Genomic DNA, 72,089 nt, shown 5'->3' on the forward strand with positions numbered 1-72,089 from the left:
CATCAAGACATTAATTTTAGACTCGGGATTCATGTCGTTTCGATTCCCGGAGCCCTAGATATTATCAAAATGGTATTTTGTTAAGATTGAAATGTGATATTGATATGAACCAGGTTTGGTCCGACTTTGTGACCATATTTGGTGACTTTAGGGTGTTTTAGTGTGTTAGGGTTAATGGTGGAACGAACCTTCATGTTCGGGTCATCTAAATCCGAGCTACGAATCACCCGTTTCGGCTAAAACACGATTTTGATTGAATTGAAGTTCCAAGTGGTGTCATGGCTGATCATCACGACTTGTGGACTGTTCTTGGTGTGTTCTTGAGTGTGCTAAAGTTTCGGGTGGTTTGATTAGGCGGAGATATATGTAAGGCTCGCCGAAAACCGACACCCGGGGCTCAAGATACGACCCGATGAACTTTTGATTTAAAATTCATGTTTAATTATTAAACTTATGATATAAATAATGAATTTCATTATCATTTAATTACTTATGATAAAAAAAATAATTATTATTATTTAAGACTTATGATATATATTTATTATATCATTTAATTATTACTTATGATTTAATTAACATTTTAATTAAACTTACGATTAATAATACTTTTATTATTAATGGAAAATACTTATGATAAGTATTAAACTTATATTATGAGATTATTATAATAAGACTTATAATAAGGATTAATTAATTATTTAATTATTATAAGACTTGGTTATTATTTAATTATAAATCTAATTATTAAACACTTATGATTTAATAATTATAATTAGAAACTTATGATATGATTAATAATTCATTATTAATTAATAATACTTATGATATGATTTAAAATTTATTATTAATTAATAATACTTATATTATATTAATTATATCATTTAAACTTATGTTAACTTTAATAATTCATTTTAATTTAATTAAACATTTGTTATGACATAATTATACATATTTAACTTTAATTAACATTATAACTTATATTATTATTACAACTTACACTTTTAAAATTAATGTTGACTATGTTTGACCAAGGTTGACTTTTGAGTTGACTTTCGGTTGATTTTGACTTTCGGTTGACTTTTGTTGACTTTCTAAATAAGGAAACTTTCCTAACTTAAAACTTTCCAAAAATAGAAACTTCTCAAAAATAGAAACTTTCCAAAAATAGAAACTTTCCAAAAATAGAAACTTTCCAAAAATGGAAACCTACTAAAAATAGAAACTTTCTAAAAATAGAAAGTGTGTGTCCGTACGCTGTTTCGATCAAACCGATGCATGTTGAGTATTGTTCTATGTCTACTTGCAACATGTACAATAGCTATCATACTACGACTTGACCTAAGTTAGTTATTTATATCGACCTGCTTTATTTATAGGTCGGCGTTGTGATCATTCCTGATCACTTTACTTTGTTACTGTTCGCATTTTTGTGTGGTTTCTTCATTTGCTATTAAGGTGAGTTATAGTCCCCTTTTTCTATTTAAATCTTTTGGGATGAGAATACATGCAATTTATTTTATATTTTGGACACAAGTGGAAGTTGGTTTAAATTATTCATTGTGAGTTGAACAAAAATATTCCCTAGTCTGGTAACAGTAATCACTGGTTTCTACTGGTGAACGCGAATCCTATGGATAGATCTATCGGGTTTGACAACCCCATTTCGAGCTAGTCGCGCTAGCAATTTATAATCGGAATGTTTAGTACTTCTTAATTTGTTGTAGATATACTTGTTCGGTGTATATTATTTATTGTGTTTGACAAGGGTAAATAAATGGTTAAGTGGTTACCAGGTGGCTCACGGAAAATGGAATAATGTTTTTATATGTTTTCTAGCATATAATTTTGTGGTCCAAAAGGGAGTTTTTATGTTTTCAAACATAAATTTTTATGGTTTAAATTAAATATTGTTTGCAATACTAAACCTATAATTCACTCAACATTTTTGTTGACAGTTACTCGCATGTTTTATTCTCAGGTTCATGATAGATTGCTTCCGCTGTGCTTAGAGCGTCTGCATATTTATGATGGCAGCTTTTGTTAAACATTAACTTGCATTCTATTTTGATACATTTAATAGTGGATGTTGTTGACTTTGTTTTGGTCAACTTTTGGTTAAGTAATAATGTCCAGTTTCTCTAAACTTATATATTTTGATAGGTTTCCTTTATAGGAAATCATTTTTAAATAAAGAATGCAAGGTTATTTATTAAATTCATATAGAGTTGTGATCAAGCTGTGGGACCAAGATAACGATGGTCGTCAAGTGTACTTTGACGGGTCGTTAAAGTTGGTATCAGAGCCTTGGTTGTAGGGAATTAGGCCGCATTGATGTCGTCACCCCGAGTCAATAGGGTGCATTAATGAGTCTAGTCTACAGCCCGACCTATAATGTATTATTGTATATGATTATTTGTATTGTATTAGTATGTATATTGTTATCATACATACATCTGGTTATGTTCCGAATCCGGGAGGAACTCCCATTCTAATTTAAACGTATTCTTCGACTCATGCGAGTTTATCATTATTAGAACACCTCGGAAAGTGAAACCGAGGGATGTCATTCTTGACTTCTGAAATTCTAGACATTTCTATGTCATCTATTATGGTTATGTATATAACGTTTGAGTTATATTACACGAGATGTCATTCTTGACTTCTAAAGGCTCGGCATTTCAATGCCAGCTATTATGTTTAGGTATATAACATTCATGTTATATTACGTGCCTTTGTGCCGTTGTGCCATTGTACTTTGGTTTTTGAACCGGAAAACGTCATTCTTGACTTTTAGAGATTCTTGGTACCTCGAAGACATTTTTATGTCATCGTTACTCCTATTCATTACTTTTGATGTTTTTGTCTCTTGTGCTATCCTTAGCACATTGTTTAAGAAATCGTTTTAGAGAAATTATGTGGAAATTTGAGGTTGATCGCGTGTCCTGACCTCATGTAGTGCTATTGGAATGGAACTATGAATTAGTGAAATATAATGGCGTCAGGCCAACGTGATTATATTTCGTTAATTTATAAAGAAGTCCCAATATTATGACATGAGGAATAGAAAGCGAGTCAAAGAAAATTTTTACACTACTTATTCAGAAATTCCGATGTATTACATGGGCAGGGAAAATATTCATTATCTTATTTGTTGATATACGAGAAGCTCGTTTTAACCAAATTATGTATCTCATGCTCTATCCTTCATAACTCGCTTGTTAGCAACAGCTTCGGTCGGGAACAGTTTTGGCCAAGGACTTATGTCCTGATAATAGTCAAAACAACATTTAACTCATTGGTTTTCATGACCCCGTAACATTTATTGGTCAAATGTCGCACGATGATTCAAGTCCTTTACTCGATCTTCCACGATCTTACTTCAACTTGTAACCTCTGAAATACAGATACTCTGTTTATCATCGGGAGTTTTAAACATTTGTTTAATTGGGCGGTTCTCACGAGATTTATGGGCGAATAGAAGTAATGAAATATTTTGTCAAGTATACAATTTATAAAATCATATATGTATGTATGGATTCAAAAGAATAAATTTATCCTTACCTATTTTGGCTAGTATATACTAAATTATACCTCCAAAATTATTTTAAGACCACTCATTTATTGAGCTGTTTAACTAAGTCAATTTGTTTTTATATAAAATGGTACACGTTGTACATGCTTCTAAATTTACTAAGAACTTTGTTCAGTTTATGTTGTCACATCAAACCCGTTTAAAGTTTTTTTCAAAACTCCTTTGATTGATTTTATCAAATTTTCGCATTACTCTACAGAGTGTCTGGATCACAGTTCTTCTCATCCTTCGTTTAAGGATGAAACTTACCATTAAGTTCATTGATAGAAGCTCTTACACCACTTTGGATGCCGGTTTTATAAAATTTGTGCGAGAGTCTTCGCGTTCATAAAATTTTTCCTCTTATGGTTGGACATTGCCGAAACGCAGACCGATAAATCAATTTTCTAGGGTACACTCGGTGGTCACCCTATTGTAGAAAGGCGCTAGGTGGGTTTCTACCCCAACTGTTGTTATAGTGGGTATCACGGATATATATTACACTAGACCGTTTGAGGAGTTTCTACTCTCAATATTTCACTGTCAACCGCAACACCCTCGTAAACATCAATCATAGAATTCAATACTTTGAAGTGCATGAATTTATTTTTGGAGATTCATCTCACCTGGAGCCGGCCATTCTTTATAGTCCTCGATTCACGTTTCCTTTCATCCGCATATAAGTTTAAGAATATGGATGAATCCTAGATTTTCTCGCTCATTGTATAAGGAAGTTCACTCTCGTTGAAATATCACACCTTTTGTACGTCTTCCTTTCGGAAATGTAATGAAAATTTACTTTGAAGTCCATGATCCTCGTTATCTCCCTTGAGAGAATTGCCTTATATATCTATGCCACCGATGTGACTACTCTATATATTTCTTCCTTCGTTGTTGCAACTATATTTCATTCATCCCAGTTCGTCCCCTTGGGGAGCTCCTGTTTTGTTTGTTAAGAAGAAAGATGGTTCGTTTCGTTTGTGCATTGATTATTGTGAAGTGAACAAGCTTACGGTTAAGAATCATTACCCTCTTCCGAGAATTGATGATCTGTTCGATCAACTTCAAGGTTCGTCCGTTTATTCTAAGATTGATCTTCGTTTCGGTTATCACCAACTGCGGGCTAAAGAAACTGATATTCCGAAAGCCGCTTTCCTTACTCGTTATGGTCACTTCGAATTTCTTGTTATGCCGTTCGGATTGACTAACGCACCTGCTGTGTTCATGGACCTCATGAACCATGTGTGTAGACCCTATCGGGACAGATTCGTTATCGTTTTCATCGATGACATCCTTATTTATTTCAAGAGTGATGAAGAGCACGGAGAACATTTAAAGTTGGTGCTTGATTTGTTGAGGAAAAAAGAGTTGTACACTAAGTTCTCTAAGTGTGCTTTCTGGTTAAGAGAAGTTCAATTCCTTGGACATGTTGTTAGTAAGCAAGGTATAAAAGTTGATCCTGCCAAGATTGAGACAATTGAGAAGTGGGAAATTCCGAAGACTCCTACTCAGATTCGTCAGTTTCTAGGGTTGACAGGTTACTATAGAATGTTCATTCAAGATTTCTCTCGTATAGCGAAACCTCTGACTGCTTTAATGCACAAGGGGAAGAAGTATGAGTGAAAGGATGACCAAGAGACTGATTTTCAAACTCTGAAGAAGAAGTTGACTACCGCTCCGATATTATCACTACCTGAAGGTAATGACGATTTGGTTTTTTGTTGTGATGCTTCGCGTCAGGGCTTTGGTTGTGTTTTGATGCAACGAAAGAAAGTCATTGCTTACGCATCACGTCAGTTGAAGATCCATGAGCATAATTATACAACCCATGATTTAGAATTGAAAGCTGTTGTGTTCGCACTCAAGAATTGGAGACATTACTTATATGGGGTCAAATGTACAGTGTACAGTGATTACAAAAGTCTTCAACATATCTTTGATCAAAGATAGTGGAATATGAGGTAGCGAAGATGGGTTGAATTATTGAACGATTATGATTGTGAACTCCTTTAGCCATTCCGGGAAAAATCCAGTGTCGTGGCTGATGCTTTAAGTCAAAAAGAGAGAGTTGAACCTCGTAGGTTTAGGGCCTTGAATATGACCATTTGAACAAACCTCGCAAGGTAGATTCTTGCAGCTCAACAAGAAGCCTTGAAGGAGGAGAATTTTGTAACGGGAAGGTCCGAGGCTTGAGTAAACAGTTAGAGGTATGAATCGATGGTACTCGGTATTTTGCTAGACGTCTTTGGATTCCGAAATTTGGTGATTTGCGACAACTTGTTTTAGATGAAGCTCATAAGTCTGGGTCTATTCATCCTGGTTCAGGAAAGATGTATCACGACCTTAAGGAGCTGTATTGGTGGCCTAATTTGAAAGCTGATGTGGCTACATATGTGGCTAAGTGTTTGACCTGTACTAAGGTTAAAGCTGAACATCAGAAACCGTCTGGACTTTTGGTGCAACCTGAGATTCCCGAGTGGAAGTGGGAAGGTATTACAACGGATTTTATTACGAAGTTACTGAGAGTTGTGGGTGGTTATGATACCATTTGGGTGATTGTTGACCGACTCACAAAATCAGCTCATTTCTTACCGATTAAAGAAACAGATTCGAAGGAGAAGCTTACTTGTTTGTATTTGAAGGAGATTGTTTTTAGACATGGTGTTCCCGTGTTATTTCGGACTGAGATAGTCGATTTACATCGAGATTTTGGTGGTCCTTACAAGATGCTTTGGGAACTAAATTGGATAAGAACACTATTTATCATCCACAGTCAGATGGTCAGAGTGAAAGGACCATTCAAACGATGGAAGACATGTTACGAGCATGCATCATTGATTTTGGTAATGGTTGGGATAAGTACTTACCACTGGCTGAATTTTCTTATAATAACAGCTATCATGCAAGTATTAAGCCGCACCTTTTGAAGCGCTGTATGGTAGAAAGTGTAGGTCTCCTGTCTGCTGGAATGAGGTTGGGGATGCTCAACTCACAGGTCCAGGAATTATTCACGAGACTACCGAGAAGATCGTACAGATTAAGGTAAGTTTGAGAACCGCCAGAAGTCGCAAAAGAGTTATGCCAATAAGAGAAGGAACGATATTGAATTTCAGGTCAGTGATAGTGTTATGTTGAAGGTATCACCTTGGAAGGGCGTGATACGTTTTGGTAAAAGAGGAAAGTTGAATCCTCGTTTTGTTGGACCGTTTAAGATTATCGAGAGAGTTGGACCCATGGCTTATCGTTTGAAATTGCCACAAGAACTCAGTGTTGTTCACGACATTTTTCACGTGTCGAATTTGAAGAAGTGTTTGGCCGAGGCCGATAAGACTATTCCTCTGAAGGAGCTTCATGTTGATAAGCAACTATATTTTATTGAGGAACCTGTTGAAATTATGGATCGAGATGTTAAGACTCTCAAGCAAAGTAGAATTCCTATTGTTCGAGTTAGATATAACGCCAGACGCGGTCCCGAGTTCACTTGGGAGCGTGAAGATCAGATGAGGCAGAAGTACCCGCATTTGTTCCCAGATGCCGAGTCAACCCCTGCACCTGCTTAAATTTCGGGACGAAATTTCCGTAACGGGAAGGTACTGTAACGACCCTACTTTTTCCGTTATCTTTTACCGTTAATTATTTAATGACCGTTAACTGTTATTCGTGCCACGTCATTTCTATGACCTATATTATTATCTTTGTAATAATATATTAATTATTATGTGTTATATGAATATTTGTATTCATATCTTTAATTGTACGTTTCTACGTGTCGCGGATTTCTATCCGGCGAATCTTTTCGGTTTTCAAACCAACGGTCGAGCTTTTGGGATTTTTAAGTCCTAATTATTTTAAATATGATATTTTAATATCATATGATCATATATAGTGTTTATATATTTTATTCGTCGCGTATTTGTTATCTCTCCGAAAAATCAATCGCGTAGTGGTGTTTTCGCGTTTCGGGCTTCGTTCGGGCATTCGGGCCACAAGACTTCTTTCATTTATCAAGTTGGCCCACAAGTGGGGCCCACCCTTCATAATTCAGCCGAAAATATCAAGGGGGAGGGGGGTATTGTGCCATTTTTCCCAAACTTGTAGTTTTAGGGATCAAAACCTAATCACTACTTCATTCTTCCCCATTTTCACATTTTAATTTTTGTTTCCTCCTCCCCTTGCTCTCCATGCCGTCACCTACCACCAAGAACATCATCATCATCTCACAAAATTGTTAATCATTTCAAGAGGCTTTCAACATAATCGGATTCTACACAACGATCTCTACGCGTTCATATTACTTGATTGTTGATTAGGGTATAAACCCTAACCCTAGATTTTCAATTATTTTTCTGTTTTTACATGTTATATTGATAGTATGATGATAATATGTTATTGTATTGATGATTGTTTGCATAGAAATGCTCAAATATATATGTTTTCGGTTTGATTGAATTGGGACAGCAGCATATTCGTTCATTTCTGGTTATGTAACTGATATAAAAGTGAAATTAAAGTATCTAGATGAGTTCCTCTCATCAAGACATTAATTTTAGACTCCGGATTCATGTCGTTTCGATTCCCGGAGCCCTAGATATTATCAAAATGGTATTTTGTTAAGATTGAAATGTGATATTGATATGAACCAGGTTTGGTCCAACTTTGTGACCATATTTGGTGACTTTAGGGTGTTTTAGTGTGTTAGGGTTAATGGTGGAACGAACTTTCATGTTCGGGTCATCTAAATCCGAGCTACGAATCACCCGTTTCGGCTAAAACACGATTTTGATTGAATTGAAGTTCCAAGTGGTGTCATGGCTGATCACCACGACTTGTGGACTGTTCTTGGTGTGTTCTTGAGTGTGCCAAAGTTTCGGGTGGTTTGATTAGGCGGAGATATATGTAAGGCTCGCCGAAAACTGACACCCGGGGCTTAAGATACGACCCGATGAACTTTTGATTTAAAATTCATGTTTAATTATTAAACTTATGATATAAATAATGAATTTCATTATCATTTAATTACTTATGATAAAAAAAATAATTATTATTATTTAAGACTTATGATATATATTTATTATATCATTTAATTATTACTTATGATTTAATTAACATTTTAATTAAACTTACGATTAATAATACTTTTATTATTAATGGAAAATACTTATGATAAGTATTAAACTTATATTATGAGATTATTATAATAAGACTTATAATAAGGATTAATTAATTATTTAATTATTATAAGACTTGGTTATTATTTAATTATAAATCTAATTATTAAACACTTATGATTTAATAATTATAATTAGAAACTTATGATATGATTAATAATTCATTATTAATTAATAATACTTATGATATGATTTAAAATTTATTATTAATTAATAATACTTATATTATATTAATTATATCATTTAAACTTATGTTAACTTTAATAATTCATTTTAATTTAATTAAACATTTGTTATGACATAATTATACATATTTAACTTTAATTAACATTATAACTTATATTATTATTACAACTTACACTTTTAAAATTAATGTTGACTATGTTTGACCAAGGTTGACTTTTGAGTTGACTTTCGGTTGACTTTGACTTTCGGTTGACTTTTGTTGACTTTCTAAATAAGGAAACTTTCCTAACTTAAAACTTTCCAAAAATAGAAACTTCTCAAAAATAGAAACTTTCCAAAAATATAAACTTTTCAAAAATAGAAACTTTCTAAAAATGGAAACCTGCTAAAAATAGAAACTTTCTAAAAATAGAAAGTGTGTGTCCGTACACTGTTTCGATCAAACCGATGCATGTTGAGTATTGTTCTATGTCTACTTGCAACATGTACAATAGCTATCATACTAAGACTTGACCTAAGTTAGTTATTTATATCGACCTGCTTTATTTATAGGTCGGCGTTGTGATCATTCCTGATCACTTTACTTTGTTACTGTTCGCATTTTTGTGTGGTTTCTTCATTTGCTATTAAGGTGAGTTATAGTCCCCTTTTTCTATTTAAATCTTTTGGGATGAGAATACATGCAATTTATTTTATATTTTGGACACAAGTGGAAGTTGGTTTAAATTATTCATTGTGAGTTGAACAAAAATATTCCCTAGTCTGGTAACAGTAATCACTGGTTTCTACTGGTGAACGCGAATCCTATGGATAGATCTATCGGGTTTGACAACCCCATTTCGAGCTAGTCGCGCTAGCAATTTATAATCGGAATGTTTAGTACTTCGTAATTTGTTGTAGATATACTTGTTCGGTGTATATTATTTATTGTGTTTGACAAGGGTAAATAAATGGTTAAGTGGTTACCAGGTGGCTCACGGAAAATGGAATAATGTTTTTATATGTTTTCTAGCATATAATTTTGTGGTCCAAAAGGGAGTTTTTATGTTTTCAAACATAAATTTTTATGGTTTAAATTAAATATTGTTTGCAATATTAAACCTATAATTCACTCAACATTTTTGTTGACAGTTACTCGCATGTTTTATTCTCAGGTTCATGATAGATTGCTTCCGCTGTGCTTAGAACGTCTGCATATTTATGATGGCAGCTTTTGTTAAACATTAACTTGCATTCTATTTTGATACATTTAATAGTGGATGCTGTTGACTTTGTTTTGGTCAACTTTTGGTTAAGTAATAATGTCCAGTTTCTCTAAACTTATATATTTTGGTAGGTTTCCTTTATAGGAAATCATTTTTAAATAAAGAATGCAAGGTTATTTATTAAATTCATATAGAGTTGTGATCAAGCTGTGGGACCAAGATAACGATGGTCGTCAAGTGTACTTTGACGGGTCGTCAAACAAATCTTTTAGATTTCAAAGATTTTCTTTAAATCCCTTGAATTCCGGAATTCAACCCTAACTCTGCCAAAAGTTAAGACAAATCTTTACTTTTCCTATTTCAATCTTTTGTGATAGCTTCATTCGTACTCTTCGAATAATCGAATTTTTTATCCACATTACTCAATGATGATAAAAATCTATTTATCAACTCATATTCGTCATGAAAACATTTTTATTGTTAGCCATGACGACCTCACTCAAATTTCGGGACGAAATTTCTTTAACGGGTAGGTAATGTGACGACCCGGGAATTTCCGACTAAATTTAAACTTAATATTTATTTGATTTCGAGATGATAAGCAAAGTTTGTTAAACTGAATTTTAAAAACTTTGAACTGTGTTCATGTATACACTTGACCTTTGACTATCCCGATGGTTCACGAACAATTGTGTGTAAATAAATATATAAATATAAGTATATACAATAATTTGAAGTAATAGAAAATAATTTAATCATTTGAATTGAAAATGTAAAATAATATGTAAAATAATAAAATTGTGATTTAGAATAAAGCTATATGTAAATCTATATGATTTTATATATATATATATATATATATATATATATATATATATATATATATATATATATATATATATATATATATATATATATATATATATATATATATATATATATATATATATATATATATATAATTAATGTTATATGTATATTGTAATATACATAAATATTAAATGTTATATATATGTTATTATATATGTGTCATAATTAATAATATGTAATATTAAGATTGATTACGAGTTAAAAATATAATTAAATATAATTGTTATAATTACTTTTAATATTTTATTAATATCAGTATTATTATTAATATTATATCCATATGAAATTTAACACATTTGATTTGTTATATCATTATTAATGTCACTACTATTACAATTAATAGGAAAATTTTAATTATTATAATTAATATTAATATTAGTATTGTAGCATTAATAGGATGAGGATTATTTTTACTAGTATTACCATATCTGTATTATTATTATTATTATTATTATTATTATTATTATTATTATTATTATTATTATTATTATTATCTATATTGATATTATTATTATTAGTATTACTAATATAACTATTAGTATTATTATTTGTATCTCGATATTATTAACAATAATTTTATTAATTTATTAACAGTATTAATATTTGATTATTAAAAACATTATCAATATCAATATCAAAATTTATGAATTATAGATATATATAAACAACTATATAAACAAATATATATAAATACATATATAAAACAGATATATATATATATATATATATATATATATATATATATATATATATATATATATATATATATATATATATATATATATATATATATATATATATATACAGATTAGATATACAGGTAGATACATGTGTACAATTAAATAAATAAATAATGATATAAATATATATATCTAAATACAGAAAAATTACGAAAGTCAGTTTCAAAGTAATCTTAATCTGTAGTTGATTGGCTTTTCTGTTTCAAATTGATACGAATTACAATATAACCAAAAGAGTAAATCCAAAATCAGTTAACTTTTGCAATCGAGTTATAGTTTTCTTATTTTCTTTATTTCACGGATCGAATCTTTTGTCCCAAAATTGGTTGTACGTCAAAATCAGATTTATAATACAAACAATTGGATTTACTATATCAAATATTCGAATTATATCTATATACCATCCTGTCCTCATAATGTAAATCGGAATAAATAAAAAAAGAGAAAGAAAGAGAACCGGTCGTTTAACTCTGTTACCAAACTCAAATTACAGACCCTTGAATTCGAAAATTATTTCAAATTGTGTAATGCAGTTAAGTTAGGAATTAGCTAGTTAATCTTTCTTCAAAAGCCCATCTTCCAATTCTTTGAAACAAAGACGAATTCGGAGAGTCAAAGTTCTTGAAATAAAAGTCAACTGATTTGTTCTTCGTGAAATTTGTCATCGTTTTGATATCTACTGTTAAATTAATGATTGAGTAAGATTCAAGGAGTAATTTGGAATATAGTTGGTGTTGAAACCTTTGGTTGAGGACAGCTAAAAATCAAAGTCACATAATTTTTTTTTCTTTTTCACTTACGAAGCAGCAGCAGCAAGCTGTTAAATTCTGTTTTTGTTCATTTTTTATTAATAACTATCTTTCCAATTTATTTAGTTGATTACAAGTCTTTTATGAAAACATTGAATTCGTTAATCTGAATTTCGAGCATGAACTGGTCATCGTTAGGTTGGAGGAAGAAGAAGAGAAAAGGGAAACAGACTAGTACAGGTTATAAGTAATTTAGTGGGGTTTAATTCCAGAAAATGGGCAACAGCCCGATGGTTTAGAGTGTTTGCGTGTTATCGAGGGGTCATGGGTTCAATCCTGGTCTGGTGCAAATCTTTTTGTGAAAAAAAGCATCAAAGGTAGTCTTTAGTTATTATATTTATCATTATGTTTATTATCATTATGTTTATTATCATTATGTCCATTATTATTATTATTATTATTATTATTATTATTATTATTATTATTATTATTATTATTATTATTATTATTATTATTATTATTATTATTATTATTATTATTATTATTATTATTATTTTTATTATTATTATTATTATTATTATTATTATTATTATTACTAGTTATTATTATGATTATAATTGTTATTATTATGATTATTATTGTTATTATTATGATTATTATTGTTATTGTTCTTATTAGTATTATAATTATAATTACAAGTAACATGATTGTTGTTATTATTAAAATTATCATAACTATAATTATTATTAAGATCATTATTATTAATATTAAGATTACTATTATTTTTACTACTAATGTTATTATAAGTATTACTATTATCATTTAGGATTAGTATTAGTATCATTTTAGAATTTTTATTATTATTATTATTAACAAAGGTATTACTATTAAGACTATCACTAGAAATAAGACTGTTATAATTATTAATATTAGTAGGTATTTGGTATTATTATCAAAATTACTATTTTCATTACCGTTACTATTAAATTATTTATTTTATTATAAACTACTGTTATTATCATTATTATGAGATTCATTATACAAAGAAAACTATCAAAATATTAATTAATTTAAATGAATATATAAACTAAAAATATAAGTTATATAATTTAAGATATAATATATAAATTTGTTCGATTACCATTATATGTGTTAATATAAATATACAAATGATATAGGTTCGTGAATCCGAGGCCAACCCTGCATTGTTCAGTGTCGTCATATGTATTTTTACTACAAAATACATTATTGTGAGTTCATTTGATTTCCTTTTACTCTTTACAATTTTTGGGACTGAGAATACATGCGCTACTTTTACAACTGCTTTATTAAATGCTTTTGAAATACATTTTGAACTGCGAATACATGAAATGCTTTTATAAATGTTTGACGAGATAGACACAAGCAAAACATTCCTCGAATGAATTATGTAGATGTGATAACTGCCACCATTGAATTATGTGGACGTGATAATTGCCACAATTGATATGAATATTTTTCCCCTGATTATTATTGCTTGGTAACCTAAGAATTAGGGAACATCACTAATTTTGAGAATTAGTGCACGCCTAATTGACGCGAATCCTAAAGGTAGCTACCGGGTTTAACACCCCCACCCAGAATGTTCACTAGACGGAAGGGCTAGTGGGCGTGGTGTTTAGTACTTCGAAGTTTATATGATTATTATACTGACGAGATGTTCTGTTTTGGGGATATTATTATGCGCATTATATGTTAAGGTCGGTTACCAAGCCAAGCTATGAAAGCAATGAAAAGTAAATGTTATGTATCGAGAAAATGATTTTATACACAGGTTATGTGTATGTTATTTTTGTGCACGAGATATGTGTACGGTTAGTAAGCTTTATGAAAAATGATTTCGTACACAAGAAAGGTGTACTGTATTTAAAAGATATCGCATGTACATTACAGGTGGGTATAGAATTTGGGCCCATTTGTACCATGCAGCTAAATCTTGTGGTCTATCAAAATGATGAATTTTACTGTTTTATGATAAACTTATGAACTCACCAACCTTTTGGTTGACACTTTAAAGCATGTTTATTCTCAGGTATGAAAGAAATCTTCCGCTGTGCATTTGCTCATATTACATGGAGTCGTTCATGGCATATAGAGGTCAGAACCTCGCAATGGGACCAACTGTTGAAGACTTTGTCCAGATGGATTAGGACGGGTCACTACAACTACTACATCTATGAATAAAAGATTCTTCGTCCTGTATCCCTGCACTTTCATAAAGCGACTCAGTACGAATTTTGCTAGTGTCTTCAGAAGGTGATGTATCTTTCTCTTGAATTTCTTCAAGATATATACAGTGCTCCCACTTTCTTCTAGTAAGTGGAGACTTTCTCCAAAAAATCTGCATATCTAGCCACAGAAACCTCGTTTCTAGCTGGATAGTGGAAGTAAGAACCCAACGTCTCCTATGGGTGTCGTACTAAGATACATTTGGCAGTCAAGGATTTAAGTTGTTTAGTGCATCACGTCTCACGTGAGCTTCACAACCCTAGACTTTCAAGTAAAACATATTAAGGGCCATTCCATCTCATATGATGTCTTGTTTACCTTCTTGATTGTACTCAATGTGAGAATGCTTTCAGCAGACTCTAAAAGTAAATATCCCAAAAGGATGGTGGTAGGGTAATTAGACTTCATCATTAATCGAACCATGTCTAACAAGGTTTGATTTCTTCCTTTAAACACCCCTCTATGCTAAGGTGTTTAAGAGGGAGTAAGTCGTGAGACAATCACATGACTAGTTAGATAGTCTAAAAACTTTTGACTCATATATTCGCCTCTACGGTCAAACCGTAGAACCAAAATAGTCATTTCAAGCTGATTTCTACTTCATTTAGATATGTTTTGAACGTTTCGAACATTTCATGTTTATGTTTAAGCAAGTAAACATAACCATGTCTACAGAAATCATCAGTAAATAATGAAGTAGCGAGAATTAATCTAAATGGGTAGCATACATCAGTATGAATGCGTCCAAGTTGATCTATTGCCCTTAATTTAACTTTGCCTGGTAGACCGGACAATCCTGCCTCCAGTGACTTGTCTCACCACAGTGATGACAAGCTTGTCCTTTTCCGGATACCCTTTCTTTGCATGTGGAGAAATTTTTTTGGGGAAGTAAGCTTGCTTACCCTTGCCATTTCCCTTCCCACAAGCAGCTCACGGTTTTACGAATTTTTCCTTCCTTTATTGTCAATACAACATGACTTTTCTTTAGCAGCATTTTTCAGTCAGCTCAAGAATCAATTTTTAGCTCTGAAATGGTTTTTCTCATGCAGTGCATGTAGTAATTCATTACCAAAACCATCACTTTTCTTGGACAGTAAAGTAAGCATCAAGTTCTCTTTAAAGACAAATTACATACGAAAACCTAGGTGCTCCAATTTGTCGGTAAAGTCCTCCATGTTCAAAACATAAAAGCTAACCAACGTTCCAGCTTCATGTTTGTAATCGTGAAACGCTTCCACAGTTTAAAGCAGTTATTGATCTGCCTGTCATATGCATTGTAGTCTTTTAAGTTCATTTGAAACTTAAGGGTCAAGATACTAAGCATAAGACATTCTACTTACAAGTTGTTCGTTAAATATGATTACTATAATCATCATGAACAATAGTAGTGGCAATCTCAACAGGAACTTAAGAAAAAACAATTTCTAGATGGTACAACTTTCTTTCAGCCTTTCGGACAATCCTAAGGTTGTGATAAAGTTGCACACGTTCAGTTTTTCCTTTATGAAGGATTGACATTACTGTCAAGTTGTTTACGGATCAATTTTTGTTTGATGTCATATACAGAATCTATTAAGTTCTTTTAGTATTTTTTATAATTATCCTTTTATAAATTAATTACCCTCGTTTTAAATCATTAAAACAATTAATTTTCGTAAAAGGCTTAGATTCACATTGTGCTTCCATCATCACATCAGTTGATTAGCTAGAAATGATGGAGTCATTGGTACGCGGCGGGCACCAATTGCATTACAAGTGCAACTCTTAGATTTTATGGGACCCATGACATATAGTGTCCAACAACTAGTGTCATGCAAGCATGTTTGTCCCATCCTTGCCTCGGGTTGCAGTCTCACCTCTCAACTCGATTAAGTCATCCAATTTTGAAACTTGTAAAAATAAATCTAGGTCTCACGCATAGATAATAATTACCTCGGAGTTATAATTTAACTAGGATCTCACCGTAATTAAAAAATAACTACAAGTATTTCAAAACGAATTTGACGGCACGACATAAAATTTTACGGGTATATATTACAATTTAACTAAACAATTTATAAAAATTGTGTTACGAATATTTCATGCATATAATATTCGCCTCACAAATTAAAACCATATTAATATACTTTTAACCATGTTTTGACTTTAATTCTCACATGGCAATTCATATACAATCAAATAATATATAAAAAGCAATTAAAACAAAACACAACATAATATATGTGCATAGCCTCAACCGATGAAATCCTATGCTTGATCTCATGAGCCATGGTGAGAACCAAGTGGTCAACTAAAGGGACAATCACGATAGTATACCTTAGAAGCTCCCACTTGTGTCAAAATCCAATAATGACCAAATGTACTCCTTGACCGCATCTTTCACAATTTCTGTCCAATGAATTTGGCAGCCTAAAACTCCATCTAGAACCGCTCGAAACCAAAAACTTTCTTCTGAGAAGTTGTAGCGCAATGTGTTGTGAACTTCCAGTAAAAATTTCACTGTCAACGAGCGTCTAACAAACCGGGAAATTCTGTTTTACTGAGGGGCTGTAAAGTTGGCCGAATTTTGCACTTCATGTCTTTAATCCCATCATTGAGGTTACATTACATTTGATAAATAAAATACAACTAATATGGAATTGTAAATTACATCAATGGCTCAAAATAGCCTCCAACTATAATGAAAATACATGAATAAAATTGCCAAAACAAACAGCATCCAAAACAACCATAAACAACCAAACAACACAATATATACAGTCTAGGTTTTCATCGGCTATGCATAAACAATCATCACAATAATAACATGATTATGATAATAAACAAGTGGCTTGCTCCATGGCACATGATGCATGTCAATGACCATGGATTTAAAACAATTAAATAAACAAGTCAAAGACAAAGTCTAAATACGCAAGATTTAAACTTCTACAAATAACCGTATAATTAACATAAGAGACTCTTGATACCACTGTTGGTGATTTAAAATTTTTATTAAAAACAATTTTTTAGTTAATTAAGATCATGTCCACAAGCATATAATGATCAAATAAAGCGGAAGCGTTTTAAATATAAAATAATCACCAAAACCCTGATCCATATGTATTATACGGTTAATAATAAATTAATATCAAGTACGAATAGATTTGTACCTCTCTTTGAACACCACGAATTGTTAGAGATGAACCTTTATTTGAACGCCACAGTTAGATTAAGATAAACATACGATCGAAAATACGACTGTCTCTAAGGTTGATCCACACTACACTTCAAGCAACGTAAGTGGATGTGCTAGTCCAATTCAAGTAACAAATAATCAACATCTTGATTATTTGATAAAAGAAAATAACAAAGCAACATTTGTCCGAAAGTTAAAAGAAACGATTCCTTTAATTCTTCGACATTCATTCATCGTTGAATGAATAAAAACAAAAGTCATATACCATTTTAAGAATTGGTTTTGAATTCCTACGTAAGTTGATACAGAGGAATTATTTAATTCCCTCTTTTGAGATTCACAAAAACAAAAGATAGGAATTGACTTTTTACTCTTATTTCAAAACGCACATTACGAATCAAACAAGAATAGATATTGCAGCCATTTTTTTCCTTTGGATTAAATAAATGATTTTATTAATCTTAATTATTAAGTTAGATCACATCTATCTATATCTATATCTATATATCTATATCTATATATAATTAAATTAAAACCCTAAAAGGCTAAGAGTTTAAATTATTTGGGCTTGATTAATTATTTAATGGACTTAACTAATGTTATTAATTCGAGAGTCCAATAAATAATGATAATTAATTAAATATAACTCTCTTCGATTCTTGTTACTTGAGAAATAATATATATAAACTAGTTAAAGACCCGCGGTTTCGCGAGATTTTTGAATGGTTTAATCATTTAAACTATAAAATTAAATACAGGGGAATTAAATTTTTAAAGTTTCAAAATGTACTAACGAATAAATAAAAAAAAAATTTTGATTCAAATTAAATAAATTATCTCCGATATCGTGATGTAGTTTTAGGCGATTGAATTAAGAATTGTGGATGGTTATCTAATATCTTCGTTGTATTTTTTCACATATTCGACAATGTAGTTATTCTTGTTATATGTTCATGAATTGTGAATGTCATAACTCTTTGTCTTATTGTTAGTATTTTGTGCATCCCTGAGAATGTCTTCTGTCATAATTCGTGAGCCTATAATGAGTTGAAACATTATATTTGTAATAAAATGCATAATATTGTAATATTTTTTTAATTATTCAGCAGATGTATGAAGTTTATGATTTAGTATACCACATCCATAAAGTTGTGCATAATAGTAAGCTTTCCAACTAAAAATGATATAGAATTGTGATAATTTGACATTGCCGTTTTGTCTCCTTTATTCAAAAACTCTTTAAGTATTTCATATTGTGTATTCTAAATTTCTAAATTTTGTAGTAAGTGTAATCTCTTCGTTCGTAATTTCAAATATTAAAGATTTCATTTTTTCAAGTTGAGGTCCAAAAACTTCAATATGATTGTTGATTAACTGTCATAATCAAAATTAAGTTAATGTATGTTAATCTCGAAATTGAAATATGAAAAATTAGTTAATATAGAAGTATAAAACCAATAATAATAAATAAGGTAAAGAAATAATTTCGTGTACTTGCCTATAGCATATGAGTTGGACGTAATCCATCAATCCACATTATACACTACTGGGTAGGACACATCCAAGTACGATATGTAATACTAAAGACATCAAATGTTGTAGCAAATTTCTTCATATTAAATAAGGTATAGAAATGTGATAATATGTGTTCGATAATCGGTGGAAATGTCGTCTTCAATGAATTCTTCGATCAATCTTCTACGTAGTTGTAATATTCGTACGTTGGTATGTTCAACAAACCAATCACTATACTTTTTGCTAAAGTTAAGCGGATCTTTAGGAAATAGTTAAACAAAAACTTATAAGGTATACATAGTATTGTTTTATAAAAGATTGAAGTATATAAATTTTTTTAAATTAAGATGTACCACAATTGAGGTCTTGGTTCCTGGCAATCTGTAAATGTGATATAATACTTTAGCAATGTAATTGTAAATTGATTTAGAATTGAAAGTCATAAATTCGTATATTTTCTATTTTTTGGTGAACATGTATTAAAAAGTACCTTTTGTATTTTTAGCTATATTTCCATGTTCAGTTGTATAACGTTAACTATAACAGTTAAAAATTAACAATTACTATTGTCATTTTAACAAATGGAACCTTTTTTTTTTTGCGGTGTTTCATAACTGCTTATCTATTCTTTGCCTTTTAATTTTCTTTCTACAAATTTTAAAAAAAATAATAATTAACATATTAATTATATTGACTCATGTAAATGTAGTTAGAATAAATTATTTCCATACTTTATAAGTTAATAAAACATATTATTAATGCTTAAAATGCATGAAACCTCATAAATTGACTTAGCAAGAAGGTTAATATATTTTAAAAAACATAGATAATAAATGCAACCAAAATAAAATTAACTTTCAACTTCATCAACATATCTCGCTTCCTAAACGTTAAACCTTAAATCTCAACCTTAAACATACTAAACCCTAAACTCTAAACCCTAAACCCTAAACACTAAACCCTAAACCCTGAAACATGAAACATGAAACCTATACCCTAAACCATAACATGTAAACCATAAACATTAAACACTAAACTCTAAATCCTATACACTAAACTCTAAACCTTAAACACTATATCTAAACAGTTAACCTTAAACCCTAAACCACCAACCCATTACCCTACATACGCTAAACCCTAAAATCTAAACCCTAAACCTTAAATTCTATAATCTAAACCTTAAACCTTAAACCCTAAACCATATACCCTAAACACTATACACTAAACCCTAAATCCTAAACCCTAAACCCTATATCTATACTCTAAACATAGATTGTAAAAACTAAATCCTAAGCCCTAAACCTTATACCATAAACCCTAAACCCTAAACCAAAAATTCTAATATCTAAACTTTAAAGTCTAAATACTAAACCCTAAATCCTATACACTAAACTCTAAACCCTAAACCCTATATGTAAACCCTAAACACTAAATCAAACCTAAACCCTAAACCACCAACCTTAACCCTACACCCTAAACTTTAAACCCTAAACTCTAAACCATATACCCTAAACACTAAACCTTAAATTCTAAAATCTAAACCTTAAACCTTAAACTTTAAACCTTAAACCCTATACCATAAACCTTAAATTCCTAAATCTAAACCCTAAATACTAAACTCTAAACCATAAACCCTAAACCCAAAACCATATACCCTAAATCCTATACACTAAACCATAAACCCTAAACCCTAAATCACTAAACCTAAACCCTAAACCCTATTTCTATACTCTAAACATAAATTGTAAAAACTAAACCCTAAGCCCTAAACCCTAAACCATAAATCTAAAATCAAAATCTTAAACCTTAAAGTCTAAACCATAAACCCTAAACACTAAACCCTAAACCCTCTACACTAAACTCTAAACCCTAAACTCTATATATAAACTTTAAACCATAAACCCTAAACCCCAAATCAACCCTAAACCACCAACCCTTAACCTTACACACTAAACCCTAAACCCTAAACCCTAAACCATAAATTCTAAAATCTAAACCCTAAACTCTAAAACCTAAACTCTAAAACCTAAACCCTATACACTAAACCCTAAACCCTATATCAAAACCCAAAACACTAAACCATATACCCTAAACCCTATACACTAAACCATAAACCATATACACTAAACCATAAACCCTAAACCCTAAATCATATACACTAACCCTAAAACCTAAACACTATATCTATACTCTAAACATAAATTGTAAAAACTAAACCCTAAGTCCTAAACCCTAAACCATAAATCTAAAATCAAAACCTTAAACCTTAAAGTCTAAACCATAAACCCTAAACACTAAACCCTAAACCTTATACACTAAACTCTAAACCCTGTAAACTCTAAACCCTAAACCCTAAACCACCAACCCTTAACCCTACACACTAAACCCTAAACCCTAAACCTTATACCCTAAACCTTAAATCCTAAAATCTAAACCCTAAACCCTAAACTCTAAAACCTAAACCCTATACACTAAACCCTAAACCCTATATCTAAACTCTAAACCATAAATTCTAATATCTAAACCTTAAACCTTAAATTCCAAACCATAAACATTAAACCCTAAACCATAAATTCTAATATCTAAACCTTAAACCTTAAATTCCAAACCATAAACATTAAACCCTAAGCCCTATACACTAAACTCAAAACCCTATATCTAAACCCTAAACCCTACACCTTAAACCCTAAATCAACCCTAGACTCTAAACCACCAACCTTCAACCCTACACACCAAACTCTAAACCCTAAATTCTAAAATTTAAACCCTATACACTAAACCCCAAATCTTAAACCATATATATAGACCCTAAACAATAAACCAAAAACCATAAAACCCTAAACCATAAACTCTATACCATAAATTCTAAAAACTAAACCATAAACTCTAAAGCCTAAACTTTAAACCTTAAACTCTAAACACTAAACCGTAAACCCTATACACTAAACCCTAAACACTAAAGCATAAATTCTAAAATTTTAACCCTAAACCCTAAATCTTAAACTGTAAACCATAAACCGTAAACCTTAAATAGCAATTCATAAACCTTAAACCATTAACTCTTAACGTTAATCCTTTTTATCCATTAAGCTTATATTAGTTGTCAAAATGAATTTAGTTTGTACTATAAGTATATATAATTAGAGATGTACAAAAAATATTCAAAGGATATTTAACCATGGAACATTTATATCTCAGTCAAATACGTCTCAAAACTTTCTTATAAATAACATTCTGGGTGGTATTTGAATCATTCTCATCGTCGTCCAATATGATTGGTTTTAATCTGTTTTTGTAGTAAAATACGCATGTCTGCAATGACTGTTTATTCATTTTATTGAAAGAAGTAAATACATATTAATATTTTTGTAATATGATGTATATGCTACATGACAAATGTAATGAGTCATTATTTCCTTTTTTTCATCACAATGTAGAATGATTTAAAAGAGAATAATTATTAGGTAATAATTAACAACTTTGCTACATTGATTTTTTAGTTGTAGTAGCGAAATTCACATATACAAATTTTGTAAAGAATATTGTTTGTAGATGTCGCATCCGGAGAACCTGGCTTGACTCCTATATCTCTGACATATATCATCAATTACAACTTAGCCAAAATTCAAAGAAACACAATATTAGTGTTGCATATTGCATATGAAAGCACGCATAAATAATAAACGTAAAGTTCCAATGATAATACATATCATTCTCGTGTTGATTAGTCTAATAACCTGATAATAACTTTTAAAGTAGGTCTAATCATGACATGTCTATTAATCAACATAAAATGGCAAACAATTCTCCATTAGTAAACTAAACATAGCATCTAACCAAGTTCCAAATACCTGAAACAATCACATGGCGAAATTAGAAATACACCAAAGAGTAAAAGAGACGATAAAAATCCACGAACAAACTAAAACTAACACAATTATTTACACCAAAAGAACACAGTACTAAATCAAAACCAAAGGGGTCAAATGGGTTGATCTCGATTAATTTATATATAAAAGGTCATGCAAGTAGAAGTAACAAATTTTGCTTACAATGAAACGGGTCAAACGTGTTAAAAGTCACCCAAATGTAAAAAGAACAAACCTTGTCTGTATCGACATCATGTATAATGGCAGAAACAACTTCTTCATTGTTGGGTTCAAGTTCATCGGCTAAAGCTTCCATTCAGCGATCTCAATGTATCTACTTTTATTTTGATCAAAGAATGCAAAAGCGTCTTTAAGATGATCATCGTTACCCATTTTTCTTAAGTGAACTGAAATCGCAATGAATTCTCCGTAATTCAAGTAACCGTCCTTGTCAACATCTCCCTATGGGAAAAAAATCTTACATTAATTCCTCCTCAAGTCACTCACACACACACACACACACACACACACACACACACACACACACACAAAAACAAATAGATACTTTTAATAAGAATATTTTGTGAGATGTGTATAGGTGTTTTCCAAATTAGGATATAACACGAGAACAGAAAAACATGTCTTATACAGTTCGACAAATGTTTCCAAAATGCACATCAGACACCCACATATTCACTTTTGGATCATTATAAATCTCGAATAATATATATAATATAAATAAAAATAAAAATAAAAACTATAAAGTAACAAGATAACAAAAAGTAAACATACCCTTAAAGTTCTTTTCTTAAGCTTGTTCATTACAGAAAATTGCTTGAGTCTTGCTTCAACGGTTTCACCTAAAGATACATTTGGAGCCTTTTTGGCTTTCTGTATCCATGGAGTCTTGCGCTAATTCATTGTAGGAATTCACACACCTGATTTGGTACGTGTTGTTTCGAGGTGGTGGATTATTTAAAACGAAATCATGTAAGCACCCAATCGGACATGTATCGTGAGTCCAAAATCTTCTTGCTCCACCTTGGTTCTGTAACAAAAAACATAGAATATAGCTAAAGAACTGAAACATTTATGTATGTCTGATACCCAAATAAACTAACCACATGCAGCTACTTCAACCCCATTTTCTATAAAGTGGGTCGATGAGATGGGTCGCCTTTAAAGTCCCCTAAACTTTAAATTTGTCGTTAAATGTAATCATAAATTGACATATAGGTTTTATATCAAATGAGACACAAAAAGTGTTCAGGGTCAACCTATATAAAATCGGCCCAACAACACAAATGCAGAAAATGAAGAATCAAAAGAATACCCATCCCTACCGCATACAGTCCAAAGTTCAACCACCATACAGCCAATAAATCAAACAGTATATCAACCATCCAACAAAAACTTAACGTATAATTCTCAGCAAAAAATAATAATAAATAATAACAGTTTTAGTGAAATACGTGTAGCATAAGCTGTTGGCAGGCATTTGCAATGCATCAACACTTAAATTGTTTTCATCGAATAGAACATGGTAGTGTGTTGGCCTGCTGGTTCCCTAGAAGATTTTCAAAATCATCAGTTAAAAAACGGTAAAATAGAAAACATAACAACCATTGAAGTTATGTTTAATCGATATAGATTACCTGGATTCCAGCATGACTACAGAGGTAGAAATCAAATTCGGTTGGGTGACAGATTTTAGTGTCCACAACGTTCCCTGGAAGCAATTAACAAACACCATACAAAACTAAAGCGCGAAATAGTTTTTTAATATTTTATAATACACAAAAGTAATATGAAGTACTACATACCAGAAAGAATATTGCTACTTTTATCGGTGCTTGCACGATCTCCATGATTCATTGGAAACAACGAAGTGTGATTCCATTTTTGCACAATGATGAAAGTAACCCGCGTCATATAGTCCTTTTCAAGTGACACACAAGCATGTAACAATAAAGCAGTTTTTTAAGCTTTAAAACATATAACAATGACAACAAAATATAAAACAAAATTATTTAACTTACAGATTTTGTCCATCTCGTACACCAAAACATCGTTAAACTGGCCCTCACTAACGACATCTCTACAAAAAAACAAAAGTTTATATTATCAGATAATAATAAGTAATATGTAATTATGAACATAGTAAAATAGAACATAAAAAGTTTAAGTAACACCAACCTATAAAAGATAATCCTTTGTGGCTTTTGTTGAGTTGCTCTTCTGAATGCAATGAGGTGATCTCTGTAACACATGTATTCGGTTTAATATCCAAAAATAATCCGTTTAAATTTTATGTTTAAAAAAAAATAGTTCAAACATCTTTGATAAATGCATATAATTACCTGATCATGCCCTTGTGAATCACACCATTCTTTTCATCGACAAAACTCGTGTAAAGATCTTGAATGATTTCTTGCGTGGGGCTGCGAAGGACCAGTGCTCGATATTTTGTAACTTAAGGCCAATCCACAAAAGCCACTACCTATATCGAATTAAACTTAGTAAGTACATAATTAGTTTAAATTACTATTTAGAATATAAGATATGGTGATCATTACAAAAACATTACAACGGCTATCGAAGTGCCTGAATCCTTCCCAGGTTGAGGATGGGTAGGTTGAGGATGGGTGACATCTGTACCAAAAATTATCGTTGGACGCTCATATATCACCTGCAGTTGCCTAGACAAAACAATAATTGTACCTCCAACCTATAATAAACTCATTAATATATAATCAGAAACATACAATTACTCAATTATCAGTATATATATATATATATATATATATATATATATATATATATATATACATGTATGTTAATATTAAAGCAACTACCGTTATATTTTAAATTATATATTTGCATTTAAACAGATTAAGAAAATAAAAGTATACATTGTCATTCCAAGTGTAGAGATCAGTATGACAGAGTTCATTAAATAATATGAAGTTGAATCTCACAGGTCTGCAGTAGCGCAACTTCTACATGGTCAATCAATTAGGGCTTATTAGCTTCATACGCAACTGCGCCTACATGATAATCAACAATCACAATAAGATTAAACTTAGCGTTTGAATATGAACCTCTAAAATATTAACAAATCATTATAGAGGACTGATATGTTTAGTTTAGTCGATTATGATGCCTATTTTATCATATACGCATACAAACTAAGTAACTAATCACCACATTCTTAAGAGTCATTCACAAAAATATCATTGAAAACAACATCAACACATGATAGCTTTAAAAACTTACACCATACTGAACACAAAAGCGCTCCCATGTTCGCAATGGAAGCACTACAAATATGCCAAATAAATCAACTAAAAAAAATAGTTATAAATTCATAAAAAGGTTATAAACGTTACCTGTGAATCCAATGATTTTCTGAAATGAGAAAGACCAAGCAAAGACCTTTATTGTTCAATCCCTCTCTAAAAGTCTGTTAAACTCATGTTAAAAATCTAGTGATGCAAGTAGGGTTCAAATTGCAAAAAAAAAAAAAAAAAAAAAAAAAAAAAAAAAATAGACCAGTTATACCATGTGAACAACTGACTTACGTAATTAACCAACCCTAATTAAGCAAGACGTTATATTGATTAAAAGTGGTAAATTAACTAAAACGATGAAAGATAAATTTGTGTATAGACCACTCATTGATTTATCTAACAAACCAATGAATTGGTTGAACATAGATCATAAGAGGTAGATACCTTAAAACTTAATTCTAGAAAAGAAATTAACCTGAAAGATCAATAGTCATTCACAAATTAATACACAAATAATTGTCACCTGTTGTGACAAATTAGCGACAATTCATTCACAAAAACATTTAGTATACACATAATCGTCACCTGTTGTGACAAATTAGCGATTACAGTAACAAATAAAAATTTGATAAGCGGTAGTGTCGATGATTAGGGTTTTGTTTTTTCTGAGTCATGAATGAATCGAATGTAATCTCGATGAACCCCTTTGTTAATTTTCTTGGTTGCGAATGAATAATAACATAAATTAGCTATAAGCAATACCTGTCTGTTATTGAACATACAAATTCACCATCATCTAATCTCGATTCTTGTTGGTTGCGAATGAATTATAGCAATCGTTTATCTTTTGTTGTAAAGCCGATTTAGTGGTGATAGTATAGGTATGAGAAAACCTAAAAGGTTTAACAAAAAAGGTAGAAGGGATTAGGTAATGAATGTGGTGAATCTTGTTCCGTGTTTTTTCATTATTAGATTGGGGTATTTGGAATCAGTGTTTTAATAATTGATTTATTAGCTAATTTTTTTTAGGGAGTGATTAATAGTCGATGGATTAAGGGGTATTCTAACGTAATTTTCTAATTTAACGGTGATTAAGGGAGTTTTGAAAACATTTATTAGCTAATCAAGACTCTCTTTTAATGTATATAGTGATATACGATATAAATTTATATAAATTATAAATGACGTCTAAGTGTATTTATGTGTGACCTCGAAGGCTCATATGAACTCAGCCATATAATTATGTGTTGTACCTTGCGCATTAATCATACACTTCATGTATATATAATTTAATTCTTAAATAAGAATTGTTTAATTAAAACCTGGTTATAAATTATTGATTGATTGTATCAGTTGTTTGTACGGCTGCGTATAACAGATGGAGATGAATACGGAAATCGGAATCGAGACATGAAAGGCACCGGCGATTGTTAGAAGATCCTTCTAAAGCCGTTGACGATTAAATTTTTAGGGTTTCGTATTGATCCTAAATCTTGTTTTGATTTTTTTTCATTTCGACACGTGTTAAAAAATAGGTCTGATTCTGTTAATTAAAATGTCTAATTGAGTAACTTTCATTATTTGTATACCGTGCGAAAAAACTAAAGAACTGGACTAATAAAGAGGAACAGAACCATTCCTAAATTGGAATGAATATTTTCAGGTAATGTCTTTAATTTACGGTTTGTTAGATCTTAGGTCTCGGTCCGAAGCGAACCGTATTAAACTCGAAAAAACACGGAAAATAATCGATCCAAACTAATAATATATTTCAGTTTTTAGTCCGATTTTTCTTCCACAAATTAAAACTCAAAATATAATCGAACTAATCGAGTACTCTTCTGTACCATGGCCGGCCCATTGGGTGTGCAACCTGTGCAACAGCACAGGGCCCAACTTTTTTGAGGGCCCAAAATATATATCCAAGTTTCTTTTATGAACGGTAGAGGTGTTATTTTTGATAACATAGGTTCCAGGTTCTATATAAACAAATACGGAGTACTTATCAATATCCAAGGCTTTTAAAAAACAAAATCTTGTGTTTGGGGCCTATAGTTTAATTTGGCACAGGGCCACTAAAATCATCGGGCCGGCCCTGTTCTGTACCATATACAACTCTAATTTATACGATATCATTGTTTGATCAATGAAAAGTTGAGGTAGGCTTCTAGCGATAACAAGGGGGACATTGTCAAGTGGGCAAGTTATTTGTTACTTGACCTCGAATTGTTGAAATTTGGCCCCGCTTGAATTCGCAAAAACTAAAAGTTCTTTTTCATTCTTTCGATTATGATTTATGACACGCATAACGATTCGAGTAGGGTAGAGAAGGCTTATCAGAAATGTTTGACTCCGTCAATAATTTATTGATTTGAATTCATCTCTAGCCTCGGATTTTCTAAATGAAATTTTTCATGTGTGATATTTTATACTCCGTATCTTCAAATAACATGTTGCTGAAAGTTTGGATATGTGAGTTCAAAGCCTCTAAAATTGACGTTTTAAAAAGAATGAGGCATGATTCAGAGAGATTAATAAAGATCAAACTATGAGATAATACATCGAATAGTTAATGTGTATATATCATACTTTGATTTGTCTCATCAATCAAATTCATATATATATATATATATATATATATATATATATATATATATATATATATATATATATATATATATATATATATATATAGTGGCATAACGAAGAGTCAAGCGACACTAAAGATCTCTAAGCTCCTAGGTATTTGATGCTCTCATGTCGTTTGTCATAGAGCTGTCGAATAGGAATGACAATGGGTGAAAAAAACTTCATAATCTACGGGTATCTGACATGCGATGGACAGGTAAAATCATGAATTTTTACCTCTAGGCACAAGTACGAGTAAAAAAACTATACATGCCGACGGGTCGCGGACGAATCGCATGTTTATACTACGTGTCACGGATAAAACCTGAAGCGCTAATTTATGAGATTTGTTTTGATTTACTCGTGAGTTTACACATACATTTATTAGACATAAAAGTTATTTTACTTGTGATGGACTAATTAATTAATTATTATAAGACAATTTAATTTAAGCAAAAATTTATATTTCATGTCATTTCACTTATAATTCTTAATTTTGTTATCTTATTAGCTTTACTTAAATTAATTAACTTGTATACTTTATTAGCCGTAGATTTACCGCGGATCAGGGATATCTGCAGGTCGCGAAAATGGGCTAAAACAAGTAATTGTAAATATTTTCTTTGCTCTTCAAACAACTTCGTGTTCAATTCACAGATAATTGATAGTCTATAATTTGTAGTTGCCTCGTTAAAATCTAAAAAAGTAAATCATAATCATTTTTTTCAACATCAGTAAATGAAAGTCATAAGAGTCTATTCATTTCAATAGATGTAAAAACAATCAAAATGGACAATTTAGAAACCTCGAGAAACAGCTCTTGTGACTTGCGTAATCGGGAATTATCAATCATGACTGAAATGTTTTAGGTATTTGCCATTAGTGACTCATGCATGATCAGAAATGGGGGTAAGCAGCGCCACAAAAGGGAATAGGGACACTGAGTTTTTTAGTCCGTGCGATGCACGGAAATTGATTTTTCTTCTTTAAAATAAAAGTTGATCGAGATTTGTTAAATTGAAGGATTGGTTAAGATAGCATTACTACAAACAAAACTGTTTGTTGGAAGGCTTTTATGTTCGTATAATCTTTAATTTGTGTGAGTCTATAATCTACAAGTATTATATTATATTATATTATATTATATTATATTATACCCTCACACTAAAACACATAATTTATGAGCAGTAACTCAAACGTGCATCATTTACTTGTACGTTGGGCTTCTAAAGTTGCAGTCACAAGGATAAGAGCTAAAAAACTGCCAACTTTAGATAAGTTAGGGTGTCAACAGTGTAACTTTGTAACCGTTATACTAAAACACGTAATTTATGAACAGTAACTAAAATGTGCATCATTTATTTGTACGCTGGGCTTCTAAACTTGCACTTACAAGGATAAGAGCTAAAAAACTTCCAACTATAGATAAGTTAGGGTGTCAACATTGTAACTTTGTAGGGTTGTTAATTGTAAATTCAGGGGGTCAAAGTGTCATCTTATAAAACTCACAGCTAAAAATCACCTAAATTTTTGACGGGATTTAAATTTTTGTTTGATGCGAGTTAGGTTTCACTGCTATAACCGTTAAATTCGAAATAATTTTACGAACAAAACGCAGCAAACATTTTTCTAAACGAAGCTTCCGCGCATTACCAATGCTGACGTCATCATAACGTCATCAGTTTTGTCTTTTTTTTTAGCGAAAGCAAAAAAATTAACTTTGGTGCCAAAAAAATAATTTTCCCTTTATGTAACGTGATAAAAGAATTAAATTAATACAAACTTAAGGGGGGTGATACTCACACACTCAAAATTGATACATCCACACTTTTTAACACAAAATTGACAGTTATAACCCTAAGTTTATCTAGGGATTTGAACCTCCATAAATGTAAATTAAGGGTATAATAGTAAGTTGGTGTGTATGAATCAATTATTGGTGTGTAAATATCATCTATATATATATATATATATATATATATATATATATATATATATATATATATAGAGGAGCGTTCATATGAAAATGTTCTCATTTCTATCTTTTGTGAGAATACTTCTGGACCACATATTTAATTTGAAGAATTTAAATAACTTTTAATCAAATAAAAAAAATAAAGTACATAATTGAAAAATAATACCCGATTAAAATGGATAAAGCCATAACTACCAAAATCTCACGTTCATGATTATCTCTAATTTTTAGTTTCTCTTTCTTCTCAATTGGATATTGGATATTAATTCTAGTGTTTATCTACATTTGAGATACCTTTAATATTTCAGATCATATATATATATATATATCTTTATTTACTTGCATCCGTAATCCGTAATTAAATATATATGGAGACGTATACCTCCTACGCATCCTAAACAAATGATACACATATAAAGATACATTTATTTCTGTTATTTAATATATATGATTAGATGATTAGATTAGATTTGATTTCCAAGGATAAAATGGCATTGTGAATGTGTATTTATGGCAGAGATTTGCGATGGTGCATCACTGGTTGATCAAAGCGCATTCATACAAGTAATGGATGATCACGATGAATTCATACAATTAATGGATGAATTACGGAAAAAACGTATACCCTTTACCTATGAATTCTCTCTCTCACCTTCCCAACAATCACCGATAACGTTTCTTCTCCGGCAATAATCACCGGAAACTGCTTTCACAATCGATTCTTCAAACATGCATCCAATCCTTACATCTCCGTTCACCCCTAAACTTTCTTTTAAACATAAATCACAACACCAGGCTCACAATTCTCACTTTATTAACAACATAAAGTACCAACCCGAAAACGTCGGGGTTCGGATTAACGTAAATCGCAGCAGAAACAAACATCACGGCAACTCACCCAACTACCCCCCAACCGCCGGCAACGCTTCAAATCCAGAAGTTAATGGTTCACACCCAAACCCTATATTCGATGGCCCTCTTTTGTCTGATTTCCCACCTTTAAACCACAATCCACCCAAGAATTACATACCTACTGTTAACCCTCTAAAAGACGCAAACCAAATGATTTACAACCGTTTCAAATATCAAGAGCACGCTAAAAGCCTAATAAAAAATTACGGAATCCACAACCTTTCATCTTCAAACAAACTGCCAGAATCCAAAGCTATCACCTCTTTCTTGTTTTTCAATTTTCCTGACTCATGGAATGCTGTAAATCTTTGGGGTTTATTCAAAAAACACGGCGAAATATCTGAGGTATACATCCCCAAAAAAACCCTAAAAAGTGGTAAGCGTTATGGCTTCGTTCGATTCAAAAACATCCTGCCACACAACATAGATCAGTTTACTAGAAGACTCAATTTAATCGCAATTGACGGTCAGACTCTAACGGTTTACAAGGCTCACGATCGAAACGGTTCATCTCCTGCTGGCAATAAACCAACTACAGGCAGCACCAACGTCACCAACAACTCATCTACCGGTCAACCATTTGATCCCAACAAGCAAACCGATGGAAGGAAATTCACAGAAGCACTTCGCAACGAACCTCCTAATTACCACTGTAAGTCGTTTATTGACCCTTCAAAAGAATTTTCTATTCGTATTCCTAAAGACGATAACGTCACTGAACTTCTTGGACATGCCCTTATCGGCTCTATTAAAAATATTGACCACCTTGAATACCTAGACGAAATATGTAAATCGGAAAACCTAACTGGCTTCGAAACCAAATACCTTGGTGGCAAGGATGTACTGTTAATTTTCGAGGATATCAAGCTCGGTTTTGATGTACTCAACCCTCAAAGCTTCGGTAAAAAACATCCGTTGTGGAACTGGTTCGATAACATAAGACCATGGGAACCGGACATATACACACCTCCGGGTCGCCTAGTCTGGTTAGACATCCGGGGGGTCCCCATATCTTGTTGGTTCGAAACTACCTTTCGTAAAATTGCAAGTTGTTGGGGCGAAATCATCGACATGAAAAACTGTTGTATTGAGGCAAATGGCTCCCAAGATCTATCGATCGGCAAAGTCCTCATATTAACACAATGTTATCCTAACATTTACGGACACGCCCATATTCACTACGATTCAAAACTATTCTCTGCATTTGTAATCGAGAATTCGGTCCAACCTATCGATTTTAACGTTAAAGACAATGTGTCCTCGACTTGGGATGACGATGATCTGTTGTCCGATGAATACTACTCGGATAAAGATAGTTACAAAGACGATGATAATGTTTCACAATCTTCCGAAAATTGCAAACATAACTCACCCGTCACCACACCAAAAGTCTCAGACAATCCAAGTCATCTCCAATCTTCCGAACATTCAAAAAAAGTTGAAACAATCCCCTTCTCGATTAGCAGCCAACACCAATCTCCTTTTAACAACAACGACAAATCGGAACAATCATCCAGTTTAAACTCTTATGATTCGGTCAAACAAAATCGCAATAACACCCCTTCACACAACACGTCGGAACCTATAACTCCCATAAGCCCAACAGAACTCATAAATTCCGTTCAAAACAAAAAATACAAATCAAATGGCAGCCCACCGCCAAGCCCAATAGCCCTAATAAACTCCCTTCAAGACAAAAAGCCCACTAATTTGGACAGCCCATCACCCAAAGTCAACCCAACAACAGCCAATTCTCCACGTAAATCTGTTGAGATAAACACGGCAGTTTCACCTCAACCGAACCTTAACCCATCTACCTCCACCGACCCTAACCAGCGAAACCTAAGTTCCAATCCGACAACAACTGAAACAATCTACTCCAACGAATTTCTTGCTAATCCTGAGATCGCTACCATCAAAAAGAAACAGAAAAATGGCCCAAACAAAAGAAAAAACATGATACCTTACAATCCTAATTTCAAAAAAATTGCTAGAACCCACGCCGAACACGACCCGATTAACTCCAATCATATCCGCAATCCAAAAAACGACTCAAGCACTAAAAAAACCAGGTCTAAATTCCTATATATCAAACACTGTGCACGTAGTGGCCAAAAAATAAAATTTGCTAATCTCAATCGCAAAGCTAGTTCTTCTTCCAAAAACTCAGGCACCTTACCAAAATCGAAATCCAAGGCGCAAGTAGTTCATTCGACCGAGAATACCACTGCTGCCAGCAAATCCACGGACACAAAGGAGTTTGGAAGGGGCATCGGCATCGAGTGGATCCCCGATAACTAAGCTGTTATATCATCCATATCCCCCTCTCGTAATTTTTTCTTTGTAATGGGTTGTATTTCTCTCAATATCCGTAGCCTCGATAACTCGGGCAAAATAAATTGGTTAAAACACATCTGTAACGTAGAAAATCCAATTATCCTTGGGCTTCAAGAAACAAAATGCGGTAACACCCCAGACTCTCTCATCGAATCGTTTTGGCACAATTCAAACTTCAAGTTTGTTCAAAAAGATGCAATCGGTGCCTCGGGTGGTCTCTTACTAATATGGGATACCTCCACTTTTCTGTTTGAACAAGCTATCGAAGGGGAATTTTTCCTCGCCATTAAGGGCAAATGGACGGGATATGATACCGACCTGGTCATCATCAACGTTTATGGTCCCCACTCACATCAGAAAAAACTTAGATTCTGGTCCGAACTTCATAACCTCGTCGAATCCATTGAGGTCCCTCACATCATCTTTGGTGATTTCAACGAGGTTAGATCTAAGTCCGAACGTTTAAACTGTATCTACAAACAATCCTGGGCCGACAACTTTAATAAATTCATCCAAAATACCAACCTCATCGATCTACCGCTAGGCGGGAAAAAATTCACGCGCATCTGCTTAAACAAACAAAAATTCAGCAAGCTTGATCGTTTCCTTATTTCCGAAAGCATGTTGCAAATATGGCCTGACATCTCCTCGAAAACTCTTGATCGCGACCTATCAGATCACTGCCCCATAATCCTTAAAAATTCATTTGTAAACTTCGGTCCTAAACCCACACGCGTATTCAACACTTGGTTAAAAATTGACAACGTAGATGAAATCATAAAAAACACTTGGCTCCTCCCGGTCAACGGTAACCGGCCCGATTGTATATTCCGAAATAAATTAAAAAACGTTAAGCTTGAACTTAAAAAATGTAGTCTACACCTAAACAACCTTGACAACGAAATTAAGGCCTTACACAACGCTTCAAATGATTTTGAAAGAATAGCGGAATCTAGACCTCTCTCCGAAACTGAAAAAGAAAACTGGATCAATAATAAATCACAACACATCGAAAAAGTCAAAAAGAAGAACAACATGTTAAAACAAAAGGCACGAATTAAATGGAACCTTGAAGGCGATGAAAACTCCAAATATTTCCACAATTACATCAAAAGACGCGCAAACAAAAACAATATTCGAGGTATATCGGTTAACGGCTCATGGTCAGAAGACCCAAACATCATCAAAAGCGAAGCACTCAAATACTTCGACTCTCTGTTCCAATCTAAAAATTGTAAAGGCAATTGCCCTTTTGAAAATGAACCTCATCACTCCTACATCACCCCCGAGGATAATCTCATACTCGAGGCCCGCTTTTCAGAACAGGAAATATGGGATGCCCTACAAGGATGCGACAGCTCTAAAGCTCCCGGCCCCGACGGATTCAACATGAAATTCCTTAAAAAATACTGGTGGCTAGTAAAAGAGGACCTAACTGCGGCTCTTGACTGGTTTTGGTTGCATTCTGAGATATCCAAGGGTTGCAACGCATCTTTCTTCACACTCATTCCTAAAAAATCTAATCCTATAGGATTTAACGAATACCGACCGATATGCCTCATCGGTTGCTATTACAAAATCCTCACAAAGCTTCTCTCTAACCGTCTCGCAAAAATAATCCATAAAATAATAGGTTCCGAACAAACGGCATTCCTAAAAGGTCGCAACATCCTAGATAGTGTACTCATTGCCAACGAAATTATAGACGAACTAAAACGTAAGAAACAAAAAGGTCTTATTTTTAAAGTAGACTTTGAAAAAGCATTTGATTGTATAGAATGGGACTTCCTCTTCAACACTATGAAGAGCTTAGGCTTCGGAATCAAATGGATAAGTTTCATTAAAGCATGTCTCTCCTCCTCCACAATCTCTATTCTAATCAACGGTTCCCCCACACGTGAATTCACCCCCGGTAGGGGCATCCGCCAAGGTGATCCAATCTCCCCATTCTTGTTCATCATTGCAGCCGAAGGGCTTAACATCCTCGTCAAACGTGCCATCACAAAAAACCAATTCCGAGGTATCCGCGTCGGACATGACGAGATTGTTATTTCCCATCTTCAATATGCAGATGACACAATCTTCTTCGGCGAATGGAGCAAACGAAACTCTAAAAACATCGCTAAACTGTTAAAATGCTTCGAAAACATCTCTGGCTTAAAAGTTAACCTAAAAAAAAGTAGCCTCTACGGGATCGGGGTTCCCAAACCGGAAGTGGAAGATATGGCCAAGGCCATCGACTGTTCGGCGGGCTCTACCCCATTCACGTACCTCGGGTTACCTATTGGTGTCCCATCTACTAAAGCATCATCATGGCACCCCATCATTGAAAAATTCGAAAAACGCCTCTCCGATTGGAAAGCCAAAACCATATCCTATGGCGGTCGGCTCACTTTAATAAAATCCGTACTTTCAAGCCTACCACTCTATTATTTCTCCCTATTTCACGCACCTATCAAAGTCATTAACTCTCTAGAAGCAATTAGAAGAAAATTCTTTTGGGGCGGGTCCGAATCAAACAACAAAATTAATTGGATAAAGTGGGAATTAATCTTATCACCATATGACAAAGGAGGGCTTAACATTGGATCCTTATTTTGTAAAAACATTTCTTTACTTTGTAAATGGTGGTGGAGGTTCCACAACGAAAAAACCGCTTTATGGGTAAAAATAATCTCGAGTATTTACGGGGCGGGGGGCGGGGTTTGCACTAACGATTTTTCTAGAAAAGTTTCAGGTAGAACAATTTGGAACGAGATCATTAAAGCAGGGAAAATCGCGGACAACATCGGAATTAGCTTCTCATCCTCGATCAACAAATGCATTGGAAATGGCTCGAACACCAAATTCTGGACCGACATTTGGTGTGGTACGGAACCACTCAACAACCTGTTCCGAAGGCTATACATGCTCGACTCAAACAAAAACGCTTCAGTCGCGGACCGTCTCACACTCTCCAACACAATCACACACGGTTCATGGGCTTGGACTCGTACACCTACCGGACGTGGACTTCGCGAGCTAACTGAACTAAACAATCTCATATCATCCATCTCCCTTACCGAGGCGCCGGATTCATGGAAATGGAACCTCGACCCTTCCGGTTCCTTCTCTACAAAAATGCTATCTCATATCCTTGATAACTTAAAACTCGCAACTTCACACAGTTCGACACCAACACCTAGAAATAAATTCTTACCACAAAAAATCTGCATTTTCATATGGCGTGTCATAAACGGTAGAATACCAACTAGATCCGAACTCGACAAAAGAAATATCGACCTTGACTCAATATTGTGCCCAATTTGCGAAGCGCAAATCGAATCCATAGATCATATCCTCTTTCTATGTCCAAAAACCACTCAAATATGGAGTTCCATTCTACAATGGTGGAAGCTCCCCAACAACTTACTAACTAACTTCTCCGACATTACATCAATCAACCAAAACCTCTCCTCCAATCAAACCGGTACCTCAATTTGGCAAGCCACCAAATGGTCCACCATCTACATCCTATGGAAACACCGCAACTTAAAAGTCTTTAGCAAGAAAGATTGGAACCACGACATCATACTCAACGAAATACAAACACAAAGCTATTCTTGGATCTCAAAAAGAGCAAAAAAATCACCAATCGAGTGGCACCAATGGCTCATAAACCCATCCTCCTACATCTTCTCGGATACACAAAGAACAGGAATCGGCTGAAACTATTCGAATCTCGCATACTCGCATGATCATAGTCATCAAATGTAATCGAGTTGTAATATTCGTTGTATAGTTTATAGGGACTTGTACTTATCCGGTTTATATTAATATAATTTACTTGCTTTTCAAAAAAAAAAAAAAAATACAATTAATGGATGATCAAGGCACATTTATACAATCAATGGATGAACATCCTATTTAAAATAATACATCCTTGAATGAAGAGGATGATACAATTAATGGTCTGATGTTGGTTGATCAAGGTGCATTCATACAACTAATGGATGGATACCCTATTTAAAATGATACATCGAATGAAGAGGATAATATTAAAACATATGATAAGGGTGGATGAAGCATAAAAATGGATGCATATGCGTCACTGTTGATATAAAAGTTTCTTTTTTAGATTACTATATAATATAATATAATATAATATAATTTGTATGCAAAAATATGTAATTGGTATGTCAAAATTAGTTGATGATCTTGAATTTAGTGCACGTACTGGATTTGGGGTTTATAAAGGTATACTGGATTTGAGGTTATAAATGTGGAATAGAAATTTTGTGGGAGATAAAGGAAAAAACTATTTTAATGGAGAGATAGAAAATTATTTTTTTACCCTTTTGTTACATTTTAACTGATTTGATTTGTGTGGTTCAAAGTGTTCTCATCAACTTAATTATATTAGAACGTTCTCACCGCAATATATATATATGGAACTTCATATTATGTTGGACCGCCTTATAATAAACATTTTAACATTATTAACAGAAACAGAAAGAAACCCTAGAAGACGAAGACGATCGACGAACTGCTTGTTCAATTAATCAATCGGCCAATCCAATCAAGTTAACTTTGATCAATCGGTTGCTCATCACCATGAAAACCCCCAACGACGGGTATAGTAATCAATAACTTTATTATTAGTTTCATAAAAGTATCAATCAATATTTCGATCAGTTGTTTATTGATTCTTCTAATTTTGTTGTTGTTGTTTTTTGTGATAGTAGCTCATCCAAAAGGCCTAGGAGCCTGTATGAGAATCCACATGTCGACGATATGGTAAGGCTTCTTCCCCCCTCTTGTATTAATTTCATGGATTATATTGATGATTTTCTGTATTTTATTTGAACAATTAATCATCGTCATCATCATATATTGTTGATGTTTCTGTTATCCATTTATCGATTTGGTTGTTTATAGTTTCTAACTAGCATCGTTAATTAATTGAACTGTCAATATTCTTTCTATATAGTTATTATTAGTGTACACAACAACAACAACAAAGAAATTATATATAAGTTTATTACTTTCTCTTTGGCTACTAATTCAAAACGGTGGTTCGTTGCGTGCACTTAAAGATATCCAAATGACACTCTCTTATGTTTTATTAACACAAGAGTTTAATTAATCCAACCACATATGTGTGTTATGTGTCTCTATCTCTCTTTGTGTGTCTGTATATATGCTGCCTGCCTGCTTTTCCTTCCTGATTCAATCTGATGGCATTGCTTAGGTAACGGCAAAAGAGACTAAAAAAAGACGAGACAGGATGAGTTTTGGTATGCTTTTCAATTCCAAGATTCTAATCGATCAACGTTGTCTTTTGTCTTTCTTTTTTTTATCTATTGCTATTGCTATTGCTATTGCTAATTACTATTGCTATTGCTATTGCTATTACTATTACTATTTACTTTTACTATTTTACTATTTACTTTTGTATTTTTTAGGCGTTCGACCAGTGAAACTGCCAGTGGAGGTGTATGACTTCACTGTGGCAGCGGTTAAACTTAGGAGACGTTTGAAGGAGGGAAACCTAGAAAATCCGGAGTTGATAGAGTCATTCCAAGATTCTAATCGATCAACGTTGTCTTTTGTCTTTCTTTTTTTTATCTACTGCTATTGCTATTGCTATTGCTATTGCTATTGCTATTGCTATTGCTATTTACTATTACTATTACTATTACTATTACTATTTACTTTTACTATTTTACTATTTACTTTTGTATTTTTTAGGCGTTCGACCAGTGAAACTGCCAGTGGAGGTGTATGACTTCACTGTGGCAGCGGTTAAACTTAGGAGACGTTTGAAGGAGGGAAACCTAGAAAATCCGGAGTTGATAGAGTCAGCTCTGAGTCGTGCTGAAGAGGGTATTAGGGTTTATAGTAACATTTTTAAGAATTGGGATCTGCCACGTAAATGGGAATAGTATGCTTCAATCCCCGCAACCCCCCCCCCCCCCCCCCCCCAACCCCCCACCCCCCCACCCCCCCCTACACACCCCCTTCTCCTTCCCCCCTTTTTTTATTATTATTAAATTAACAAATGTTTATATTTGTAAGTATTCATACATACAATATTAAGTACCCTTTTTCTTGTAGTGACCCGGACATCGCAGCCACCCTTGTAGACAACGGATCCCTTGTCCGGCTGGAATATAAGGATACTAAAGCTTATGCCAGGTGGATTGGTATGAATCTCAATCTCAACTTTTTTTTTTTTTTCATTTTGTTAATAATGATAATTAAAAAAAAGAAACAAAAACTACTGGTGAATGATATATACAACGTGTTTGGTAACAGCTCCAAGGCGTGTTCCAAAAACGTCTGGTGTTCCCTTGAGTGAGGAAGAGAAGGTGATCTGGCAGCGTTTCATAGAGTCCGATAAAGATACGGTATGCCTCCTAAGATTTGATTTGCTCTTGACTTCATATACATTTTATATTTGTATAATTATAATATATAGTATATATAATATATAATTATAGTACAGGTCAGTCAACAACAAAAATATGTATATTAACTGAAGGTTCATTGAATATAAAATCTGATGATCAGTAGAAAATACCTGTTTTAAATTTGGAAAAGCAGTTAAAGTAGTAAATACTTATAGGAAGATAAGTATTGTGATACGGAAATAGTGAAATTAGGAGATAAGTCAACATAAACTCAAATAGAAAAAACAACAGTAGGTGCGTCTAAATACGAACGAAGCTTACGTACTTGTAATATTAATATTACAGTTGTGAATTTGATTATTTCCATCATGATGTACTGTACTTTGTGTGATACCATGAGTGTGAAATTGCATCGTTTACTTGCACAAACAAGTTTCCTTCTCCATTTAACTCAATCTGTATAGTGTTGTAACTCAGATTATTATTAGCTATCTATCGTTGGTTCCCCAGACATATATTTTCCCATGATATTCACAACAGCTACATATTTTCATGTCAACCCATTTGTGTTTTGTTGCCTATAGACAGCCTACACTTTGGTCAATAAATTTGGATGATCAGCGTATGAAACAAAGTAAGTCGATTGAACTTGATGATCCAATGGTTGGTCTTATCGGTAACTTTGCTGTTAATACCTACAACGAGGCATATCGGATGGTACGTGCATGTGGTTTCATTTAACTTTTGTTTTGTTTATGTCCTTCATTAAACTAATTAATAATTAATTGTTTTATTACTGCTGCTACTACTACTACTACTACTTATATTTTGTATAAATATTGTTGTTGGTAGGTTGTTAATGAAAAGGTGGAGAAGCGCATAAAGTGTATTGAATATCTCAAGTTGTCATATATAAAAATGGATATTTATTACTTCTACTTGACGATGACGGCTGTTGAAAAAGGGAAAAAGGGTTTTTATGAAACCAAAGTCGTTTTTGAGGATCCTTACGGTGACTGTTGCAGCAGACGATTGAGCAGGTTTTATCTTATTCGACCACCACCACCACCACCACCACCACCACCAGGTATGGTGATTATTTGGATGGATGCTTTTTTTTAAGTCTCAAAAAGATAAGAAAAAATGTATATAGTTTATGTAATCAATCGTATTTTTTTTTCTTTCTTTTAACATATATAAAAATTAGTTTCAACTAAATTTTACTCATATAAGAAAGGTAAGGTGATTGTGGTTCAAACCTGAAACTAAGAAATTTATATAACTTAAAAATTCATCACCCACCCAATTTGCCACCTCTATTGGGTGTGTATATATTACTCCTATTATATATGGTCCATTTCGTTTCTTCGGTCTCATCTTTTCTTTTGGTCCATAAATAAATGCAAGAAATCCCTGTGGCGGAGATTTGGTTGTCAGAAAACTACGAGATGCTTTTGCATCCTGATATTGCATCATCATCATCATCATCATCATCATCATCAATCCCTCTCCCCCGTCTAGAGGAAGGGAGTTCATCTGACGAGGATGAGGATGAGGATGACACGGGGTATGTAGGAGGTTCAGATACCGGGATGTTTCAGAGGGAAAAGGGAGCGAGCTGTTCGGGTTACGACTTCGTTACCCCGCATGGTAAGTTTTCTATAATATATTATTTATTATTATTATTATTATTATTATTATTATTGTTTTTGTTATATTTTTATTTTCTTGTTTTGGGCGGTATGCCTTTATCATGTATCTTTAATGTTGTTTATTGTTTATATTTCAGGATTAGGAGGATTCGATGGTCCTTAGTTTTGCCCAGCTTTTTTTTGGTGGTGATGGTTGGTGGGGGTGGGTCTGTTTCCAAGAATGTTTTATATATTTATATTTATTTATACCTATCTTTTCTATATGCGCTATTATATTAGACAACAGTTAAGAACTTTTATAATATAACTAAAATGTCCTTCCTATTCCTCATTGACATTTTGAGGGTATTTACAACATATTGAATCTGTTTGTTTGAACCTACATTGTAGTAACATTTTGAGGGTGTTTGAACCGGCCATATCCAATCTGTTTCAATAGTTTTTATTAATTTCCAACCTACTCATGCTGCTGTGATAGAGTGCATACGAGTCAAATTGGACGTGATAGTAAATCGTTGGATGACTTTTTCTAGCCTTTTTACGTGGATTTTCAAAGTTGATACGATATACATGTATCTAAAGTTTTGATAAATGAACGTTATCTATGTTTCCAAACCAATTGTAACATCCGCACTCGCTTGGACCAGATTAGTACCCACTATCATACTAACCTTTTGTATCTATGTTATGTTGTTGATCTTTGTGTGCAACCATTGCATGCATTTGAAATACATACATCTATTATAGAAAAGAACCGTGAAAGGTAGCAAAATGAGTATCATAAGCTCCTTCTGCCTTAGGCAGCATATCATTTACTGACATCATTAAGTAGGGCATCTCAGATTCATTACAATAAAGCCATAACAACAAGCTCACGGTAGAAAAGTGTGCTATCTACGTAAGTGTAAAGTGGATGACGAAAGTCAAATTCTTCCTTCGCAAGATCTACGAGTCGATGTGAATAAGAAACTTGTAACGACCCTGGATTTTTCCAACGTTTATTTATTAATAATAATTATTATTAATACGTGTGATTAAACAAATGTATGTTATTACATTTACTTGTTACCATGATTGCCCGTACTTGACTTTAATTGCCCGAAACGTCTTTGTGACACACGAAACTTCACGAATAATATTTTCAAGTATCATTTACATTCATGATTAAGTTTTATTAATCATTTTAATTAACTAAAGTTGTTAGTTAGTTACTTGGGCTTTTAATTGGATTAACTTGTTAATTACATACATACTTGGGCTTTTATTTGAACTTGGGCCTTTACTAGTATTATTGGACTTTAGAAGCCCACCCCACATTTTAAGTGGACTTAGTTAGCCCACTAACACTTGTAAGTATCAATTAGATGGAAACTAATTAGTTTAAGACTTATTGGAATCTAGTTAGTTGTTCTCCCAATGCATGCACCCATTTTAACAACCTTTAAGGACAACTACATGCTTGTAACCATCAAACACTTGCTTCCCTCTCTTTTTTTCTGCTGAATGCCGTGGACTCCCATGGTGTGGAGGGATTCAAAATCTTTTTTTTTTGACTACTTCATTCACTAGTTTCATTTACATTTCACACACACACCTTACTTGCAATTTCTCTCAAAACTTTTTCTCTCTTTTCTCTCTAAACTTTGTAAGTTACAAGACTTCTTTTCTTTCTCTTTTCTTTGCAAAAACCGAATTATATACACACTCTAATCACCATTCATCACTTGTCTTTGATTGATTGTTACTTGTTTGTAGTTGTTAGTTGTTGTTAATGTTGTTGCTTGTTACTTACATACATGTTACAAGAATCAAACTCTTTAGTTTGATTCTTCATAATATCTTGTATTTTTCAAGAACACAAGAACATAAACTTACTAGTTTATGATTCTACATTTATTGTTTCAAAAGTTGTAAGTTCATAGTTGTTAAATTCATACTTGTAATTCATGTTAGTAAACTTTAAAGTTTACTTTCTTAAAGATCAAACTTTGGTTTGAATCTTTAAAGTATGAACAACCATGAATAAATTACTTGTTTACTTAGTTTACTTCTTCATTCTTGCACTTTAATTTCATGTAACTAGTTTAAATGGTCAAGTACTACAAGTTAGTCTTGATCTCATTAATCTTGAACTAAAAGTTAACTTTGAAAGTTCAAGAACACACAAATAAGTTTTCTTTAAATATAACTTTGTATACTTATGCTTGATCTAGACTTTTGAGTCTTGGATCTTCAAGATCTAACTAAGAACTATGTTCTACATCTTAAGATCTTGATTAGTTAGTTTACTTACAAGTTTGTAACTTGTTATTAGCTTTAAAGTCCATGTATGTGTTAGATCTAAGACTTTGATGTAACTTTGGTTCATCAAACTTCATACAACTCTTAAGTGAGTTGTGCTTCATGTCTTAGACTTGCACTTGGGTTATGATGGTCAAATCTTGGTCAAGATGATGCAAACACATCAACGAGTTGTACACTTGAAGCTATACGCATCAAGGATGAGAACTGTGATAAGCATCAAGCACCAAGACCACCGGAACTCACTTTTATCTTCATGTTTTCTGTTTACAGCCCTCTCTCCTACTGTTTCTGTAACAGACCAGTAGACCTGGGCTTCTGAAACCTTGATTTTCAAATAGATCTTTTCAAGTAGATAACTTTTCATATAGGACTCGTCTTAATCCGAGTTACGGATTAGGATTTATGGCCCTCCGATCGTCACTATGTCCTTTTAACGTTGTGCAGAAATTTCTGACCTACTCGCACTTAGACCGTCGCCACGGTCAAACGAAGACGAGTTTACTTCTGTAAATTTTACCACACTTAAAGGACTCTTATACGGAGCCATGGCCACTGGTCTCACCTTAATTCAGTAAGGGTAGAGGCCGTGGTGACTGACTGAAGTCAGCCTTTGTTTTAAACTACTTTCATGAACGAAACCTACTTTACGCCTTTTGCTTGATGATGAATGATGATGACCCTTAAGACCTTATTTACATACTTTTAAACCTATTAAGAAGATTTACAGACTTAGTACTATTTGACTTAGGTTGAGGACTTTCGGACCGATTACTTGCACACCTTTTCCGAACCAACTTTACGACTACATTATCATTGTGAGTTATAGCATTCCCTTTTTACTTTAACTTATTTTGGGAACTGAGAATACATGCGGATTTTATGTTTTACATACTAGGCACGAGTACTTAAACTTATATATGTGTGGGTTATACAACGGCAGAAACATTCCCTTTAGCTCGGTAACGTTTAATCATTGGTTTTTGAACCGTGAACGCGAATCTTAGATATGGATCCATAGGGTTTGACATCCCCACTCGGGCTAGTAGCGCTAGCATTTAACGAGTATTTAATACTTCATAGACATACGCACTTTCCAAGTGTACTTTCAGGGGGTATAAACGTTAAGTTAGTTACCAAGTGCCCACGGTTAACATATACTTTATCATACTGTTTTGAAACGCTCTTTGTAGCACTGAAATCTCGTGGCCTACCTTACTTACTGTTATACTTAAACTATAGCTCACCAACCTTTGTGTTGACGTTTTTAAGCATGTTTTTCTCAGGTGCTTGAGGTTAGCTTCCGCTGTGTACTAGTCGTGCTGTAGACACCCGCTGCTTAGAGTTGTTATCGCATGAACTACTTTATTTTGCATTCAAACATTAGTACTTTTGAACTATGACTTGTAACGACCGTTGTGGTCACATACACTTATTATTTGCTTCTACTTAGTGAAGCATGCTTTGGGATTGTAAAACATTCGATGTTGGTTTAGACATCACTTTATTTATGAATGCAAACTCTTTTTGAAAACGCATATAGTACTTAACCTTGTAATGCTCATGTTGTTGATGATTCGTACACGATGGTTTTGTACGGGGCATCACATTTGGTATCAGAGCGTTGGTTGTAGGGAATTAGGTTGCATTAGTGAGTCTAAGACCGACCCGAGTAGGATTCACTAATAGGACTAATCTACAACTTGCTAGTTTACTTGTTTCCGCTGAACTTACTGCATGCTGCTGCTTACTTTTACTGCTATATGCCGTATGATATTACATGATTTCACTACTGTATGATATTACTTGCTTTCGATTGCATGCTACTTATGTACGATTCGTTATTATTGCCATGCTACTTATTGTTATACATGATTTAAACTGTTGGCCTAATACGTGCTTGCTTTAAGACTTACTGACATGGAAAATTTATTTTTCCTTGTTCAGATGTCGGATATTCCACCTGCTAGCATTTTGGGCAGTTTAGACTCTTCAGCTACCCCACCTACCACCGTTGCCGATCCACCGATCCCGATACGCGCGAGTGACCCCGGCGCTTCATCTTCCGGGACTAGCAGCCAGCCACCTGCACCAGTGGCTACTATTGACGGACACATGGACCCTACGGAGATTCCAGCTCCGTCTGCTCCCGGATCCTCGGAGTCACAGCCTCGCATCGGTGGTGTTGTGATTCCCGCGGAGTTCGGGGAATGGCCATTCCGTAACCATATGCGCATGCCGTGCCGACGCGCTCCAGATGGACGTTTAGTGCCGATTCCACCATTCAGACACAGAGAGATGTTGGCCGCCTTCGGACTGCCAGTTCAGCCACCCGTGCCACCACCACATGATTCAGATGACTCATCATCCGTCGATTCTTCATCAAATGATTCTTCATCAGACTCCAGTGACGACGAGGACCCTGCTGATATACCTATACAGGCACCCTCCACCCCGTCGAAGAAGCGGTACCGTCCTGATGGCACCGTTATTCCAGGGGTGAATGGAGGTCGTTGATAATGCTAAAAACGAACATATATTTCATAGCATTATTCCTCAAGAAAGACAAGCTTTTAGTTGCAATTGTTCTATTTACAAGTGATATTCGTTTAAATAATAAAAGGTGAAGACAAAAGACAGATTCGACGAATTGAAGACGCAAACGACCAAAAAACTCAAAAGTACAAAATACAATCAAAGAGGTTCCAATTATTGATAAGAAACGTCTCGAAATTACAAGAGTACAAGATTCAAAACGCAAAGTACAAGATATTAAATTGTACGCAAGGACGTTCGAAAATCCGGAACCGGGAAATGAGTCAACTCTCAACGCTCGACGCAACGGACTAAAAATTACAAGTCAACTATGCACATAAATATAATATAATATTTAAATAATTCTTATAATTATTTATATATTATAATAAATAATAAAAACCGTCGGCAAGAAAGACTCCAAAAGGGACTGAGCTGTAATTTCAAACTCCGCGACTCGCGGAGTTTGAAGGCCAAAAAGGCCGCGAGTCGCGGCCGAATTCTGAGCATTTTTGATCATCTTTTTCTTCTTCTCTCATAATACTACGTAAATATTTATATTTATATTTTAATTTTAATTTTAATTTTAATTTTAATCCTAATAATAAGGGTATGTTAGCGAATGTTGTAAGGGTGTAAGTCGAAATTCTGTCCGTGTAACGCTACGCTATTTTTAATCATTGTAAGTTATGTTCAACCTTTTTAATTTAGTGTCTCGTAGCTAAGTTATTATTATGCTTATTTAATCCGAAGTAATCATGATGTTGGGCTAATTACTAAAATTGGGTAATTGGGCTTTGTACCATAATTGGGGTTTGGATAAAAGAACGACACTTGTGGAAATTAGACTATGGGCTATTAATGGGTTTTATATTAACTAAACAATACCTTGTTAATTTAATATACAAACTTATAATTCGACGTATTTATATATAACCACATACGCTTAATCGGACACGATGGGCGGGATATTTATAAGTACGAATTATTGTTCATTTGACCGGACACGGGGATGGATTAATAGTCAATGGACTCATTAAAACAGGGGTGGATTACATTCAAGGGTAATTGGTGTAATTGTTAACAAAGTAGTAAAACCTTGGTTTACATGCAGTCGATAACATGGTGTATTCATTAAACAAAGTATTAAAACCTTGTTACAATTCGAATCCCCAATTAGTTAGAATATTTGACTTCGGGAATAAGAATAATTTGACGAAGGCTTTTGCTTTTTATATTTATGACTGATGGACTATTATGGACAAAATCCGTATGGACATATTAAATAATCCAGGACAAAGGACAATTAACCCATGGGCATAAAACTAAAATCAACACGTCAAACATCATGATTACGGAAGTTTAAATAAGCATAATTCTTTTATTTCATATTTAATTTCCTTTATTTAATATTTAATTGCACTTCTAATTATCGCATTTTTATTGTTATTGTATTTAATTGCACTTTTAATTATTGTACTTTTTAATTATCGCAAGTTTATTTTATCGCACTTTTATTCACAATTTCATTATCGTTATTTACTTTACGCTTTAAATTAAGTCTTGTATTATTATTTTACATTTGGTTTTAACTGCGACTAAAGTTTTAAAATCGACAAAACGGTCATTAAACGGTAAAAACCCCCTTTATAATAATAATATTACTTATATATATATTTGTATTTTTATAAAAGTAAACTAATATAGCGTTAAGCTTTGTTTAAAAAGATTCCCTGTGGAACGAACCAGACTTACTAAAAACTACACTACTGTACGATTAGGTACACTGCCTATAAGTGTTGTAGCAAGGTTTAAGTATATCCATTCTCTAAATAAATAAATATCTTGTGTAAAATTGTATCGTATTTAATAGTATTTCCTTGTAAAAATAATAGCTATTTTATATACACCTCGCGAAACATCAAGTTATTTTTGGCGCCGCTGCCGGGGAAACTCTTAAACGCCGGAAGCGCAACGCTAATAGAAAAAAAAAAAGATTTTTAGTTTACTTTTATTAAATTTTGTTTTTATAAAAATACGTTTTAAATATTCGAAAATATAAAAAAAAAACAAAAATATAAATATTTTTAAGATTTTGTTAAATATTTAAGTTTTATAAAGTATCTTTAGTTTGTAAAAATATAAGTTTTTATATATAACTTTTAGATTATAAAACAGAAAATTATAAAACAGAAAATAAAAATAAAAATAAAAAAAAAAGAAAAACGCGTCGAATATTTAAACCTGTCAGCTGAATTCTGGAACCCCGCGACTCGCGGGGTTTGCTGCTATAAATACCGCGACTCGCGGAGAGGACCTGACACGCTGACAGAACCCTAATTCAGCATTAATTACGGGTAATTATTAATTATTATTATTATTTAACCCTAATTATTATTATTATTATAATTAGTTTTATTTTAACTTTTACTTTTTATTTAATTTATGTATTTAGTATTAATTAGTTTAATTAATTTATAAAATTAGTAGTTTTAATAAATAAATAATATAAAAATAATATTTTTATAAAAATTGTACTTTTTACAACTTTTTGTATATTTTTATATTTTATCCCTTTTTAATTGTTTTAGCGTAATATTTGTATTTTTAGCTCATATTTAGTTTTAATTCATAGTTTTTGCCATAGTTATTTCTACTTCTAGATTTTTAGGCTTTGCCGTAGAATCTCTTAAGTGCTTTTTCTTTAGACTAAGATTTAGGTGCTTTAGAATTTTGCGACGCTTTTTTAAGTTTTAGTTTCTTTTTAAGTTATTTTCATTTGGGATTTAGTTTTCCTGTAAGCTTTAATATTTTTAGACGACTTTTACCTATGTATCAATTATCATTCCAATTAGTAATCTCAATTTGCGATTATAATTTTAAGTTAGTTGTAGTAATAAGGTTAGGTTAGTCAAGTATTTTTAAGTTTTATAAGTTTCTTTAATTTTTCCGTCACCTTTTATTTTTCAACCATTTTTCTTTTTCGACCTTTTTCCGACGAACTCTTTTTCTTTCTTATTTCTCGTTATTCTAGTTTTTAGGACATAGACTTTTATTCTACTTCTTATCTAAATTTCTTAAAATTACGAAAATTTGTTTTAAGTGGTTAAATTGATAGACATCAAAATTTTCTGGTTCGTAGTAATAGTTAGATTTGTACGTGGACCGGGTTATTGGAGCCAAACAGTCCTCAATTATATTGAGACCAAACGAATCCTGCCCCTCTGCTGCATCTTTTGGCTATTTGAAACGTGGGCAAAATCAGAAAAGTCTATTGATTGGATAACTTATTATAATTTTTCTTTCCTTTTAAAAACTAATAGGATATTCAGTGAATGCACCGAGCAAGACGTTCACCACCTTTTGTACGTTCACCACCTGTAACTAGATCAAGACATTTAGCGAATATTACTGCCGTTGATTTTTCTTTAGAATCGTCATCCAGTCGACCAAGTACTTCAGTTCAAATTTCCGATAATCCATTTTTTGAACCCGACCTCACAATTGAGAATCCGGAGAATATTCAGGAACGGTTCGTAGATCCTGAACCACTAAACTTTCCTCCGGAACCACCAATCATTCAAACAGAGATTGTTGAGGAACGAACCATTAAATCAGAATCCTCTAGTGATTCCGATTCAACAAATTCAATTATGGAGAATCTGGAACCTTTAAGTATGGAAGACCGAATGAGAGCTAAACGCACTGGCCAAGGTCACGCAATTACTCATCCAGACATTAATGCGCCAGATTATGAAATCAAAGGACAAATTCTACACATGGTGACTAATGAAATGTCCCGTTCTTATTGATTAAAAACGTTCCATATTAATTGATTTCGTTGCGAGGTTTTGACCTCTATATGAGACGTTTTTCAAAGACTGCATTCATTTTTAAAACAAACCATAACCTTTATTTCATAAATAAAGGTTTAAAAAGCTTTACGTAGATTATCAAATAATGATAATCTAAAATATCCTCTTTACACACGACCATTACATAATGGTTTACAATACAAATATGTTACATCGAAATCAGTTTCTTGAATGCAGTTTTTACACAATATCATACAAACATTTACTCCAAATCTTGTCCTTATTTTAGTATGCAACAGCGGAAGCTCTTAATATTCACCTGAGAATAAACATGCTTTAAACGTCAACAAAAATGTTGGTGAGTTATAGGTTTAACCTATATATATCAAATCGTAACAATAGACCACAAGATTTCATATTTCAATACACATCCCATACATAGAGATAAAAATCATTCATATGGTGAACACCTGGTAACCGACATTAACAAGATGCATATATAAGAATATCCCCATCATTCCGGGACACCCTTCGGATATGATATAAATTTTGAAGTACTAAAGCATCCGGTACTTTGGATGGGGTTTGTTAGGCCCAATAGATCTATCTTTAGGATTCGCTTCAATTAGGGTGTCTGTTCCCTAATTCTTAGATTACCAGACTTAATAAAAAGGGGCATATTCGATTTCGATAATTCAACCATAGAATGTAGTTTCACGTACTTGTGTCTATTTTGTAAATCATTTATAAAACCTGCATGTATTCTCATCCCAAAATATTAGATTTTAAAAGTGGGACTATAACTCACTTTCACAGATTTTTACTTCGTCGAGAAGTAAGACTTGGCCACTGTTGATTCACGAACCTATAATAATATATACATGTATATTAAAGTATGTTCAAAATATATTTACAACACTTTTAATATATTTTGATGTTTTAAGTTTATTAAGTCAGCTGTCCTCGTTAGTAACCTACAACTAGTTGTCCACAGTTAGATGTACAGAAATAAATCGATAAATATTATCTTGAATCAATCCACGACCCAGTGTATACGTATCTCAGTATTGATCACAACTCAAACTATATATATTTTGGAATCAACCTCAACCCTGTATAGCTAACTCCAACATTCACATATAGAGTGTATATGGTTGTTCCGAAATATATATAGATGTGTCGACATGATAGGTCGAAACATTGTATACGTGTCTATGGTATCTCAAGATTACATAATATACAATACAAGTTGATTAAGTTATGGTTGGAATAGATTTGTTACCAATTTTCACGTAGCTAAAATGAGAAAAAATTATCCAATCTTGTTTTACCCATAACTTCTTCATTTTAAATCCGTTTTGAGTGAATCAAATTGCTATGGTTTCATATTGAACTCTATTTTATGAATCTAAACAGAAAAAGTATAGGTTTATAGTCGGAAAAATAAGTTACAAGTCGTTTTTGTAAAGGTAGTCATTTCAGTCGAAAGAACGACGTCTAGATGACCATTTTAGAAAACATACTTCCACTTTGAGTTTAACCATAATTTTTGGATATAGTTTCATGTTCATAATAAAAATCATTTTCTCAGAATAACAACTTTTAAATCAAAGTTTATCATAGTTTTTAATTAACTAACCCAAAACAGCCCGCGGTGTTACTACGACGACGTAAATCCAGTTTTACGGTGTTTTTCGTGTTTCCAGGTTTTAAATCATTAAGTTAGCATATCATATAGATATATAACATGTGTTTAGTTGATTTTAAAAGTCAAGTTAGAAGGATTAACTTTTGTTTGCGAACAAGTTTAGAATTAACTAAACTATGTTCTAGTGATTACAAGTTTAAACCTTCGAATAAGATAGCTTTATATGTATGAATAGAATGATGTTATGAACATCATTACTACCTTAAGTTCCTTGGATAAACCTACTGGAAAAGAGAAAAATGGATCTAGCTTCAACGGATCCTTGGATGGCTCGAAGTTCTTGAAGCAGAATCATGACACGAAAACAAGTTCATGTAAGATCATCACTTGAAATAAGATTGTTATAGTTATAGAAATTGAACCAAAGTTTGAATATGATTATTACCTTGTATTAGAATGATAACCTACTGTAAGAAACAAAGATTTCTTGAGGTTGGATGATCACCTTACAAGATTGGAAGTGAGCTAGCAAACTTGAAAGTATTCTTGATTTTATGTAACTAGAACTTGTAGAATATATGAAGAACACTTAGAACTTGAAGATAGAACTTGAGAGAGATTAATTAGATGAAGAAAATTGAAGAATGAAAGTGTTTGTAGGTGTTTTTGGTCGTTGGTGTATGGATTAGATATAAAGGATATGTAATTTTGTTTTCATGTAAATAAGTCATGAATGATTACTCATATTTTTGTAATTTTATGAGATATTTCATGCTAGTTGCCAAATGATGGTTCCCACATGTGTTAGGTGACTCACATGGGCTGCTAAGAGCTGATCATTGGAGTGTATATACCAATAGTACATACATCTAAAAGCTGTGTATTGTACGAGTACGAATACGGGTGCATACGAGTAGAATTGTTGATGAAACTGAACGAGGATGTAATTGTAAGCATTTTTGTTAAGTAGAAGTATTTTGATAAGTGTATTGAAGTCTTTCAAAAATGTATAAATACATATTAAAACACTACATGTATATACATTTTAACTGAGTCGTTAAGTCATCGTTATTCGTTACATGTAAGTGTTGTTTTCAAACCTTTAGGTTAACGATCTTGTTAAATGTTGTTAACCCAATGTTTATAATATCAAATGAGATTTTAAATTATTATATTATCATGATATTATCATGTATGAATATCTCTTAATATGATATATATACATTAAATGTTTTTACAACGATAATCATTACATATATGTCTCGTTTAAAAATCATTAAGTTAGTAGTCTTGTTTTTACATATGTAGTTCATTATTAATATACTTAATGATATGTTTACTTATCATAGTATCATGTTAACTATATATATATCCATATATATGTCATCATATAGTTTTTACAAGTTTTACCGTTCGTGAATCACCGGTCAACTTGGGTGGTCAATTATCTATATGAAACATATTTCAATTAATCAAGTCTTAACAAGTTTGATTGCTTAACATGTTGGAAACATTTAATCATGTAAATATCAATCTCAATTAATATATATAAACATGGAAAAGTTCGGGTCACTACAGTACCTACCCGTTAAATAAATTTCGTCCCGAAATTTTAAGCTGTTGAAGGTGTTGACGAATCTTCTGGAAATAGATGCGGGTATTTCTTCTTCATCTGATCTTCATGCTCCCAGGTGAACTCGGGTCCTCTACGAGCATTCCATCGAACCTTAACAATTGGTATCTTGTTTTGCTTAAGTCTTTTAACCTCACGATCCATTATTTCGACGGGTTCTTCGATGAATTGAAGTTTTTCGTTGATTTGGATTTCATCTAACGGAATAGTGAGATCTTCTTTAGCAAAACATTTCTTCAAATTCGAGACGTGGAAAGTGTTATGTACAGCCGCGAGTTGTTGAGGTAACTCAAGTCGGTAAGCTACTGGTCCGACACGATCAATAATCTTGAATGGTCCAATATACCTTGGATTTAATTTCCCTCGTTTACCAAATCGAATAACGCCTTTCCAAGGTGCAACTTTAAGCATGACCATCTCTCCAATTTCAAATTCTATATCTTTTCTTTTAATGTCAGCGTAGCTCTTTTGTCGACTTTGGGCGGTTTTCAACCGTTGTTGAATTTGGATGATCTTCTCGGTAGTTTCTTGTATAATCTCCGGACCCGTAATCTGTATATCCCCCACTTCACTCCAACAAATCGGAGACCTGCACTTTCTACCATAAAGTGCTTCAAACGGCGCCATCTCAATGCTTGAATGGTAGCTGTTGTTGTAGGAAAATTCTGCTAACGGTAGATGTCGATCCCAACTGTTTCCGAAATCAATAACACATGCTCGTAGCATGTATTCAAACGTTTGTATCATCCTTTCGCTCTGCCCATCAGTTTGTGGATGATAGGCAGTACTCATGTCTAGACGAGTTCCTAATGCTTGCTGTAATGTCTGCCAGAATCTTGAAATAAATCTGCCATCCCTATCAGAGATAATAGAGATTGGTATTCCATGTCTGGAGACGACTTCCTTCAAATACAGTCGTGCTAACTTCTCCATCTTGTCATCTTCTCTTATTGGCAGGAAGTGTGCTGATTTGGTGAGACGATCAACTATTACCCAAATAGTATCAAAACCACTTGCAGTCCTTGGCAATTTAGTGATGAAATCCATGGTAATGTTTTCCCATTTCCATTCTGGGATTTCGGGTTGTTGAAGTAGACCTGATGGTTTCTGATGCTCAGATTTGACCTTAGAACACGTCAAACATTCTCCTACGTATTTAGCAACATCGGCTTTCATACCCGGCCACCAAAAATGTTTCTTGAGATCCTTGTACATCTTCCCCGTTCCAGGATGTATTGAGTATCTGGTTTTATGAGATTCTCTAAGTACCATTTCTCTCATATCTCCAAATTTTGGTACCCAAATCCTTTCAGCCCTATACCGGGTTCCGTCTTCCCGAATATTAAGATGCTTCTCCGATCCCTTGGGTATTTCATCCTTTAAATTTCCCTCTTTTAAAACTCCTTGTTGCGCCTCCTTTATTTGAGTAGTAAGGTTATTATGAATCATTATATTCATATATTTTACTCGAATGGGTTCTCTGTCCTTCCTGCTCAAGGCATCGGCTACCACATTTGCCTTTCCCGGGTGGTAACGAATCTCAAAGTCGTAATCATTCAACAATTCAATCCACCTACGCTGCCTCATATTCAGTTGTTTCTGATTAAATATGTGTTGAAGACTTTTGTGGTCGGTATATATAATACTTTTGACCCCATATAAGTAGTGCCTCCAAGTCTTTAATGCAAAAACAACCGCGCCTAATTCCAAATCATGCGTCGTATAATTTTGTTCGTGAATCTTCAATTGTCTAGACGCATAAGCAATCACCTTCGTTCGTTGCATTAATACACAACCGAGACCTTGCTTTGATGCGTCACAATAAATCACAAAATCATCATTCCCTTCAGGCAATGACAATATAGGTGCCGTAGTTAGCTTTTTCTTCAATAACTGAAACGCTTTCTCTTGTTCATCATTCCATTCAAATTTCTTCCCTTTATGCGTTAATGCAGTCAAGGGTTTTGCTATTCTGGAAAAGTCTTGGATGAACCTTCTGTAGTAACCAGCTAGTCCTAAAAACTGGCGTATGTGTTTCGGAGTTTTCGGGGTTTCCCACTTTTCAACAGTTTCTATCTTTGCCGGATCCACCTTAATACCTTCTTTGTTCACTATGTGACCGAGGAATTGAACTTCTTCCAACCAAAATGCACACTTTGAAAACTTAGCGTACAATTCTTCCTTCCTCAATACTTCTAACACCTTTCTCAAATGTTCACCGTGTTCTTGGTCATTCTTTGAGTAAATAAGTATGTCATCGATGAAAACAATGACAAACTTGTCAAGGTATGGTTCACACACTCGGTTCATGAGGTCCATGAACACAGCTGGTGCATTAGTTAAACCAAATGGCATGACCATAAACTCGTAATGACCGTAACGTGTTCTGAAAGCAGTCTTTGGAATATCATCTTCTTTCACCCGCATTTGATGATACCCGGAACGTAAGTCAATCTTTGAATAAACAGACGAGCCTTGTAGTTGATCAAATAAGTCGTCGATTCTCGGTAGTGGGTAGCGGTTCTTGATGGTAAGTTTGTTCAACTCTCGGTAGTCGATACACAACCTGAATGTACCATCTTTCTTCTTGACAAACAAAACAGGAGCTCCCCACGGTGATGTGCTTGGTCGAATGAAACCACGCTCTAAAAGTTCTTGTAATTGGCTTTGCAGTTCTTTCATCTCGCTGGGTGCGAGTCTGTAAGGAGCACGAGCTATTGGTGCAGCTCCTGGTACAAGATCTATTTGAAATTCAACGGATCGATGTGGGGGTAATCCCGGTAATTCTTTCGGAAATACATCGGGAAATTCTTTTGCAATGGGAACATCATTGATGCTCTTTTCTTCAGTTTGTACTTTCTCGACGTGTGCTAGAACAGCATAGCAACCTTTTCTTATTAGTTTTTGTGCCTTCAAATTACTAATAAGATGTAGCTTCGTGTTGCCCTTTTCTCCGTACACCATTAAGGGTTTTCCTTTTTCTCGTATAATGCGAATTGCATTTTTGTAACAAACGATCTCTGCTTTCACTTCTTTCAACCAGTCCATACCGATTATCACATCAAAACTCCCTAACTCTACTGGTATCAAATCAATCTTAAATGTTTCGCTAACCAGTTTAATTTCTCGATTCTGACATATATTATCTGCTAAAATTAATTTACCATTTGCTAATTCGAGTAAAAATTTACTATCCAAAGGCGTCAATGGACAACTTAATTTAGCACAAAAATCTCTACTCATATAGCTTCTATCCGCACCCGAATCAAATAAAACGTAAGCAGATTTATTGTCAATAAGAAACGTACCCGTAACAAGCTCCGGGTCTTCTTGTGCCTCTGCTGCATTAATATTGAAAACTCTTCCGCGGCCTTATCCATTCGTGTTCTCCTGGTTCGGGCAATTTCTAATAATGTGGCCCGGTTTTCCACATTTATAACAAACTACATTGGCATAACTTGCTCCGACACTACTTGCTCCGCCATTACTCGTTCCGACACCATTTGTTCCTTTCGTTCTATTAACCCCTGGTCCGTAGACCTCACACTTCGCCGCGCTATGACCATTTCTTTTACACTTGTTGCAAAATTTGGTGCAAAACCCCGAGTGATACTTTTCACACCTTTGGCATAGCTGCTTCTGATTGTTGTTGTTGTTGCGGTTATTATTGTTGTTGGGATGATTGTTGTAGTAGTAGTAGTAGTTGTTGTTGTTGTTGTTGTTGTTATTGTTGGGCCTTTTGTTGTAGTTGCGATTGATGTTGCGATTGTTGGGATAATTGTTGCGATTATTGTTGTAATTGCTGTTGTTGTTGTATTGGTGATTCTTATCACCGTTTTCCTCCCACTTTCTTTTGACTTGCTTCACATTGGCCTCTTCAGCAGTCTATTCTTTAATTCTTTTTTCAATCTGGTTCACTAGTTTGTGAGCCATTCTACATGCCTGTTGTATGGAGGCTGGCTCGTGTGAACTTATATCTTCTGGGATTCTTTCCGGTAATCCTTTCACAAACGCGTCGATCTTCTCTTCCTCATCTTCGAATGCTCCCGGACACAATAGGCACAATTCTGTGAATCGTCTTTCGTACGTGGTAATATCAAATCCTTGGGTTCGTAACCCTCTAAGTTCTGTCTTGAGCTTATTGACCTCGGTTCTGGGACGGTACTTCTCGTTCATCAAGTGCTTGAATGCTGACCACGGTAGTGCGTACGCATCGTCTTGTCCCACTTGCTCTAGATAGGTATTCCACCATGTTAACGCAGAACCTGTGAAGGTATGCGTAGCGTACTTTACTTTGTCCTCTTCAGTACACTTACTTATGGCAAACACCGATTCGACCTTCTCGGTCCACCGTTTCAATCCGATCGGTCCTTCGGTTCCATCAAATTCCAAAGGTTTGCAGGCAGTGAATTCTTTGTAGGTGCATCCTACACGATTTCCTGTACTGCTAGATCCAAGGTTATTGTTGGTATGTAGCGCAGCCTGTAATGCGGCTATGTTTGAAGCTAGAAAAGTACGGAATTCCTCTTCATTCATATTCACGGTGTGTCGAGTAGTCGGTGCCATTTCCTTCAAAATTGTCAAATGGAACAAGTTAATCATACAGAATATTAAGAGTAGTTAATAGTATTTCGTAGCATAATATGAACTCATTTATAAAAGCTTTTTCTTCATATTAGCGTTTTATAAGTTTAAATTCGGGTAGTACCTACCCGTTAAGTTCATACTTAGTAGCTAATATACAATTCAACTACTACAATTCTATATGAAAAACTGATTATAATAATATTTCGCGTTCAAACTTTTATACAATATTTTACAAACTTACAATACCGCTTATTTTACATAAAGCATGAAATATAGCACACAATAACTTTGATACAAGATAGTTGTGAAGATAATTCTAGCTAGTACACAAGTCGTTCAGCAAAGGCAATAAAGACACGTAATTCATACGTCCAGAAACAAGTCATGCATTCTGGTTTTACTAGGACTACTTCCCATCCTTGGTCTTGTGGAACATAACCGTTATGGCAGTTGATAAGACAGCGTGTTGTAACGTCGTCAAAGGGACGAGGGTTACGTAATGTCCAACAGTCCCGTAACAATCTAAAAACCTCATTTCTTACCCCAATTACCGACTCCGTCACTTGTGGTAACGTTTTGTTTAATAGTTGTAGCCCGATGTTCTTGTTCTCACTTTGGTGAGAAGCGAACATTACTAATCCGTAAGCATAACATGCTTCTTTATGTTGCATATTAGCCGCTTTTTCTAAATCACGAAGTCCAATATTCGGATATATTGAGTCAAAATAATTTCTTAACCCATTACGTAAAATAGCATTTGGGTTCCCCGCAATATATGCGTCAAAGTAAACACATCGTAACTTATGGATTTCCCAATGTGATATCCCCCACCTTTTGAACGAAAGCCTTTTATAAACCAAGGCATTCTTAGAACGTTCTTCGAATGTCTTACAAACTGATCTCGCCTTAAATAGTTGTGCCGAAGAATTCTGACCAACTCTAGACAAGATTTCATCAATCATGTCTCCGGGTAGGTCTCTTAAAATATTGGGTTGTCTATCCATTTTTTGTTTTTATACTGTAAAATAGACAAGAGTTAGATTCATAAAAAAGATACTTATTAATACAAGCAATTTTTACATATATCATAAAGCATAAGCACACTATATTACATATATTACACCACACGAATACAACTATCTTATTCCGACTCTCTTGTTTCTTCTTCTTCGGTTTTGGTTCGTTTTGCCAAGTTTCTAGGGATATATGATGTTCCCCTAATACGAGCCGTTATTTTCCACATTGGTTTAGAAAAACCTGGTGGTTTAGAGGTTCCCGGGTCATTGTTACAACTTAAGGACTTCGGGGGTTGACGATACATATAAAGTTCATCGGGGTTGGAATTAGATTTTTCAATTTTTATGCCCTTTCCCTTATTATTTTCTTTTGCCTTTTTAAATTCAGTTGGGGTAATTTCTATAACATCATCAGAATTCTCGTCGGAATCCGATTCATCGGAGAATTGATAATCCTCCCAATATTTTGCTTCCTTGGCGGAAACACCATTGACCATAATTAGCCTTGGTCGGTTGGTTGAGGATTTTCTTTTACTTAACCGTTTTATTATTTCCCCCACCGGTTCTATTTCTTCATCCGGTTCTGATTCTTCTTCCGGTTCCGATTCTTCTTCTGGTTCCGACTCTTCTTTCGGTTCCTCTTCGGGAACTTGTGAATCAGTCCACGAATCATTCCAATTTACATTTGACTCTTCATTATTATTAGGTGAGTCAATGGGACTTGTTCTAGAGGTAGACATCTATCACATAATATCAAACGCGTTAAGAGATTAATATATCACATAATATTCACATGTTAAAATGTAAGACCCGTGTAATTATTGTATATAATGTATAGAAGTTAACTTTGTTGTGGGATTGGTTTTATATTTCAAAAGGAGCTAGGAACCAGTTTCTGTCCATTTGCGCGCCGCGCGGCCTAATGGCGCGCCGCGCAAAATCGTGCAGACAGCCCCCTTGTTTTTATTTAAATTTAAACGTGGGTATTTTGGTAAATTCACATCAAGGCCGAGTTTAATGCTTGGTTCAGTAGTTTGGGAGCTCATTTACTCCCTTGTTCACCAACCTTATCACCTCCCAATTTATTTTAGTGAGAGAGTGAGTTTTAGAGAGGGAAAGCTCACTTTGAAGAGGAAGAAGAGGGTTTCTTGCTAAAGTCCAAGTTCTAAAGTTGTTCATCTCGTCATTTGCTACATTTTGATAGTTGTGGTATGCCTTAACTTTCAATTCTTGTTTTGATTTCGTGTATGGGTTAGGGTTTGTGTGAAGATGAACATTAAGACCCATTTTTGGGTAAATTGGGTGTTCTTGGGTAAATTGGGTTATGTAGGCTCAATAATGGGTTAGCTAGGGTTTTAAAAGTATTAATTGTTGTTATGAAACCCTAATTGGCTAATAATTTGCTAGAATACCTTAAGGAAGTGAAAATGGGTGTGATTTGGGTATAAATGACCCAAAGTGGGTGTATTGACTTTTATTGAGTCAAACGGGTCAAAATGGACCAAGATTTGGTTAACGTTAGTGTTTTGTGTTAAAACCTAGTGATTTAAAGTGTATGAAGGCCTTGAGTGCCAAGAGTTAGGGTTTTTGGTAAGAGTGACCCAAATTAGGGTTAAGTGTCAAAATGGGTCAAGATGACCTAGGATGGTGTGTGTTATGAGATTAGGCCAAGTTGATTGATTAATTATATGCTTGTGAAATAGGTACGTTACCTTGGAATTCAAGCTTGGTTTAATAATCACCGAAGGTTTAAGGTGAGTGGAATAATTATGCGTATGTGTATATAATGTACTTATTTGTGTCGTATGAATGTGGCATTGTCGCGTTGCTTAAGACACCACATGGTAAAGAAGTGGATGTCGCGTTGTTTAAGACACCACAATGTAATGGAGGGGATGTCGCGTTGTTTAAGACACCATCCATCGTATTGAATGGCATGTGGAATAGTCGCGTTGTCTAAGACGCCACATTGTAATGGGTGAGTGAGTCGCGTTGTTTAAGACATCACCCGGGGGATTAGTGACTACGCGTTGATTAAGTAGCACTAACGGATGTTACGAACTCCAACGGTCTTGTATGTACCGTTTCCCTTGTTCGAATTGGTTAACCAAGGTTGCGTGAATTATGTATTGAAAGTATTTAATTATGAATCGTATGCTATTGTATTATTAGCTACTTGTGGAAATGCGGTTATTGGTATATGCATATTATTGTTGCATGATTGTCGAATTGTTGATCCCGCGTATGATGTTGTGTAAGTGATGCAAGTAGGTAGATTATATATGTATATGTATAATTATTGTGCTCACTAAGCTTTGCTTACCCTCTCGTTGTTTACCTTTTTATAGGTTCGTGTGTGGATAAGGGTAAGGGCATTACCTTGGATTGAGTTTCCCGCTTCGATGATTAGGAAGCACTTTTGGGTTATGGCTTGGAGTTTGACCGAGACTTGGGTAGTTTAACCCCAAACACCATGCTCGTTGTGTCGTTTGGCAATTAAACCTTTTGTGGTCGAAACTCTAATTTGTATTAAACATTGTATTTTAAACTTAGTGGCGTTTTGGGCACGTGTGGGCCCTACCTTGTAAAACTTGTTCATACCTTAGTTATGTGCTAGTTTTACATATATGAATGTATGGTTAAAAGCGTTTTGGCTAAAAACGTCGAGAGCTAGTCAAACATTTTCGTTAAATTGACTTCCGGGGACAGCGGGCTGTCCAGGTGGTTTGGCGCGCCGCGCGGCCACCTGGCGCGCCGCGCAGATGGCCTGCACCAGAAATTTTTTTTTGTTTGCAATTTCGTCGTGTTTGGTCGGTTACGGTTTGGGTTGTTACAAGTGGTATCAAAGCATGGTCTAAGGGATTTAGGTGACTTGAGATAGGCGCCTAGACTTAGACTTTTGTGTGCGTATTGTGCGGGACTTGTAGGACTTTGGGTCGGACCGGGTCTTGGTTAGTACATAGGTTTATGTGAACTAATCATGCATTATTGGTTGTGTTGTATAGTAATCATCGAGCGAAATGGACATTGTACTAGCGCGTTAGCGCGACGTGCTCGCGTAGTAATGATTAGCTACCCTTACTACGGGTGCAAATCGTGGCAAACAAGCGATGTACGATGATCGTCGAGCGAGATGAGTATTGTCATGTCTTTCGTTTCGTTATTTAATCTATTCAGTTTTATAGAATGAGGACGCGAAACGGACACGACACCGAACTTGATAACGGGGGCACGAGCGAGGACCCCGAGTTCACGGCCAAGGTTGAGGCCATCTTTGAACGCCAAAAGGCGGAGTTTCGCGAAGATGTTAAGAAGATGTTTCTCGAGACGATTGACGAACAAGTCGTCACTTTGGTTAAGGAGCAAATTAAGATTGCTCTTCAAGAAGAAAATGGGGGAAGGCGTGACTTTTTCTTCAAGAACTTTAGGGATGCTCAACCTCCTACTTTTGAGGGCGATCGGGACCCACTCAAGAGTGCCCGATTCATCTCCGATATGGAGGGGGCCTTCCGTACTTGTGAGTGTCCACCCGATAAGAAGACTAGGTACGGTTGTAGCATGTTAAGGGGTGACGCGAAACTGTGGTGGGATGCTAAGATCCAACTTTATGGTGAAGAACAATGTATGGACTTCACTTGGGATGAATTTAAAGCGGAGTTCTTCGATGAGTACCGAACTTCGGCCGATCTTACCAGGCTTAAGGACGAGTTACGCACCTTAAGGCAAGGGTCGATGGACTTGAACACTCTCAAATCCGTGTTCTTGTCCAAGACGCAATTTTGCCCGGAGTATGTCGGGAATGATAAAATGTTGAAAGAAGACTTCTATCGAACCTTGAATGACAGTTATCAAGAAAAGATTAGCGTAAATGTGGTAAAGAGCTTCGATGAGTTGTTTAATATGGCGAAAGGGTTTGAAGCGATTGTGTTGAGGAAGAGAAAGTTTGAAGGTTCTAGTCATTCAAATTTTTCAAGCAAGAAGTCAAACTTTTCAAAGAAGGGTGCAACCGAGAGTGTCGGAAGTGTCAAGAAGAGTGCGCCGGGAGAGTTTCGTTATACTTGCCATAATTGTGGGCGAAAGGGGCATATGGCCCGTGATTGCACCAATCCCTCTACTACACCCAAGTTTACTTGTTTCAATTGCGGTAAAGAAGGGCACAAACGGCCCGAGTGTCCCGAGTTGCGTAATGACAATGCTAAGCGGATAGAGAAGGCAGCGGGTACGGCTAGGGGTCGTAACTACTTGATGTCTAATGAAGAAGCTAAACAATCCAATGAAGTCGTTTCAGGTACTTTCATGGTTAATTCTAATCCGGCTCGAATACTTTTTGATAGTGGTGCTAATTTGTCTTTCGTATCTCCAAGATTTGTGCCTAAGTTAAATAAACCGCTAGTAAAGTTGAGTCGTCCGGTAGAAGTTGAAATAGCGGATGGCAAGACGGCGCTAGTGGTTGATGTGTGTAAAAATTGCAATGTTGTGTTTGGCGCCGAAAGTTTCGAAATTGATCTTATTCCGATGACTTTGGGTGATTTTGATGTTGTCGTTGGTATGGATTGGCTCGATCGTTATAGAGCCGATATTGCATGCCACGACAAGTTTATTCGTGTAAAGACCCCAAGTGGGGGAGAGATGATTATTCATGGTGACAAACGAAGGAGATCGGTGCCGATATGCACTTTTGCTCGGGCACGACGTCACGTTGTTACCGGTGGTATGGCTTTCCTTGCTCATGTTGTCGACACTCGTAATGAGCCACCACCAATTCGTGAAATTCCGGTAGTTAATGAGTTTGAAGATGTCTTTCCGGATGAGTTACCGGGTGTCCCGGTGGAAAGACAAGTCGAATTTCGCATCGAGTTGGTTCCGGGGGCTACCCCCATTGCTAAAACTCCTTATCGTTTAGCACCAACGGAGATGCAAGAGTTATTGAATCAAATTCAAGAATTGCTCGAGAAGGGTTTTATCCGACCGAGTGCTTCGCCATGGGGCGCTCCGGTCTTATTTGTGAAGAAGAAAGACGGTAGTATGCGTATGTGCATTGATTACCGTGAGTTGAATAAAGTGACGATCAAGAATCGTTATCCACTACCTAGGATCGACGATTTGTTTGATCAACTTCAAGGCGCAACGTATTTCTCTAAGATCGACTTACGGTCCGGCTATCACCAAATGCGGGTCCGTGAGGAAGATATTGAGAAAACGGCCTTCCGAACGCGTTACGGGCATTATGAATTTGTAGTTATGCCCTTCGGTCTTACGAATGCACCGGCGGCATTCATGGATCTTATGAACCGGGTGTGCCAACCTATGTTGGACAAGTCGGTTATTGTATTCATTGACGACATACTAGTCTACTCGAAAAGTATGCACGAACATGAACGTCACTTGCGTGAAGTTTTGAAGACGCTAAGAAAAGAGAAGTTGTATGCAAAGTTCTCTAAATGTGAATTTTGGCTAAGGGAGGTTCAATTCCTTGGTCACATTGTGAACGAAAGCGGTATCCAAGTGGATCCGGGGAAGATTGAGACGGTGAAGAGTTGGGGACGACCGACTACGCCCACGGAGATCCGAAGTTTTCTCGGATTGGCCGGTTATTATCGTCGGTTTATCCAAGACTTTTCTAAGATTGCTTCTCCATTAACAAAGTTGACGAGGAAGAGTGCTAAGTACAATTGGGAAAACGAGCAAGAAATTGCTTTTCAATTATTGAAAGAGAAGTTGTGTCAAGCTCCGGTGTTAGTGTTACCGGAAGGCGTCGAAGACATGGTGGTTTATTGTGATGCTTCCTTAAATGGGCTCGGGTGCGTTCTTATGCAAAGGGGTAAAGTCATTGCTTATGCCTCTCGGCAATTAAAGGAACACAAAACGAGGTACCCGACTCATGATCTTGAAATGGCGGCGGTTGTGCATGCGTTGAAAATTTGGCGCCACTACTTGTATGGTGTCAAGTGTACGATATATTCGGATCATAAGAATTTGAAACACCTTTTTACTCAAAGGAATTTGAATTATCGTCAACGTAGATGGATGGATGTGGTGAAAGATTATGATTGTGAGATACTTTACCATCCGGGTAAGGCGAATGTGGTCGCGGATGCGTTAAGTCGAAAGACTCAACATCCGGCGATACGTATAACATCGTTACGTTTGATTATCACTAACGACTTTCTTGAAAAGATGGGTGAAGACCAAATAGAGGCTTATGTTCACGATAAGCACACGGAACGAATTGTGGTCCAATCGGAGTTTATTACTATGGGTCCGCGGGGTTTGTTGTCCTTTCAAGGAAGGGTGTGGGTGCCTAAGATGGGTGATTACCGACGGGTGCTACTCGATGAAGCACATAAGTCGAAATATTCCATTCATCCGGGCGCGACGAAAATGTATCATGACTTGAAGAAAGATTATTGGTGGCCGGGCATGAAACGCGATGTTGTAAAATACGTCGAACGATGTGTTACTTGTTTGCAAGTTAAAGCCGAGCATCAAAAGCCGTATGGTAAGTTGCAACCGTTAGAAATCCCGAAGTGGAAATGGGAGCACATTACCATGGATTTTATCACTAAGTTACCTAAGACGGCGAGAACTCAATATGATTCGATTTGGGTGATCGTGGATCGGTTGACGAAAAGTGCCTTGTTTCTTCCCATTAAAGAAGCAATATCGTCGGAGGCCTTGGCTAAGTTGTTTATCAAGGAAGTGGTCTCGCGGCATGGCGTTCCTATATCTATTATTTCGGATCGAGATACCCGTTTTACATCTCGATTTTGGGAAAAGTTTCATGAAGATATGGGTACACAATTAAAGTTGAGCACGGCGTATCATCCTCAAACGGACGGTCAAACCGAGCGTACGAATCAAACTTTGGAAGATATGCTACGGGCGTGCATCATTGATTTTGGTGGTAGTTGGGATGAGCATTTACCTTTGGTGGAATTCTCATACAATAATAGTTTTCACACTAGTATCGGGATGCCACCTTACGAGATGCTTTATGGCCGAAGGTGTCGAACTCCCATTTGTTGGGGAGAAGTGGGTCAAAGAGAAATCGGAAGTACCGATTTGGTTTTAGAGACGAATAACAAGATTGATATTATTCGGGAGCATTTGAAAAAGGCTCAAGATAGGCAAAAGTCGTATTCCGATAAACGTAGACGAACGATCGAATTCCAAGAGGGCGACATGGTTATGCTTAAGGTTTCGCCATGGAAGGGTATTATTCGATTTCGAAAACGGGGAAAGTTAGGTCCTCGGTTTATTGGACCGTTTAAAGTTTTAGCTCGTGTTGGTGAAGTTGCATATCGATTGGAATTGCCCGAAGAGCTTGCGGGGATCCATAACACGTTTCATGTTTCTCACCTCCGTAAGTGCCTTGCGGATGATTCTTCATGGATGCCTTTAGATGAAATTGAGCTAAACAATAAGTTGGAGTATATTGAAGAGCCGATTGCCATACTTGATGAGAAGGTCAAACGATTGAGACATAAGGAGGTTAGGACCTACAAAGTTCAATGGCGACGGAATAAGGGTTCCGAGTTCACTTGGGAACCTGAAGAGTTTGTGTTGGTTTATCTTCCCGCTTGTCATGCGGCATGGATTGCGAGGACGCAATCCGAATAAGTGGGGGAGAGTTGTAAGACCCGTGTAATTATTGTATATAATGTATAGAAGTTAACTTTGTTGTGGGATTGGTTTTATATTTCAAAAGGAGCTAGGAACCAGTTTCTGTCCATTTGCGCGCCGCGCGGCCTAATGGCGCGCCGCGCAAAATCGTGCAGACAGCCCCCTTGTTTTTATTTAAATTTAAACGTGGGTATTTTGGTAAATTCACATCAAGGCCGAGTTTAATGCTTGGTTCAGTAGTTTGGGAGCTCATTTACTCCCTTGTTCACCAACCTTATCACCTCCCAATTTATTTTAGTGAGAGAGTGAGTTTTAGAGAGGGAAAGCTCACTTTGAAGAGGAAGAAGAGGGTTTCTTGCTAAAGTCCAAGTTCTAAAGTTGTTCATCTCGTCATTTGCTACATTTTGATAGTTGTGGTATGCCTTAACTTTCAATTCTTGTTTTGATTTCGTGTATGGGTTAGGGTTTGTGTGAAGATGAACATTAAGACCCATTTTTGGGTAAATTGGGTGTTCTTGGGTAAATTGGGTTATGTAGGCTCAATAATGGGTTAGCTAGGGTTTTAAAAGTATTAATTGTTGTTATGAAACCCTAATTGGCTAATAATTTGCTAGAATACCTTAAGGAAGTGAAAATGGGTGTGATTTGGGTATAAATGACCCAAAGTGGGTGTATTGACTTTTATTGAGTCAAACGGGTCAAAATGGACCAAGATTTGGTTAACGTTAGTGTTTTGTGTTAAAACCTAGTGATTTAAAGTGTATGAAGGCCTTGAGTGCCAAGAGTTAGGGTTTTTGGTAAGAGTGACCCAAATTAGGGTTAAGTGTCAAAATGGGTCAAGATGACCTAGGATGGTGTGTGTTATGAGATTAGGCCAAGTTGATTGATTAATTATATGCTTGTGAAATAGGTACGTTACCTTGGAATTCAAGCTTGGTTTAATAATCACCGAAGGTTTAAGGTGAGTGGAATAATTATGCGTATGTGTATATAATGTACTTATTTGTGTCGTATGAATGTGGCATTGTCGCGTTGCTTAAGACACCACATGGTAAAGAAGTGGATGTCGCGTTGTTTAAGACACCACAATGTAATGGAGGGGATGTCGCGTTGTTTAAGACACCATCCATCGTATTGAATGGCATGTGGAATCGTCGCGTTGTCTAAGACGCCACATTGTAATGGGTGAGTGAGTCGCGTTGTTTAAGACATCACCCGGGGGATTAGTGACTACGCGTTGATTAAGTAGCACTAACGGATGTTACGAACTCCAACGGTCTTGTATGTACCGTTTCCCTTGTTCGAATTGGTTAACCAAGGTTGCGTGAATTATGTATTGAAAGTATTTAATTATGAATCGTATGCTATTGTATTATTAGCTACTTGTGGAAATGCGGTTATTGGTATATGCATATTATTGTTGCATGATTGTCGAATTGTTGATCCCGCGTATGATGTTGTGTAAGTGATGCAAGTAGGTAGATTATATATGTATATGTATAATTATTGTGCTCACTAAGCTTTGCTTACCCTCTCGTTGTTTACCTTTTTATAGGTTCGTGTGTGGATAAGGGTAAGGGCATTACCTTGGATTGAGTTTCCCGCTTCGATGATTAGGAAGCACTTTTGGGTTATGGCTTGGAGTTTGACCGAGACTTGGGTAGTTTAACCCCAAACACCATGCTCGTTGTGTCGTTTGGCAATTAAACCTTTTGTGGTCGAAACTCTAATTTGTATTAAACATTGTATTTTAAACTTAGTGGCGTTTTGGGCACGTGTGGGCCCTACCTTGTAAAACTTGTTCATACCTTAGTTATGTGCTAGTTTTACATATATGAATGTATGGTTAAAAGCGTTTTGGCTAAAAACGTCGAGAGCTAGTCAAACATTTTCGTTAAATTGACTTCCGGGGACAGCGGGCTGTCCGGGTGGTTTGGCGCGCCGCGCGGCCACCTGGCGCGCCGCGCAGATGGCCTGCACCAGAAATTTTTTTTTGTTTGCAATTTCGTCGTGTTTGGTCGGTTACGGTTTGGGTTGTTACATAAAAATATATAGTTTCCAACAAAATTTGTTAAGCAATCATTTTTTCAAGTAAACACGGTCGAAGTCCAGACTCACTAATGCATCCTAACAAACTCTATAAGACACACTAATGCAAAATTCTGGTTCTCTAAGACCAACGCTCGGATACCAACTGAAATGTCCCGTTCTTATTGATTAAAAACGTTCCATATTAATTGATTTTGTTGCGAGGTTTTGACCTCTATATGAGACGTTTTTCAAAGACTGCATTCATTTTTAAAACAAACCATAACCTTTATTTCATAAATAAAGGTTTAAAAAGCTTTACGTAGATCATCAAATAATGATAATCTAAAATATCCTGTTTACACACGACCATTACATAATGGTTTACAATACAAATATGTTACATCGAAATCAGTTTCTTGAATGCAGTTTTTACACAATATCATACAAACATGGACTCCAAATCTTGTCCTTATTTTAGTATGCAACAGCGGAAGCTCTTAATATTCACCTGAGAATAAACATGCTTTAAACGTCAACAAAAATGTTGGTGAGTTATAGGTTTAACCTATATATATCAAATCGTAACAATAGACCACAAGATTTCATATTTCAATACACATCCCATACATAGAGATAAAAATCATTCATATGGTGAACACCTGGTGACCGACATTAACAAGATGCATATATAAGAATATCCCCATCATTCCGGGACACCCTTCGGATATGATATAAATTTCGAAGTACTAAAGCATCCGGTACTTTGGATGAGGTTTGTTAGGCCCAATAGATCTATCTTTAGGATTCGCGTCAATTAGGGTGTCTGTTCCCTAATTCTTAGATTACCAGACTTAATAAAAAGGGGCATATTCGATTTCGATAATTCAACCATAGAATGTAGTTTCACGTACTTGTGTCTATTTTGTAAATCATTTATAAAACCTGCATGTATTCTCATCCCAAAATATTAGATTTTAAAAGTGGGACTATAACTCACTTTCACAGATTTTTACTTCGTCGAGAAGTAAGACTTGGCCACTGTTGATTCACGAACCTATAACAATATATACATGTATATTAAAGTATGTTCAAAATATATTTACAACACTTTTAATATATTTTGATGTTTTAAGTTTATTAAGTCAGCTGTCCTCGTTAGTAACCTACAACTAGTTGTCCACAGTTAGATGTACAGAAATAAATCGATAAATATTATCTTGAATCAATCCACGACCCAGTGTATACGTATCTCAGTATTGATCACAACTCAAACTATATATATTTTGGAATCAACCTCAACCCTGTATAGCTAACTCCAACATTCACATATAGAGTGTCTATGGTTGTTCCGAAATATATATAGATGTGTCGACATGATAGGTTGAAACATTGTATACGTGTCTATGGTATCTCAAGATTACATAATATACAATACAAGTTGATTAAGTTATGGTTGGAATAGATTTGTTACCAATTTTCACGTAGCTAAAATGAGAAAAAATTATCCAATCTTGTTTTACCCATAACTTCTTCATTTTAAATCCGTTTTGAGTGAATCAAATTGCTATGGTTTCATATTGAACTCTATCTTATGAATCTAAACAGAAAAAGTATAGGTTTATAGTCGGAAAAATAAGTTACAAGTCGTTTTTGTAAAGGTAGTCATTTCAGTCGAAAGAACGACGTCTAGATGACCATTTTAGAAAACATACTTCCACTCTGAGTTTAACCATAATTTTTGGATATAGTTTCATGTTCATAATAAAAATCATTTTCTAAGAATAACAACTTTTAAATCAAAGTTTATCATAGTTTTTAATTAACTAACCCAAAACAGCCCGCGGTGTTACTACGACGGCGTAAATCCAGTTTTACGGTGTTTTTCGTGTTTTCAGGTTTTAAATCATTAAGTTAGTATATCATATAGATATAGAACATGTGTTTAGTTGATTTTAAAAGTCAAGTTAGAAGGATTAACTTTTATTTGCGAACAAGTTTAGAATTAACTAAACTATGTTCTAGTGATTACAAGTTTAAACCTTCGAATAAGATAGCTTTATATGTATGAATAGAATGATGTTATGAACATCATTACTACCTTAAGTTCCTTGGATAAACCTACTGGAAAAGAGAAAAATGGATCTAGCTTCAACGGATCCTTGGATGGCTCGAAGTTCTTGAAGCAGAATCATGACACGAAAACAAGTTCAAGTAAGATCATCACTTGAAATAAGATTGTTATAGTTATAGAAATTGAACCAAAGTTTGAATATGATTATTACCTTGTATTAGAATGATAACCTACTGTAAGAAACAAAGATTTCTTGAGGTTGGATGATCACCTTACAAGATTGGAAGTGAGCTAGCAAACTTGAAAGTATTCTTGATTTTATGT

At 34.5% G+C, this 72,089-nt stretch overlaps 2 protein-coding genes across 4 annotated transcripts; one reads left to right on the plus strand and one right to left on the minus strand.

Annotated features, from left to right (window-relative positions):
* Nucleotides 1–23,043: 23,043 nt before the first annotated feature.
* LOC139868812 (protein argonaute 1C-like) lies at nucleotides 23,044–25,951 on the minus strand. 3 transcript variants are annotated; one of them, XM_071857155.1, is made up of 10 exons: nucleotides 25,896–25,951; nucleotides 25,680–25,819; nucleotides 25,516–25,578; nucleotides 25,359–25,417; nucleotides 25,143–25,257; nucleotides 24,975–25,048; nucleotides 24,792–24,886; nucleotides 24,112–24,367; nucleotides 23,555–23,781; nucleotides 23,044–23,301 (listed from the first exon to the last, which is right to left on the minus strand). In XM_071857155.1, exons 4-8 carry the CDS (start codon nucleotides 25,413–25,415, stop codon nucleotides 24,295–24,297), a joined length of 414 nt encoding a protein of 137 aa, XP_071713256.1. In that variant the 5' UTR covers nucleotides 25,416–25,417; nucleotides 25,516–25,578; nucleotides 25,680–25,819; nucleotides 25,896–25,951; the 3' UTR covers nucleotides 23,044–23,301; nucleotides 23,555–23,781; nucleotides 24,112–24,294. The 3 variants fall into 3 exon arrangements, with proteins under 3 accessions (XP_071713256.1, XP_071713267.1, XP_071713261.1); XM_071857166.1 differs by having other exon boundaries at nucleotides 25,680–25,815; nucleotides 25,896–25,934; XM_071857160.1 differs by having other exon boundaries at nucleotides 25,907–25,931.
* A 14,812-nt stretch (nucleotides 25,952–40,763) lies between these two features.
* On the plus strand, nucleotides 40,764–42,868 carry LOC139896135 (uncharacterized). The gene is made up of 6 exons (XM_071878725.1): nucleotides 40,764–40,850; nucleotides 41,442–41,570; nucleotides 41,706–41,940; nucleotides 42,261–42,507; nucleotides 42,643–42,697; nucleotides 42,785–42,868. Exons 2-6 carry the CDS (start codon nucleotides 41,478–41,480, stop codon nucleotides 42,866–42,868), a joined length of 714 nt encoding a protein of 237 aa, XP_071734826.1. The 5' UTR covers nucleotides 40,764–40,850; nucleotides 41,442–41,477.
* The last annotated feature ends 29,221 nt before the right edge of the window (nucleotides 42,869–72,089 follow it).

This window comes from Rutidosis leptorrhynchoides, chromosome 1 (assembly GCF_046630445.1).
Source record: "Rutidosis leptorrhynchoides isolate AG116_Rl617_1_P2 chromosome 1, CSIRO_AGI_Rlap_v1, whole genome shotgun sequence".
Classification (NCBI taxonomy): Eukaryota; Viridiplantae; Streptophyta; class Magnoliopsida; order Asterales; family Asteraceae; genus Rutidosis; species Rutidosis leptorrhynchoides.

What these genes read in the sequence shown, in the direction of transcription:
- LOC139896135 (XM_071878725.1), top strand. Translation starts at nt 41,478, where the DNA reads ATGAAACAAAGTAAGTCGATTGAACTTGATGATCCAATGGTTGGTCTT. An exon ending in ACAACGAGGCATATCGGATG is followed by an intron (nt 41,571 to 41,705) that starts GTACGTGCATGT and finishes TGTTGTTGGTAG; the next exon opens with GTTGTTAATGAAAAGGTGGA. An exon ending in ACCACCACCACCACCACCAG is followed by an intron (nt 41,941 to 42,260) that starts GTATGGTGATTA and finishes AATAAATGCAAG; the next exon opens with AAATCCCTGTGGCGGAGATT.
- LOC139868812 (XM_071857155.1), bottom strand. Translation starts at nt 25,415, where the DNA reads ATGTCGTTAGTGAGGGCCAGTTTAACGATGTTTTGGTGTACGAGATGG. An exon ending in AAGTAGCAATATTCTTTCTG is followed by an intron (nt 25,049 to 25,142) that starts GTATGTAGTACT and finishes AATTGCTTCCAG; the next exon opens with GGAACGTTGTGGACACTAAA. An exon ending in GCCAACAGCTTATGCTACAC is followed by an intron (nt 24,368 to 24,791) that starts GTATTTCACTAA and finishes TTTTTGTTACAG; the next exon opens with AACCAAGGTGGAGCAAGAAG.